Source organism: Protobothrops mucrosquamatus, unplaced genomic scaffold (genome assembly GCF_001527695.2).
Source record: "Protobothrops mucrosquamatus isolate PMUCROS unplaced genomic scaffold, P.Mucros_1.0 scaffold1405, whole genome shotgun sequence".
NCBI classification, from domain to species: Eukaryota; Metazoa; Chordata; class Lepidosauria; order Squamata; family Viperidae; genus Protobothrops; species Protobothrops mucrosquamatus.
In genome coordinates, this window is record NW_015387590.1 from 61,262 (window position 1) to 133,350 (window position 72,089).

The 72,089-nt window shown below is 39.2% G+C and overlaps 1 protein-coding gene and 1 non-coding gene across 4 annotated transcripts; both read left to right on the forward strand.

Moving 5' to 3' along the window:
• Positions 1-11,923: 11,923 nt before the first annotated feature.
• Positions 11,924-31,049, forward strand: WNT5A (Wnt family member 5A). 3 transcript variants are annotated; one of them, XM_015821823.1, is made up of 5 exons: positions 11,924-11,946; positions 19,837-19,964; positions 21,027-21,292; positions 25,053-25,345; positions 29,386-31,049. In XM_015821823.1, exons 2-5 carry the CDS (start codon positions 19,843-19,845, stop codon positions 29,842-29,844), a joined length of 1,140 nt encoding a protein of 379 aa, XP_015677309.1. In that variant the 5' UTR covers positions 11,924-11,946; positions 19,837-19,842; the 3' UTR covers positions 29,845-31,049. The 3 variants fall into 3 exon arrangements, with proteins under 3 accessions (XP_015677309.1, XP_015677307.1, XP_015677308.1); XM_015821821.1 differs by lacking the exon at positions 11,924-11,946 and adding an exon at positions 15,324-15,333; XM_015821822.1 differs by lacking the exon at positions 11,924-11,946 and adding an exon at positions 17,610-17,630.
• A 678-nt stretch (positions 31,050-31,727) lies between these two features.
• On the forward strand, positions 31,728-31,835 carry LOC114922952. The gene has a single exon (XR_003810541.1). It is a non-coding gene; the product is annotated as a U6 spliceosomal RNA (small nuclear RNA).
• The last annotated feature ends 40,254 nt before the right edge of the window (positions 31,836-72,089 follow it).

Consider the following 72,089-nt stretch of genomic DNA (forward strand, 5'->3'; position numbering starts at 1 on the left):
ACGAAAAACAGCCAATCCCCCAAGGCTGTTAAATATACTCTATATCAAAAAAGCTGAATGTTTGTTAGAAAATTATTCATCATCATTATTTTATTCCTTGTGGAATCTGTGCCAATAAAGCACACACAAAGAAGGAAAAGGTCTGGGGGTGGGGAGAGGAAGGGAGGAAGAATGGGAAAAGATGTTTAATTATGTTCCTAGGAATGTAATTTTAGTTTTTCCCTAAGACTGCAGTACACTCAACACTTACATACGTGCATACTTATCTTGGCACCCTAGAAGACACCTGAATGACTAGCTTTCAGAAAATACAGTGCATATCCACTTATAAAAGTACTTCATTCATAGCTTTTAAATTGTTGTTTTATTTTTTCATACATTGTTATTTATAACATTTCTGGCCTTTCCTTTCTTTTCCTGCATACAATGCCGCATGGAGTGATGACATCAGCAAGTATTGCAGGTCCAACTGGCAAAAGAACACTGAAGACCGTATTTGTTGGAAACATGCAGAAGAGGCCTTCATCCTGCAGTGGATGATGATACAATACAGTACTTCCTAGATATAGTATAAATAGCTAGATATAGTATAAATAGCTTCAGCAGAACTGTTGCATTGAGCCAAGTGGATCTTATGGTCTTGACTTTCACTCCTGTCTCAAACAATATCAATAAGAAGAAATACAAAGGGGAGCAGTGTTCACGCATTGCTCTCCTTTGTAGTAAAGTACATCCAAGGGGATTCGGTGAATGCAAAAAGAGGTTGAATGTTGAATAACAATGAGCTGCTAGATGGTGTGGTTCCAGGCCTAGCTGTTGAAAAAAGAGAGAAGACATTCCCATTGATAAAGGAACCTTTCTGAATCAGTGACCAAACATGGGAATATATCCAAACTTAACTTTATTCACTAAAATCATTAAAAAATTAAGCTAGTTGTGACTTAAGCCTCATTGTTTTCAGTGACCCTTGGTATGGCTAATTCTGGACTGAAGCCATCACAGATACCAGATTTGTAATTAATGTAAAAGTATAATTCCTTTTTTAAAAAATAGTCATGAAAAAGAATACACACACAATACTATAGTAAGATAATAACTGTCTTAAGGCCAATAAAATGGTTCTAAGTTTTCAAATCCTCCAGATCTCTTTATCACCCAAGATATTGGGTGGGAAGAAGCAAGAGTCAAAAGCCTAGGCAAGAATTATCAGCCATGTCATCTCTAATTCAAAGTCAGATTCAGGATGGGGATGGTAGAATAAATGCATTAGTCAGTAGTAGGTGTTGTCCTTGACAGATAATACCTAGCTTTTAGAGATAAAGAATAATGGCTGTTTTTTTCCTCTCCACCCAAGTTCTGAAAAGTCCTTTAATCCAATGACAAATTAACAGGAAGTGCTAAGGCTCAAGGGTCTCCATTAATTTGTTCATTGTGATCATTGAATAACACAATTGGAATAACAGAAGCAACACCATCCTATAGCCCTAGACTAAATAATGAAATTATTAAATAAAATAATGCTATTTATATGCTGCTCATTAATGTAAATATTCACAGGACAGTTCTATGCACAGTAACAATGTGATAAAAGTAAATGTGTAAACAATAAGCCAACATTAAAATGAAGATTGAAATGTTATACAGTTTGAAATCAGTTATTACTTCTCCCCCTTCTCTCCTCTGCCATTTGTTGGTTGGGTTTTTTCTGTTGGGTTGGTTTTTAATCTATTTCTATTCCATATTTTGCCCTGCTTTGGCAATTGAGGTAGCCAATGATTTGGCTAAGTAGAAAAACAGGTAAGACTGAGAAAGACCCAGTGTCTAGTCTAAATTCAGCCATGTGGACATAGTGATATTTGGAGACTTGAGCCAAGTCACTCTCTTCCAGACTGAACACTTCACAAAGTTATTGTTCAAGGGATAACACTGGGAGAGGGGTGACAATATACTTTATCAAAGAGGAAAAGTGAGATAGAAATCTAACAAACAAACGAACATACAAACAAATATAAACCAGATTTTTAATAGCAAATTATAATCTGTATATTAATTGCTTTAGCTTTAATACTTTTTTAATATTATAATGTTATAGTCACATTTCTTTATGGACAGCTATAGAACACAGTGAATCAATTATACAATAAATAATGAGTTTAAAAGCCAAGAAAATAAAACAGTATTATTCCTTCCAACCCAGTTTGTTCACCTCTGCCAGGAAAGGCATGCCAAGGAATGTTTGGATGGTGTTTTTACCATCTTTTTGACCATAGGTAAAGACATGAGGAAAACTCAAGTAAATTCAGTGGCCAGCAAAGGCTGACTTTGCTTCACATCTCTTCTTTGACATTCCCTGAACAACCATCGTATTACCTATATCTCAGTTTTCCCACAAGATGGGCTGATGGTGGATAAATCCTATGTTGATTATTGTAGAGGAAGAGAGAGAGAGAGATGATACACAAATAGGTAAAATCATAACAAATGGGTCATGTCTGTCAGTGTCCTGTTTTATTGTCACCAAGACACAAAAGCTTTGGCCTATCAATTAATAAATCTAGTAGCTGATCTAGCTTCTGGTGGATTGCCTTTGGTTGTTAAGTCAGTTGAATTCTAGTTTCACTGGTGTGGTGTGGCATATTTTTTGGCACTTTTTATTTGTGGTCTGAACAGCTCCAACAATCAGCTCTGAGTAACTCTAGTGATCAGGTGATCCACACTGCCCAGGATCCAAAAATATATTAGGGTGTTGTTGTTTTATTTTATTGTTATTTAGACAATAAATGATATCAAAAGAATGAAATGCAGCCCTTCATTGGCAGTTCTTTGTCCTGGTGCCTTAATTAGCACTTCTGCTGTTGCAGCCCCTTTGAAAGCTTGCAGTTAAAGCCTGGAAAATGAGTTCTCTGTTACTCCAGATCTCAGTTCCTCCCCCCCCCCTCAATCCCTTTTAATAAAAGAAAAGGGGTAGAAAACAAAAGCTATGGAAACCTGAGTGCTTGCAGTATTATTGACCCCTTTCTCTCCACCCCTTTTGCCTCCCCAGCTGTTTTAATGGGGAGGGGACACTGGGGGCACTGGGGGTGGGTGGGATGTGTTAAAGAAACATTCCCAATCTTGTGACCTATCTTGCAATTCTCCTGCCTGAACCTTGTTTTCAAAAGACCTGTTTTTAAAATGGGATTTCTTTCCCTTTTTTTTTCATTCATTTATAAAACAGGAAGAGGAGCAGCCCTTTAAGATGCAACCTGGGCTTGTTTTTATAAATATCCTGTGCCTGCTGGCCTTCTTCCTCTTGCCTGGTGAACAGCCTCCTCCCCCCCCCCCCCATCATATAGGTGTTTTCCTTTCCCCCAATGACATTGGTCAATTACACCCTGAGAAACATCCAAGCAAACAGCTTGAGGGACTCTTTATGGGTTTATTTCAGGCAGGCTGGCTTGTTTTATTGCACCACCCTTCCCCCTCTTTACAGTTTTTTTGCGATTCTTTACTAATTCCAGTGATTTGAGAAATGACCTTTAACCTGTGCCATTTGCAGGCTCCTAAAGGGGATCATTGAAATGCCACAGTAAAGGAAAGACAATAAAATATCATTTACTGGGCATTAAATCTAGGTTGTCCCCCCCCCAAAAAAAAAGAAAAGAAAAAAAGAAAAGAAAGCTATCCCTTTTTAAGATACTGTAGCTTAATTTATGCATTTTTATCATGATTTCTAATGCTTAAAAGTCGAATATAGGATTTGGTTTATTCTCCATTGTTGCGTAATTACACTCCATGAAGCACATAACTAGAGAATTTTTTTCATCTCACCCACAATGTTAGATATATAGGGCACACAATTCAGCAAGACAATCTGGACTTGCCTTTCTGCTTCTCACAGAAATATCACACAGTATAGTTTAGTATTTCTCACATGCATATATATGGGTATGTCAGAGGACCCATCTGGGCTGGAGTAGGAAGGGTATTGTTTCAAACCATAACTGATAGTTCTTCAGGGTCATTTATATCTACTTCTAATGATTTTTTAAAAAAAAACAAAAATAAAAGTAAAAAACTTCAATTACTGCTGGTAAAATATCATCACTGGAGTCTTTGTAGTTGTAGTCTCCATGGTGGAGCTATTTTGATAGCCAAGAGGCAAATGACACCTCTCTATTCTGAATCCCCGCTGGAATTCAAGGCAGCTTTGTCTTTGGGTCCCACAGAAGTACTTGCCTCTAACAATAAAAATGCACTATTAATAAATTAAATAATTAACCCTTGGATTTCCTTTCACGTGATCTAAAATTAACTACTAAGGCTATGCTGAGCTGAGAAGACCAAGAGAGGATGTTCTTGTGACATATATATCTGAAGGGAGTCGCACAGAAGGAGGCCACGACCTCTTTGCTATTGAAGCAGAGAATAAGACAGGGAGGGAGAAAGGTAGAAGACCACCCCAGAAGCTTGTTTCAGATGGACTGTCCTGTACCAGGGTGTTGTAGGACAGATCCCAGAATAACTTTGTTTGCAAAAGTAGGATTTATTGTGCTCTTATTAATGATTATTACTTATGGTGGATCTTGGAAAAACCTCCCTTACAATCAGCAGTGAAACAATATACCTCATTATCTAGAGAAGAGGATGTCTGTCTTTAAGCAGACATTGAAGAATCCCCTGTATGGGATTGGACTTGATGGTCAAGTAGCCTATTCCAATTTGGTAATTTTAGGGCCATATTTTATCCACACTGCAAAGTTAACTTTCTTTTTCTTTCTGTCTGTCTGTCTGTCTGTCTCTCTCTCTCTCTCTCTCTCACACACACACACACACTCACACATGCACACAAACAATATTGTAGGAAGATTAATTGTGTAGTCTATGCTGGCCAAACTTCTAAAGGAACCTGGTAGCACTTTCTCAGACTAACCAATTTTATTAAAAGATCATACGATTTAATAAAAATAGTTAGTCTGAAAAGGTGCTATCAACCTCCTTCTAATTTTTGATGCACACAACAGAAAGTCCTGTATATGTAGGATGGAGTTCATGGAGTTCAAACAGTGGTTTGGCCATAAAAGAACTGGTTGCTCTGAATTCTCCTCAAACTATGCCCTTTCTGTCCAAACTTGTAACATGAGACTGTGTCAGTTGTGATTGTGACAGAACAAGAATTGCTCCACGAAGGTATAGTTTTAGTTGGTTTGATGATTCTGGTAGATGGTATATACCAGGGGTCTTCAAACTTGGGCCTTTTATGACTTGTGGACTTCAAATCCCAGAATTCCTCAGCCAGCCAGCCAGGAATTCTGGGAGTTGAAGTCCACAAGTCATAAAAGGGCCAAGTTTGAAGACCTCTGGTATATACTGATTGTTACAGTATTAAAATGCAGGAAAGAAAATGGATGGAATAGGATCTTCCTCTTCCCTTTCCTCTTCCACTTCCCAGCTGCAGTGCGTGTCTCGCTCAGGTATCAAAACTAGATTCATCGCAATTGATGTAGGTCTGTCTGTAAAGTCAAAAGACATGAGAGATGACTCCAACATAACTTTAGCAGAGATGTCTCATTGTTTTCTATTTGTACAGTGTAGGGTGTGGATATTACAGATGTGTAGATATTATGCAGCCAATGGGTACAAATGAACTATAATTTTAGCTTTTTATTAGGTTTTAAGTATTTCATATTTTGGTTTATGACTACTGTCCTGACTGCCCTGTGGTTAGAAAGGCAGGGTTTAAAATGAAATAACTGGTAAATAAATACAGTGCTTATATGATAAATGAAAGCTGCCTGGGAAAGCATTTAAACATTATAAATGCACATACTCTGGGTGTGCTCCAAACACAACTGAAATTCAGGCATGAGGCTAGAACAGCAGAGTCCATAGGGAAATCAAATCCTATCATGACAGAGCAATGGACAGTTTGATTCTTGAATCCAGAAGCTCCTTGATAGCAAAATTTAATACCAGATCATTTGTGCTTGTGATAAATGCATATATTTAGCTGTTGCATTGAATTGGGTTCAAATTCCATTTGGCAAGCTCATCCACCATGAGATTAGGTGTGATCACTTTAGCACCTACAGATCACTTGGCCATGTGTACCCATCAACTGGTTCTCAAGATTTGCTTTGTGCCTTGGACTAGAGACCTGGGCAGCTCTCTGAGGGGCTTTGAGGGACTTTTTTTCAGTCCTTTGAGGGGTTGTCACTAAGAGGGGTTGTCAACCTATTTTCCAAGGGACCTGAAGGCAGGATAAAAAGTAATAGATGGAAACTAATCAAGGAGAGAATCAACCTAAACTAAGGAGAAATTTCCTAACAGTGAGAACAATTAACCACTGGAGCGGCTTGCCTTCAGAAGTTGTGGGTGCTTCATCATCGCTGGAGGCTTTTAACAAGAGACTGGACAGCCACTTGTCTGGAATGGTATGGGGTCTCCTGCCTGAGCAGGGGGTTGGACTAGAAGACCTCCAAGGTCCCTTCCAACTCTCTTATTCTGTTCTCTGGTGAAGGCTGCAAGTTCTCCCAGTAGCTGAACCATAACAGTATTTGTGGGTTGAGTCATCCAAAGTCCCTGTGTCCGAACTAGATTGCTGAAGCACCCCTCAGAGGGACAGTGAAATCAACACTCCAAACAGGACACTTCTAGTGCCCTCAAAGGTTTGCAAACGGTCCATTATTTCATGTATATGATATTTTTTTTTTAAAGTAACACAGCAGAAGAAAGGAACCATTTGGATGTTCTACTTCTGGTGCCGGAGTGTCTAGAGCTGATCTTGAAATGCCCAACTTTGCCTGGATGGTGGCTTCAATTTCTGCTTGCCTTCACCTGAACAATCAATGGCACAGCTCCACGGGTTTCGCGACAGAACCGAGCGAAGCGCAGGCATGTGTGATCGGAGGTTAGACCTCACCCGCCCCTGCCCTCCCCAATCCGGGATGCCGTGGAATTATTTCCCCCGGGGGAGAGGACTCGCGCCTTCTCTTTGATTGATTCGCCCTTCAGCTGTCGCCCTTGCCTGTTGACCGTCACTCTAGTCTAGTTGATCGAAAACTCCGCTCCGAAGCGCTGGGAAGGCGGGAGCCCGGAGCGGGAGGGAAGGGAAGGGAAGGAGGGAAGGGAAGGCTGCTCGGAACACCCTGGCTCTCCTCTTGGATGCAAATTGATCGGCTTTGCGGACTCTTTGTTGTGGGATTGAGAAGATCCTCCTCCGCTTCCAACCCCCCCACCCCCACCCGGGGGAGGTTTGCTTAAATCCATAAAATGTCCCGATAACAAGCCGCTCTGGGGCTGAGATAAGAATTAAGGCGGGGAAGGGCAATCGGGAAGATTTTATTGTCCCTGGAGCCTCATCCAGCGAGGAATGTGCGAGCTGTGCGGTTTGACCCATTGAGCGGGCTGCGTTTGATCCTGCACTTAAGAGGCGAGTGCAAACAGGAAGGGCGCTCGCGCTGTACTTAAGAGTCGTACGGGGGGTGGGCAGGGGATTTAAACGTATATCGAGTGTGGCTGCAGCCGGGGTCTTTTCCGTATACCCTCCTCTCTCTTCTTTCCGGGTTGGCAATCCCCATTTTTCTTGGGTAAGTCCAGGAGATTGCCTTTCTCTTTATTTTCAGGACCAAAATTTCAAGATCCCTTCAGATTGCGGGATAAAGAATTCCCTTGGCAGAAGGCCTCTTAGGTTGAGCCCGGAGTAGCCTAATGGCCTGACCAGGAGAACTAAACAAACCAGGATAGGGAAAGTGCCAGCTCCAAGCTTGTCCATTTTTATTTATTTATTTATTGCTATTTTACTAGGACCCAGGATCCATTAACCAAGGCTGGGTGTGTGAGGGGCCTGTATGTAAAATGAAGGAGCAGGGTGCCTTCTAGGTCCATTCTCAGATCAGGAATTCACTTCAATATTCAAATTAAATGAGTTTGGTTGGTTGATTTTTCTCAAAAGTTTTTATCTTCATTTTAATAGCCTAATCTGGGAGGGGGGAAAGAGTGTTATTGCTGTTGTAAAACAACTCAACAGGTTATTTTTCAGATGTCTACCAACACATCTGGATCGACCTGCACAAACAAAGATGGTTTCATGAATCCCACCCATGTCAGAAAATATCCAGAACCCTGAAAATCATAAATGAAAAAGTAGACTTCTGAAGAAAACTGGGATTTTGTAAAATCTGCAGAGTTCCCTGCAGTCTTGAGGAACTGAAAATGAACTTTCTAATGCTTTAGCCCTACAGTCCAAAATGGCATAATTTGCAAATATTTCTCTTCCCAACACATCTGCTCTTTGTAGGAAGCAGGCTAGAGACTCAGCCAATCCCTGGAGATGTTTATTGTAGTTGTGCACATTCTCTTTGAACATGACACAAAAGAGAGAGGCCCATTGTAGAACTGCAAAAGCTAATCTTTGCGATCACATTTCAAGCAGCTCACAAAGTAGAAAGGTACTAGTGCCTACTCAAAGTCAGGGCCACCCACTCAATACTCTTTTCTAGATTCTCAGGCAACCACACCTGTTTGGAAAACTAAAGAAGAGAGATGGGAAAACTAGTGGGCCGTGGGATCCTGGCTGTTTGAATTTGCCCTCTAAATCTGCCTTGTGCCAGCAGTGGGTCAACTGCTCTTCCTGGATTTCAACCTGCAGTTCATGGCAAGAGAATGGGGAAGGGTGGCAACAGGGCACAGAGAGGAAAATCTGTGGGAGATGCAACCAGCTGCCTGACAGCAAAGAGATCTATGGATATTTCCAAGTAAATATGCTGGCAACAGCACACAATACAACAGGCCTCTGCCTCCTGCAAACAAAGAGTTTGCAGACAAAAATTCAAGGCAGGAAAACTACATAGGGAATAGGAGGAAGTGGAAGCAGGAATAAATAGAGAAGTGATACAAGAGTGTTTTGTTCTTGCACTTAAGATTAATACATAAAGATGATATATAGATGTTATAAATAAACACATAAAGACAATTAGATGTACGGTACAGGTAGTCCTTGGTTTATGATCATAATTAGGACTGGAACTTCAATTGCTAAGCAACATGGTTATTAAGTGAATCAGGTGCAATATTATGACCTTTTTGCCCTGGTTGTTAAGCAAACCCAGCTTCCCCCATTGACTTTGCTTGTCAAAAATCCCCTAGGAAGATCACAAATGGGAGTCACATGACCCCAGGAGGATACCGCAACTGTCATGAATGCATGCCTGTTGCCAAGGGCCCAAATTCTGATTACACATATGCACATTAACTGTGGGGGATGCTGCAATGGCCTTAAGTGCAAGGACTGGTTTTACATCACTTTTTTCAGCACCATGGTAACTTTAAATGGTTGCTAAACAAATGGTCTTAAGTTGAAGATTACCTATAGTACTAAATTAGCCAGTGTGAGGTTATTTTCCCACTGAGCCTGATATTGGTTACTATGACTGCAGTGGCTCTTCTGAGTCTCAAGCAAAGGTCTTTTCTGACACTTCAAATGATGTTCTTATAGTTGGAAAGGGCAGAGAGGGAACCAGGCATATTGCTTCTGAGCTAAAGTCTCTGGATCATAGTCTCTGAACATGTCCACATCAAGAATATGATCAGGTACAGAGTCTCCTTCATCAGAATAGTTCAAATCGGTTTGGGCTGAATTTTAGGTAGACTTCAGCCTTTTCAATTTGAAAGCAATTTTATCAACATCAGGGGGAACCAATAGTTGATCTTAATAAATGCCTCAAGGATCTTAAACATATTTAATGCATTTACAGATCCATTGGCTTGAACCTGATGAATTGGATGCTAATCTGCTTCAGTTTAGACCAAAGCACTTTTCTGTGTCTTTGTGCCAAGAGGCTTTAATTGTTTTCACTGATGTTAATGTCACACAGGAATGTACATTTATAAAACATAAAAGCATAGCTGTTAACATTAAGGGGCTTGCATTTTGACTAAAAACAAAATGTTTTTTAAAAACACAGAGTAGCTTTTCTTGCTGGTGGGGCAAGATTCATCTTATCTAAATGAATTAATGATGAGAAGGCAATAATCCACTCAACATTTTCTTTGGTATATATCCAAGATTTTTCCTTTCCTCCACCCCACTATCTAACCATAATACCAAGATGACCTAGCAACATATTTTTTCTGTCATGTCCCCATGTTAAAGCTATTTCATCCACAGCCTCAGTCAGTCACAAAGTGTATAAGACAGGTGATTATTTTGTCCCATAATTGTATGGGAGGTAAAGTGGCAAGCAAAATCAGCATGATGTATCAAATTTCACTCAGATGCAACCTGATACATACAATCTCTGGGTTATTTTTAATTGAAGTTTTAATAATAATAAGAACAATAGTACCGATAATGATAGGTGCAGTCCCTTGGGTGCAATCCCAAAACATCTGGAACACCACTTACCTGGTACACACCATTGGCATTGACAAAATCACCACAAGTCAATTGCAAAAGGCAGTTTTACTTAGAAAAGGCTTACGTTCTATGAAGATACCTTTTAACACCATAAAACAACAACATCTGCCTATCCCAGGACCTTGGAATGAATTCAATAGGGGGATAAAAATACCAAATCCAGACTAAATATCTGACTGTGCAACCAAAGATAATAGTAATACTCTGTTGCCTCTTAAATAGCCAAAGTAGCTATCACAATTTTGTAATAACATAAAGCACTTACAATTCTGCTGGCTCAATAGTCTTATCAGTAGAACCTTTTTTTGGATCCACAAGGACAATAGAGCAAAATGGTGAAATGATACCCCTCCACCCTTACTTTTGAACAAAGAAGTCTGAAAGTTAGCATTTATTTGACCTATATAGAGAAAGGAAAACAGGAGAGAAAATTCCTTAGCAAGAGTGTTGCTTGTGTCTCAGCTTCCTAAGCTGTAGAGTGAGCTTAGAGATTCCTGGCCCACTTTATTTTTGCCACAACTTCATGGTTGGCAAATGTTTGCCCCACTGATTAGTGATGTGCAGAAGAGGGAGGGCAACAAAGATGGGGAATTCATCAAATGTTTTTTTTTATTATTATTATGTAGTCACATTCAAATTCTGAGCCCTACAATTCATCAGCAAGTCAGACCAAAAGGTCCAAGGCAGGTCAGGAAGTGGAAATAAAGGCAGCACGTTTCTCCTCCCCTTCCATGGGTGAACAGCACTAACACTGCAGTGGGAAAAGGCCCTAAAGGAAATCTGTAGGAATTGCTTTTTAGTAGATAATTACGCTATCCATTGGTGAACCCATCACTGTTTAGTTTGCAAACTCAAACTAAATTCACACTTACTTGGGAGCAGTGGCATTATTTCATGCAAAGGACCACTGGATCTAGATAGCCCTGCTTTTCCCCACATGCAGGCTCCAGAAGTATTAGGGGACAATAATCCCCACTCTTAACAGCACGGGCCATAGTCTGGGGAGCATGGGAGTTGGGATCCAACCATTTGAAGAGTATCTGGCTGGGGAAAGAGACCATTCTCTGTAATTCCCGTTTTGGCAAGGTTATAAAGAGCAGGATCCAGATGGGTTGGATTGCCCAAGACCCAAAAGCAGATTGTGCTCAAGGCCTGTTGGTCCTTCTCCCTCTGAGCTGCTGGCACCGTGTGGGGGGAAAGAGCGGGCCATGACTCTGGGAGAGCCTTGAGAAGGTCGAGGAGGACAAAAGGATCCTGCCTCCAGATCCCCCGTCAACAGTCTGCCTAATTGACAACGGAAGCACGCCGAGTCTGAGCAGGCGAGCAGTCCCTGCCAGCCGGCAGGCATCCCTGCCCGAAGGGGAGGAAAAAAAAAATCTCCTCCTCGCCCCCCTTCCTTCCTCCCCCCCCCCGCACAACTGCCCGGGTCCTGCATCGGCCGCCTCTGCCAAGAGCGATCTTCGCAGGCTCACTCGCTCCTTTTCGCCGGACTCGAAGGAGAAGGAAGATCGAATAAGAGATGGGGGAGGGGACTGCGCGTTAAAGTTGAAGTAAGTTGGGTCGGAATAATATTGCCGGACGGAAAAGGGATCTCCAAGCTCAGGCAAGAGAGAAAGGGGGGAGGCGGTGGTGGGGAATGGCTCTCCGGCACTTTGGCTCCGCAGGCCCAGAGAGTTCAAGGCTGGGACTTGTAACTTGACTTCTTCTTCGCGTGTGCCTTTAGGAGCGCAGCCCGCTTAAGCTAACCTTGATGGATTCGCGCTGTACGAAAGTTTTTTTTTTTTTCTATGCAAGCAGTATGAACGGGTATCTAAGTAATGCTTTGAATAAGCGATTTCCCCCATATTAATGCAGTTCTAATATTTCTTTCCCGCTTCCTTTCTCTCCCTCCTTTAAAGGTCTTTTCGAATGAGCGGATAAAAGGCATTATTTTAATTATTTAATTTAAGTATAATTATTATAAAAAGCCCAGCTGCTCCCCAAAGCTTGTGATACGTCCAGTTTCCCCCGCCAGTGAGAAAGTACTATATTATTAATATTAGCCTGTAGGGTGGATGGGGGAAACAAGCCGACGTTGCTAAACCATCATTCCCAACGTATCTCGCCGTTGGCCAACAATGTCTGCAATACTATAAGTTTCCTACCTTGCTATTGGCCGTTCTCCGAACGCTCTTTGGATTATGATGCATTTTCAATCTAGTATTTTTCCAGATGTCTTGGGACTATAGTATAATTGCCATTTTTTTTCCCAACTGATTCCGGGAGTCCCAATACACTGAGGAGACATCACGTTAGGAACTCGTGAACAAAATAAATTACGGAGCTTTGGACTTTCTTGTATCTCGGAGGCTCGGACTTCAGCCTATACGTGTTTAGGACCGAGCGCTCTGCATGGTGTTAAAGACTAATTAGGGAGTTAGATATATTTACCATCGTTCTAAAATCGGGAAAAATTGACAGGTTTCAAGAGAGACTTCATAAACTATCCACAAAGTTTCTCTTCTCTCTATGCCACAGAGTAGTATTATTTCTGGCAGAATGGGACAGGCGTCATCTGGGTAAGGTGCCTTAAATAACCTTTTATGTCTGACAGTAATTATAAAGCAATCATATTATTCAGCAGCCGTTTTTAAACTTGGACACATTGACGGGCTATTAATGGGGCGGACTACCTAATGGAACCTCACTGACTAATACTAAATGCGGAGAATAGGTTATTGAAAAGCTCGCATTTCTGCTTTGCGGGTTTTTTTTGTGTGTGTGACTTGTCCAGAGATATTCGCCCTTGTAGGAAAAAGAGTCTTTGATCCGCTGTAGCTTGTCACTTCTTTTGCCCGCTCGTGAGAGGGAGTGGGTGTTCATTTGCACACGTTTAAATGCTTGCAGGTTGACTGTTTGGAGCCGTTCGTCAGTTCAGTATCCCAACTACAGTAATATTAGGTCGGAGATAGCCACGTGAAGCTCCCGACCAGCCCCGTCCATTTGACTGTGCGCAGAACAGGATTAAGCTCTAAACTTCAACGGCAAGCGTCATGCCTCTGTGTTGATCACAGCTATAGTTATATATTGAGATAAAGCCACTCTGGTCATGCGCAGAGGGTTGTTTTATTAATTCCGTGCGTTGCAGCGCTGAGTTTTGGCATTAATGAAACCAATGGAGCTGAGCCCATACACTAACTCAAATTTTGCCTGTAGGGTTGAAATCATACGCACACTCCTTTATTTGGGAATAAAGCCTATTGAGCCATTGCCAGCCTGAGTAAACATGCACAGGAATAGACTAGTCTGCACAGCTGGTCTACCCTGACCTAAGATTGATATCTCGTGCAAACCTCCGTTTTAGAGAAAGCCATCTTTCTGCCTTTCACCAAAATCAAAACCCGATAGCCACGTTGCAAGCTAGAATTTTTTTTTAAAAAAACGAATGCTCCCTTTGAAAAAACTTGCACAGAAGTTACTGCTCCTGCTAATTTACGTGGTAAAAACGGCTCTAAATCAAACGACGTTGTCCAAAAATTAAATTTAAAAAAAAAAATCGGAAGAATTAAAATGGAACACAGTGGTTTCCGGTTGTAAAATGAGTTTATGCTGGAAGTAACCGAACCGTGGTAACCTCTATTCAAGAGAGGACAATTGAGAGTAAAAGTGCGGCATCTGAAGGTTGGCCGGGGGTGGGTGGGTGAGCTTCATTCCTATTTTCTTTAAGGAGGTCAAGACGGCTTCCTCTCCCAACAATAGAGGAAGTGTAAGGCAGACTTGGCCGAGGGCATTCAGTGAACATCAGGCCGAGCGAAAGATTCGAACTCGAGTCTTTCCAGGCTTAGTCTAACTCAGTACAAACGCGACTCCACTCCCCCCTCCCTCCCTCCCCACACACACACACACACACACTCTACGGCGTGGAAAACAATGAACAGATGTCGGGCGATGAGCAATTCCAGATTAACGTCGTCCTTTCACGCGGGTATAAATTCCAAGAATGCCGCCCTCTCCGCTGGCTGGCTGGCATTGGCGCTGCCGCGTTATCCCACCCAGCCAGCAGCTCGGCGCTGAGTCCAGAGGCTGCCGCCTGAGGTGCAGCTTAAAAGCTCGCTCTCGGTTGCAATAGGTCGACGCACGGCGCACGCGCGTCTCCGCGAGCTTTCCCTCGCCCCCCTTCCCCCCTCCCCCCTCGGTTCTTTCCCTGCAGACGCCGTCGCCTTTGCAACTTTTCTTGCACTTCGCACCAAGCCGAGGGAGCAGAAGCGCGCCCGCGTCGGGCTGCGCAGCAACTAGCGCGGAGAAAGAGAAGGAGCTACCTTGGGCCGCCCGGCGCAGAATGTAGTCGGGACTACTGAGGGAAAGGCGAGGGAGAGCGGCACTTTTTTGCGCCGCTGCGGGACATGGATTGGAGCAGCTGCCGCCGCCGCCGCCGCCACCCCTCTCCTACTCTTTGATGCCGGAGGAGTTCGCCTCTCCCTTGCCCGTCTCTCACTCGCGCTCTCGCAATGGAGGGACTCCGCTGGGGCAAAGCCTGCCGGTGCCGGGCACCCGTGGCAGCGGGTAGGTAGGTAGACGGCAAACGCCGGCGGCGAAGGAAGTCTGCAGGCGTGTTCGGGAGGCTTTGAGCCTAGCACGGGAGGCGGCGGCGGCGGCGGCGCCGTGGCAGCGCTACCTGGCTGGGCTGATCTGAGTGAGCCTAAGGCGTTGCGGTTGTCCCGGCTCGACCGCGGATGGACCTTGCGAAGGAGCCTTCTTCGCTCCAGCGCTGGAGCGGTTCTCCCCCCCCCCCCGGCCAGAACAACCCTGTCATTTGTCGCCACTCTTTGCTGCGGAGGAGATTACGAGAAGTTGGGCTTTGGGCTTCCTCGTTTGGATTACTTTGGCTGCTAAGCTAGGCTGATTCTCTTCGGGTCCCCTCGGTCGTCGCCTCTTCCTCCCTCCCCTTCACCATGGAGGTAAGTAGCACTTGGGAACGGGAAGGGGGTGTGCTTGGAATCCGCTTGCTCGAAACACGGGGAGGAGGAGGAGGAGGGGGGCGAGGGTTGTCGTTTCCTCCCAGTTTTGAGTCAGAAAAACTGGAGACGTAAACAAAACTTTTTTGCTTCTTGGGAAAGATGAGCTTAGCCAGACCTGTTGACCCCCCCCCCCCGTCCCGAATATTAGGTTTATGGTTGGAGCTGCTGGGAAAGGATAAACATATTTTCCTCTATTTATGCATTAGGGCACGCGCGCGCCGTAATCGAAACTTTTTTAGTTTTCTCAGAAACCTGTTGTTTCAAAGGATTTCTCTTTAGTCGCCCCTCTTATTTGCTTTGGAATGAGTGGTCGATTGCCTTGGAAAGTAGTTTTAATTCCTCCCTAAATCCACATGCCTTTTCTCGCCTGTACAGTAGATTTTAAAAGGACAGCTTCTGCCACTTTAACTTGTTGGCGTTGAAGAAACGGGGGTAATGGCAGCCTTGGAAAGGCCTGTACCTTTAAGGGGGTTTGGCTGGTGGCCAGTAGGGAGAAAAAAAAAAAAATCCCTGGATGGCTTTCTCCTCCTCCATCTCGGTCGCTCAGTTTTTGTTCTCGGGTTCTGTATGTTGTCATTTTGCATCTGTAAAGGGTCCCGCTTTTACTTTGCGGAGGGAGGTTGGAAGGGATTTGTCTCCACCCGCTCCCCCAGGCCCTTTGATGCTCCAAATGTTCCGTGTTCAAAAAGTAGTGCGTGTTTGTTTTTAATTGTCGATTGTATGCTAAATTAGTTACAGTCGTGGGGTCAGTGAAAGTTCAGCTTCAGCCAGGAAAGTTCGGCTTTTCTCTCGACGGGTGGGGTAGGCAAATTGGCATAAACCGACAGAAAGTCCGGCGATTTTCTTGCATTTGGGTTAATCATGGGGTGAGCCGAAACAGTCGCTTTATTCCACCGCCTGGTATGCAGCGCCTGACTTGCCCCCTTTGTTGAAAACCTGAAGCTACTGCAATCATTCCCACCAAACCTACGGGACACTTGGTGGTCGGCAGGTAGGTATCGGCTCTAAAATCCGAGCCGGCCCCTTGCAGCAATTCTCGCTGCATTTTGCAACCCACCAGATCCGAAAGGGCTCGCAGTCTGTATACTTACCCCCGGTAGGACTGAGCATTAAAACAGAGGCCATAAAACCAGATGCACTAACAGACTTTCCAGACCCCTTGCATTTTTTTTTAAAAAAACAAGGTCGCAAGCGGGGAAGCCCGGAGGCTGGCGCGCTCCGTTGCAGAGGGGGAAATATAAAAAAAGGTTTCTTTTTTGCCAGTGTCCCAAAGACAATCAGCTGGAAGAAATTGTCTTTGCTACGGACCCTCTGCAGATACAGAAAATGGTTCCGTCCCGAATGAGTGGAAGGATCTGCTTGAGCGCGGTGCGTTTTTCTTGGGCGCCCCGTCCGGAATGGGATGGGGGAAGGGTCTCGCCTCTGAGGTCCTTTCTGCTCTGCACTAGGATGCACTGAATACACTCTAAAAAGTAATGAATGTCACCAAAAGCGGAGAGGAAGGCGACAACTCCAGCTCAGCCGGCTTTCGTCTGGACCTGGCGTTTCGCGGTTGCGATTGCCCTCTATCGGGGAAGGAGGAGAAAGCCGCCTCAGAGCAACCCGACGGAGCTTAGCCAGGCAACTGTCTTCTGTGCATAAGATATTTAAAGCTCTCTTCCTGTCTCTTCAAACCTGTGGAGTCCCTTCTGCTTATTTTTGAGCAGAAAAGAGTTTTTGTATATAAAATTGCAGTAAAACTTTGGATTCTGCTAGCAGAGTTTGCATGAGGCATATTCCGAGCATTCAGTGCAGGCGCAGGATGTCCCAATAAGGTTTCCTCGGGCATCAGCAAAATAGTACAATCGAGAGTTTGCTTCAGAAACAGTAGTTCCAATGGCCCATCCGTGGTATTGCACCCCCTTTCCCAAAAGGCCCTTGTTTCTCTCTCTCTCTCTCTCTCTCTCACACACACACACACACACACACACACACACAGTTTTAGTAGTAAGCCTCGGCAAATGTCCCGCCCTAGACCCAGACCGCTGTGACCCTCAGATTCAACTTTCTTGCGAGTGGTTTATTCTTGGATTAGCGTCGTCAGATTGCACCTTGCAGGCCCACTGCTCTCGAGAGGCAAGCCGAAACTGCGGCCTGAAGCCCTGAGCCGCGAGCTCCTGCATGGATGCACCACAGCTAAAAGATCACACGAAACGGAGAGAACGGGCCCAAGGCCACACGGGAAGCTTAGGCCGGAGGTAGGGGAAGCGACTGAAACGCCTCGAGGGGGCCATCAAGCAGTGCCTAACGGGGCCTTCCTTTCTTTCCATCTTCCGGTTTTTCCGCACGCTGTTCGCCTTTGACGAGGGGGCGGCTGCAGTTGGCTTTCGCGGTCTCCTCGGCCCCTTTAATCTCCCCTCTTGTGCTGGAGCGTGGGCGACTTTATGGGGCATGAACTCTTTGCATTCCTGTGTGGCGCTTCAGTCTGATATAGAAATAAATCGGGCGCCCGTCATTAGACGCGTAGCCCCTCCGGCCGGTTCCCCCAAATTCTTCTAGCCTTCTGTCACGCTGCATTTGAGGGGACCTCTTAGCGGGGCGCGACCGCGCCTTATTTTCCGTGGGGTTGAACCAAAACAAAGCGGCGCGAGGGCAAGATGGAAGGGGCTTGGAATAGGCCAGATTAAGTCCTTCGGGACTATTCCCGGTGCCAAGACTCCCGTCGGCGAGAGTTCAAGCATGTTAAAATGTGACTCGCGGGCCAACTCCATTTCCCCGCTTCTTGAAGCTTGAAGAAGCCGTTCTGGCCCGCTCATCTGGAAAGCCATTTTCCTTTTTACGCAGCACGAGGCCGAGGAGAATCCGCCGAGCAATACGAAGGAGCGGATTCCCCGAGGAATAAACCAAACTTCCCCAAGAGTTTTGCAAGTCACACCTGGAGGGCGATTTGCAGTCGGAAACGCGCCAAGCGCGATCCCGCCTTCTTCCTACCCGGAACACTGCACCTTTAGCTGTATTAACCCCTCCCCCACTTCTCTTGGGTGGTAGTTAAGACCGGAGGGGGGGTTTGGGGGGGGGAGTAATCCCATTGGAAATAACGGGCTTCCGAGTAGAAGCGGTTAAGATTGAGTGGCGAGTAGAATTGTCTCCTGGTCGGGACAATAACACTGCAACCTACCGACCAGGTTGAAATATCAATGTCTGCAAGGGAGTGCAGAGAAACAGCACTGGATTGTGCTGCTCTTAAAAAAAAAAAACAACCTTGCAAATGGAAATGCCCGTTGAAGGGGCTGTCTTTTTCCGTCTCCAAACCGCCTGGAGCCCCTCCTAGGATACTTGCATTCCCAACGCAGTCATGCCTAGGCAGCGAGCGAGCGTGCAGCTCGAAGGTTGCCTGTTCGGCGCCCTCCTAATTCTAATTCGCGGCGTTTGCGTGCGAGGAAGCCCGGGGTTGCGCGTGAGAAGAGCACACCCGCCCTCCGCGGGCGAAACAGGGCCGTGGCGGTCTGCGGTGGTTCTGGGAGCCTTCTGCTTCATCGGGGGGGGGGGGGGGAGCGGCTCTGAAGCTGCCCGGTTCTCAAACCCGGCCTCGCTGTAATTGCTACGGAGTGAATGGTTTAAGTGCGCCAGGCTACCCTGGAAGCGAAAGGGAGTCACTTCTGGAAGCGAATGAATCACGGAAACCTTGATGGGGGTGGATAGAAACATTCGTGACATTTCTTTAAGTGGGGAAAGACGCTAATTGTTTTGGGTTGTCGGATGTTTAATTGACTCCCGGTTCCCGCCAGTAATGTAGAATGGGAAATGCTCCTCTCCTTCCATTGAGAAGGCTTGTCGTAACCCCTTAGCCCATCACTCCAGAATTCACTAGAGAAGGAGAACTCTCAAATCGGTCCTCAGAATGCTAAGCCTTTGCTTGCCCTGCAATAAATAGTCTTTGCTTTGTCCTCCCTTCCCCTTTTGGGGTTCTTTGAAGGATTGGTGCTTGCAAACCCTGTGTAGTGTTGATGTGGTGTACCTATGTGTATATGTGAGTTTACTATTTATCTTTTCCCTGCCTCAGCCCACCTGCTTCTCCTGACAGGGTGGTCAGCCATGGAACCCAGCAGCACCCAGCTTGTTGTAACGGCTGGGCTGTGCCCCAAAGCCAAGGTCTTGTCTACTGGAGTCTGGGAGGAGGAAAAGGAAAGGAGGAGGAGGAGAAGGAAGAGAGGGGAGGGTACCGCTCAGCTTTCCTTCAGTATCTGGGCTGTTTTGAGAGTTAGTCAAACACTGAGATCCAACAGTGGGGCAGTTGGGCGGATGAATGCACTTGGAGCAGCAGGCAGTGGCTTGGCCATTGCCTGTAAGAACTCATTGGGGAGAAGGGCCGCTGCCGCCTTGCAGAGAACCGTTCATTTTTGAAATGGTCTGAGCCAAGCAATAACAGTCAAATCAGTCTCTTTCCTCTTCCCTCCCCTACAGAAGTCCATGGGAGCAATAATGCAAAGTGGAGCTTTGTGGACAGGGGCAATGACTACCAAGTACTTTTTGTTGGGTCTGACCATCTTCTCTTCACTTCTCCAAATCATGATAGAAGCCAGCTCTTGGTGGTAAGCTTTTAAATTCTATTTTTATCATTTCTAATCCCCCCCCCACACACAATATGTGGGTGTGTCTGTCTTCAGTTTCCAGATAATATGAAGAAGGAAGGCCTAGATATTTCCTGGAAAACGTAAATACTTGATTTATGAAACTCTAACAATTTTTTGTTCCGTTCCTATAGTGAACTCTGCCACATATATGTAATAATTTAAATTCTCTATGGAACCAATTGTATAGTAGAAACTAAAGAAAATGTGAAGTTGAAATGAGTATTCAGCTTGCAACATAAGCACACGTACACAAAAGTGAATCATGGGAGGTATCTCAAAATAATGGGTTTAGTAGCTTTCTGTTAATTTTTGTCTGAAATAATATAATAAGGTTATAGATTCTGTATACACACATAGGGGTAAGCCCTATTGATCGTAATGGAATTTAATTTTTGGACATAGTTCTGCTGTCTGACTAACAGACATTTATAATTAAAAACACATAGTTGAGTTAGAAAAATATTTGGCAAAGTATATTCTTTGTAACTGAAGTTGTTGGTTGTAGATATTAAATTAAGGCATTTATTTCATGATGTCTGTAGAAATTGTCTACTTCAGATATAAGTTCACATAGTTTACTAGTTTCCATATGAACTATATATTTTGTGTTATTTAACTTGTTAATTTTATTGATGTTAAATATGTTTTAGGTAGTAATTCCCTAATAGCTGGTATTACATTTTTTTTTTTAAATGGTAGATTAGGACTTAAATGCCTTCAGTGTTTTTTTTTAAATAGGTTCTCAAAAATGTAGGGAGAGTGCAATAATTTGAAGCTAAGAGGGCAAATGAATTTAGATAGATGCATAACCTGATTTTTGTCTTCTAAATTCATGCATGTGGTTTATTGTATTTCAAATATTAAACAAGTCTGTCTTTCCGCTTTGGCCACTATGCCTAGAGCATTACTGAACCTTACTTCCAAGTAAATCTGCTGTAGGACTGGGGTCCATGTCTGCATGTGCATTCAGTTTCTGTATTTGAACTGTCTCTTATTAATATAACTCTTCTCCTTTTACAGGTCTCTAGGTATGAACCACATGAATCCTATGAACCCTGTCCAGATGCCAGAGGTGTATATAATTGGAGCCCAACCTCTCTGTAGCCAATTGGCAGGGCTGTCTCAAGGACAAAAGAAACTCTGCCATTTATACCAGGACCACATGCAGTACATTGGAGAGGGTGCAAAGACAGGAATCAAAGAATGCCAGTATCAGTTCCGCCATAGAAGATGGAATTGTAGTACTGTGGATAATAACTCTGTTTTTGGCAGAGTCATGCAGATAGGTAGGAAGTGCTTTAGAATGTACATGAAGTATTTCTGTATGTTATGTGCTAGAAAACTTTGCCTGGTTCTTTATGTGCCACTGAAGACCATGAAGAATGGAAATGTTAAAATGCCTTTAGCAAAAAAAACATATTTTTAGTGAACTAGCAGCCATTGTGAAACTGATAATACTGTAGTTCTCATCCCATTCCAAAAATAAACCTGTTTTTAGGACAGGAGATTGGAAGCAGATAGTGGTATTTGGCTGGCCTGGGATTATTTTCTTATCAAAATCATGTAATGGTTGAGTTTTGTCTTTAGATTAATCACTTTAATTTTTGTATCTATTGTATCAAGTCTATTCTAGACTTTTATTTTAATACATAATTTTTCAGCCCAAGCTTATATACATATATACCAATATTGAAATCATATACGTTTAAAGGAACTCAAGCAAGTTCAGGATTATAGCTTTCTGAAAACAAGCTAATTTTCATTAAAGAAATTTAAGCTATGCTGTGAAATATGTTGGTGTTTGCAGACAGAATACTTTGAATAAATAAAAAAGTGTGTCTGTGTGTATATGCACCCGTAGATACATAAATGATACATATTCTTAAGTAATTGCTATTGTTCATAAAAGATCTCTCTTAGTAGGAGTATATCTTTTGTCAATTGACAATTATTTTTTTTGCTGAAGAGCTTACACCAGCAGAATTCCATTTTATGCTTTTCAGAGGTCTTATCTCTGATATCCCCATTGGATTTGATGGGTTCAGCACAGCATCATTATAGGTTACTATTGGTTGACTGACGGATTGCCGTTTTCTCCCCTCATCCACTTGCAATAATGACATCAGAATATCTAAGCCTGTACCTCCGGTCTAACCCTTCCTCCAATCTAACTCACAGTTAGATCTAAATCTAATTTTACATTCCTCTTTTTGAAAGAGGATAGGAAAGGATTGGAATGATTTTAAAATTAGATTAAAAATAACTTCATTTAAGGATTGAGTAGGCTTCTGCTTTGCTTGAAGAGATGCTGTTAAGTCACATTTACTCTGCAAGTTAATTTTAGGTAAAGTAACCTTTACAAAATCTCAAACCTTTTTCATGCCCTTTTTAATGAAGTAAGTGGAAACACTTGCCTTTTGAAGACTTAAATATTCTCCTGCAGTCTTGCATTATAATTGCTGTCGAGGGAGGCTTAGAATAAAATTGTTTATTGTTAGTATTTGCCTTGAATACTATGGGATGTGTTCCATAGATAATGGAGTGCTAAAGGCCTGAAATTATTTCATATATTAGCATAGATGTATGTGTCCAGGACTTGAAGATTGATTTTATAATGTCTGAGTTTATACAAAGTTTGCAAACACATCAGTGCTGGAACTAGTTCCCATTTTAGTTTCAGGCCTCTAGATTCCTGCTCATAATATATCTGCATTTGTTTCATCTGATTTAAAACGGCAATAGCCTGTTTAGGTTAATTAGAAGTCAGGACATTGTGTGCACCCAACTTTTCAGATCATGAAAATGTTAATGAGAACAAGTAGTGTGTCAAATTTCTCAGAAGCAGTGAGAAATTGTCATTTCACATTTCAGCCTACTTTAAGTGAATTATTAAGATAGGTTGTTGTTTCTCTTTACCCAGACACCTGTTTCTTGCTTAAACACTTTTACCTTGCTATAAATCCAGCGACAAGTGTACTTGTTACAAAGGATCGAGCCTATTGGCTCTTTTTCTTGGTGTTTCTCAGAATTTTTGTGAGAAATTCTTAGCTGACTTGACTTGAAAGAATACTTGAAAGATTTTGTGTAAAGTATTAAAATATTGCAAGGTTGTACCATTTCTTAGTCTAAATTCAAGTAAAGAGTAAAAGTCTAATAATTTGATTGATGTCTTTATTGCTGAAATGAACAAATCAGACATTGATGAAGTATATTGTTGTCTCTTTAGGAGCTGATGACTCTTAAGGTAGAATATCTCTTAAAGTGAGGATTTTTATTTGTGAAATAGCGCAAACTTTGGCATTAAATGCAGTGAGATATGAATCAACATTACTGCCGGCACAAGTATTTCTTTGTTTTCTGAACAATCCTGGAAAGTTGGCTGTGTAATAGTTGGGAAATATTTGGGTACCTTCGCCTTGGCTAGATGAAGCAGTAAATGATAACAAACCAAACATTTTCTCAAAATTATGTCTAGGACTTGAATAGTGGTCTTTGGGTTGGGAGCGGAGAATGCTTTTCGAAATCAATATAGCTAGTACCCTACCATATGTTTGAATAAAAGTATATGATTAAAAAAAAGTCCTGTACTTGGTATTCACTTAAATCATGGAAACCACTAAATCGGTGGTATTTAAAAAGCTAAACTCTGAGTAAGATTACAATTTAAACTAACTTTTGAGCCATGTAAGTAAATGTTCTTACTTGTTCTGAAGACTTTCAAAATTACGTATATGGAGGAAAGGATTTTTCTTGTTTGAAAGGGATAAAGATTAACATGTCATTTTTTTGTGATGTAAAGGTATCATGTTTATGCTTAGCACAGGATAGAGAACTTCTAAACAAACCAACACTCTGTTGCTGGCAGAGAGACTTCTAATATTGTCAAAGTTGATGATATTTGTCTTAAACATGCCACAAATAAATTTATTCCATCTGTTATTTTTCTTAAAGTATACCATCTCTGCATTTTTTCTCCATGCCACAGTCAAAAATTTCTCTTAAAATATATTTTGGGGGAAAAACATAAAACCTAAATGATACTAAAATATATATAATCACCATATGTATGCAAAAGGAAGTAAAGTGTTTATGAACTTAATCTGAACCATACTAGTGTAAAAATCATAGGGCTTCTCCCTTATTCATGTAGGTGTATTAAAATAAATCAGATTTTAATATACTATCAAAAATTAATCTGACTGGCAGAAAGCTGACAGCAAACCTCTTTGGGATAATATAATTTTAAAACCTTTGTTTTAAATACAATTCTTTGGCTTTTAAAAATATAGCTGTATACTTTTAAACTAATTAATTTGTCTTTTATTTGGAAAAACCTGGAATGAGAGGATTTTAGGACTTAGGACACCACATTGTAATGGATTGACATTCAAATTATTGCGTGAGACCATGTTTTATCTTTTGTGACAGTCCCCTTAGTTACAATTTTAAAAAGCTATAGACAATTGCTCAATATGGCTAAAATTGGAAGAAATCAGGATTGGACTTGCCAATTTTATTAAACTTCTATGGATTTGAGTAACCTATTAACTAATGAATTTACTTTCAGACTATTCAGTAACTGGCCTATTTGGGTAACCTGAATCTCTTACTTACCTTAAAAGCATCTCTTAAACTCTTACATTTTTGTGCAGGCCACTTGGTATAGAGTGCATTTCTAGAAAACACCTCAACCATTCTTGATAAGTTTGTGAACCTCATCGTTATATCAGAACCTTCTTTTTCAGTATACTTTTTTTGTTAGTTTATCAGATACCTCAAGGGTGAATTTTGAAACCAGTCAAGAGGATTTCCTCATAGTTTTTTTTTTTTTTTAAAAAATAGGAACTTCATCCAATACCAACAAGTTTGGTCAAATATTATACTTATGTTCACATGATATACCCTATTTTTTCAAATGTACATTAATCCATTGGGGAAAGTTCTTCCATTGTAAAAGTAATATATCTTCTTCTTTGACAAATAAATATATATGCCCCCTGGCCTCCAATGCTGAGCAGCTTCTCTTTCTCCTTTCTTCTTTTGTAGGCAGCCGGGAAACTGCTTTTACATACGCTGTCAGTGCTGCTGGCGTAGTGAATGCCATGAGCCGTGCCTGTCGAGAGGGAGAGCTCTCTTCCTGTGGTTGCAGCAGGGCTGCCCGGCCAAAAGATCTACCTCGGGACTGGCTGTGGGGGGGCTGTGGAGATAACATTGATTATGGCTATCGTTTTGCCAAGGAGTTTGTGGACGCCCGTGAGCGAGAACGGATCTATCAGAAAGGATCTTATGAGAGCGCTAGAATTTTGATGAACCTACATAACAATGAGGCAGGCAGAAGAGTAAGTAGCTCAAAAGGGGATTCTTTTCAACTATTTGCTCTTAACAGAGATTTTTGTTGCTGCGTAATTTGCAGAAAAGTTTATTTTTAATTAATTCCTATTTTCACGTTGTTCATTTGTTTGCAATAAGCTGCCTTGTTTTTGAATTTGTTTTCTTGAACAGACCTGATGAATAAGTGCAGAAATGATTATTACAATCTTTATTAATACCACTACTAGTAGAGGTAGACTAGATAGGATACAATACCTCAATTTAGATAAAGACAAATGTCCCATTTTAAATAATACCCCCCCCCAAGAGTTTACAATCCACTGCAATGCCACTGCAACAACCAATGCTTAATTTCCTTCCTGTACATGGGGCTGAAATTATATTTTTCTCCCTCCTAGATTCTTCTAGTAAAATTGTGCAAGTCGCAGTAAATTTTCTGCAGAATAGAGTTTTATTAGCTTATATTTCCTACCCATCCAGTTTTCTTTGGAAGGGATGAAAGAAGAAGCATATTTACTAGAGCGAAATGTTCTTGTGTGGGGCTATTTTCAGTCTTCCTTATAAGGCGGTGAAAAAAAAAGTGCCACCCTCTCTGTATTATTAAAAAACAGGCTTTTCTGTGGTGGAAGTTGGTTTTATGGCTTTTTTAATCTTCGAAATCTTTTAAACGAATGAGTGTAAACTTTATTTTATTGCCCTGAAGTGGAAGGAGCCAAAATCATTATTTTTCCTACAACTGAGGGTGCCAGGAGAAGTCAGCTAGAGACTTTACACTTGTGTTTCAAGGTAAATTAAGATGAAGGATAATTGAAAATTAATAACATTTAAATGTGACAAGAAGGCATCTGAAAGCCTTGGAAAGGCCAACTTGCTGCTAGAAAGAAGAAAAATGACTTTTCACAGTTGCCTATGTCGGCTTTGAGTGGTTCCCTGCTACCACCCCTTTTGAGTTGCCTTCCTCGCCATTTGGCAGGGTTTGAACCTCCCCCCTTTTTAATGCTGGGTGGAAATGGCATTCAGCATCTACCTAATGTGTCAGACCCCAGGATTTTTGGGGCTGTGTCAACATTGACTCATGTCTATTTATACAGGGTAAATTATCAAGGTCTTCTTGCCAAGACTTTACAAAGAGGATATTGCGGTGTCGGCTTGTCCCCCACCCAGAGGTGTTCTGGGGTTTTCTCTTTTGGATGGAGTCACTTGGCTATGCATGAAGACTAGTGTGGGAGGGAGATGCTGAAATGGAATGGAAAATGTGCTCTAGGAGCAGCACATCTTTCCAGTATGAAAATGGGAAGTGAAAAGAAAAATCTGATGCAATTCTACTATCAATAAGCCAGTCAACTGACTGCTGAAGTATCGTGGATTTTTTTCCCCCAGTCCAAAGGTAATAGGTAAAACCAACTTGTATATACCACTTGTAAGTTTTATTTTTGCTGGAAATCTGGATTTTCACAGGTTCAATTATTTCCAGTTTCCCTTCTTGAAATGTACCTGCCAAAGTTGATTACCCTCTTTCTGCTGCTCTTTCTTTTTGTTATTGGAAGAGTTAGCATCATTGTGTTCACCAAATCTGCAGATTGCTGAGCAGCACAAAACAACTTTGAATTGAATAGAGGAGGGAGGGACCGATATCTTGTTATCTTGGTGAACCAGGGGGGCAGTGGTGAAGATAGATGACATCCAGTTAGTATGCAAGGCATGAGCTTGTGCTCACTTGAGGATGATCACCCATTTATCAGCCATGGATAGTGGCCTCTGATCCTGCTCATTTTCTGTTTTTGCTACATTGTTTGGTTGTTGTAAATCAGGAGGTGGAAAAGAGAAAAAATAAATAAATCTGCGCATCTGAAACATGCTTAGACACATTATTTTGCTCTTTACGTTGTTGCCTATTGTACTGGTTCTTGAAATGGTTTCCAGTAATAATAAAATAAAGGCAAAGATGCCCTTAAATCAACCTCAACTCTTGTTGACTATATGAATGGAAATAGTTTGCCATTGTCTTCTGGCTAGCAGCCCTTGAATTTTCGGGTAGTCTCTCATCAAAACAGGTCTTATTCTTCTCAGCTTTTTTGGAATCACCCAATATTAGATTGCTAAGCTACCATCTGTGGTTCCAATAAAATAACATCTAATAAGATAGAATTCTAAGGATTTAACAGCTGGACAGCCATTTCTGAAAGAGAGAAGGCCATTTATGGTAGGTTAATATACTTAAAAATCTGAATATTCAGAAAGCTGCTTCATGTAGTTATGAAGGGGAACTGAGAGAGGGAGAACCCTCTTCACCAACAGTAGCATCATACTCTTGGATAAAACTGGTATATTATTGTACTGGAATTGGTATGTTTGGACCAGGTATGAGCATATTAGACTGGCATAATTTGTGTAATACTAAGACATTTGTAGCATTTCAGCAGCCACAGAAGTGTATTGATTGGAGAAGTGTGATTAGGTTGCATATCTCAAGATTGATCAGAAATTTGTTCCATTCCTTTTTTTAGGGTCTCTAATAATGCCTGGCATCCTTCCTCCCCCCCCTCCCTTCCAGCATGCCAAGGAAGGATAAAACAATCTTTAATCTTACATAATATCCTTGAAGTAACACAGCAAGTTCTCCATGGTAAACTTAAGCTCATTAATACCAACAGGTGTAAATGGGTCCATTCAACTTTGCTAGAACTTTCCCATACGTTTGATCCTGCCAGCTTGTTATAATTTTGTAACACAGGATGGAGTATATTCTTTGATCCTGACTATCAGCATATGGTGAACCAAGTTGGAAATGACATAAGCAGATGACCATGATTATTTATTCCACTGTTGTTGCTTTCTGGGATCATTTACACATTAAAACAAGATCCAGTTTGCATGCAACATTTTTAAGTGAGTGATTTTCCATGTTTTCAGTGCTAATCGAAAAGGTCAAGAAGAAAAACCTCCAGAGATGTGGGGAAAATCATTCAAATAATGCAATGAACTACTACATACATTCTTTGACATCAAGTGAGAAGAAAGACTTATTGGAAAAAATCCTAAAGTTGAGAAAGGTTGAAGGCAAAAGGAGAAGGGGATGGCAGAGAATGAGATGGTTAGATAGTATCATTGACGCAGTGGGCATGAGTTTGGGCAGACTCTGGAAGACAGTGGAGGACGGGGGGGGGCTGCCATGCTATGATCCAAGGGTGCTCAAAGTATCGGACACAATTTAGTGACTGAACAACACAAACTGCATACAGTTGCTGAGTACAATTGCCTTTTCATGAATTCATTTTTAGTGAAATTTGTGAGGTGGTAGTATCATCTCATAGAACATTGGGAAGATAGCAGGACAATTTCTTTTCTACATTTCAGCAATTTAATTTTTAATATTTTACTGTCAACATGGCTGCTAAAACAACTTTCTAAAACTACAATTTTGTAACTGATAATGCTGCAAAGGTTTTCTACTGAATATGGGAGTGCAGGTCATAGTAATTTTGACATTCATATTTTCTATATCTTTTCTCTCTGTTTTTTAGTACAAAAATGTTAAATGGGCTTATAGATAAAAAAGCAGATAAAATATATTGTCAGACAAACCTGTCAAAAACTCTTATTATATTGGGTATGATGTGACATACCCAATGGGGGAGTTTTTGTAAAAAAAAAAAAAAAGAAAGAAAGAAACAAGGTAAAAAAAATTTTAACCACCTCTCCAAATGAGTGTTTTCTGGATGTTTTTACTTTTATTGTTTTATATTGTTTTAACTGTTTTATAGTTTTATAATTGTAAGCTGCCCAGAGTCATTTGGTTCAGATGGGCTGCTACAGAAATTGAATGAATAAATAAAATAAAAATTGCTACTTAGCAGCAGGCTAACAGGAGATTTCAAAGAGGTAGGCATGCTGGAGGATAGAATAGGCCATGCCAGGTGAGGAGATGCTATCATTCGCAGTTGTTTCCCCAAAGGGTAGGGCATACAAAAGTGGTGGTTTTGTTTATTTTACACCAGTTTATATTTTGCGACAATAGGACTCACTTTTCTTCTTCTGACTCCTACAGACAGTGTATAGCTTGGCGGACGTAGCCTGCAAATGTCACGGTGTTTCTGGATCATGCAGCTTAAAGACCTGTTGGCTGCAATTGGCTGACTTTCGCAAGGTGGGAGATGCGCTGAAGGAAAAATATGACAGTGCTGCCGCTATGAAGCTCAATCTCCGTGGCAAACTGGTTCAGGTGAACAGCCGCTTCAATGCACCAACTATTTATGACCTGGTGTACATTGACCCTAGTCCTGATTACTGCGTGCGCAATGAGAGCACTGGGTCTCTGGGCACCCAGGGCCGACTCTGCAATAAGACTTCAGAAGGCATGGATGGCTGTGAACTTATGTGCTGTGGCCGGGGCTATGACCAGTTCAAGACCGTGCAGACAGAACGCTGCCATTGCAAGTTCCATTGGTGCTGCTATGTGAAATGCAAGAAATGCACAGAGATTGTGGACCAATTTGTCTGCAAATAAGTAGGATTGTGTGGGAGAATCTGTTCCAGTCCACCAGCAGGGGAATTGTCCTAAATGATCTCAGTTCTTATTTATAGTGCCCAATGGGTTGCTTTCCTTGTTTATATGTTAAATCTTTTGCAAAGAGAAATGATGGGGAAACCGTGTTACATCCAGCTCTGATTGTGCATAGTTTTATATTTTTTGCAATAATGGAGGGAGGGAATTGACAGAATATTTATTTGCATATTTGGGATTAAGATTTAACAATAGCAACAAAAATAGGATAGTTTAAAAGGATATCCACTCTATCCCAAAACAGTCACAAGAAACATGGTATAAATGCAGTAGATGAGGTATTTGTGTCACATGCTTTGGATCAGAGCAGGGCTGGACTTGGTAATACAAAAAATCTGGATGTGGCTTTTGTTCATAACTTTAGTGACCAAAAAAATTAATAAAAATATTCTAATGGTAATGATTACTTTATCTGTAAAATTTTAGCACAACGTTCTTCAAACCTAGTTGCATGGCAACCTGCAAGGATGGGTAAATGCATAAGGTCCCTAAACTACTGTTGTGCTGCTAGGTAACTTTTAAAAATCCATTAAATTAATTTGAGCTTTTTCATTTATTCTTGGCCTACTTGTGAACATGCATTGAGGGAGGACTGGGCGTGTAAAGATGCTAAGAAGAAAAAATGCATCATTCACCATCATTCACATAAATGCATTTCTCAGAAGATATAGTATTTGAATTGGCAAATACCATTTCTTTAAAATTACAAACAAAATCGAGAAAACCTGACTTTTAACTACTCATTGTAGATCAAAGCAATATTTGGAATACTGCAAGTTGCAGTAAAATAAGCACATCTCATGCATGTTTAGACAGCCTTAGTTTAAAAGAATATTAATAAGTTAACTTTGGGATTTCCTGAAGTTTGTGTGCTAAATAATGCTGGAAACTGAATCTGTATTATGCACTACAAAAATAGGATTCTTTATTTTTAAAGTGCTATGGGTAGTATGTTTTTTTTCAGAAATGGAAGTTGGCTGATAGCATTGTGGAATTGAGAACTCTTGGCTGTCCTGTACAACAGCTTGAAAATTTAAAAATGGGCCGTGTGGCAAACAATATCCTTGTCATCATCCTGTGCTACTTTTGTTTGTTTTAATGCACAATGCTTTAAAAATATATTGTGGCTATGCACAAATTGCTCAGACTATATTAGAGCAGTTACTTATATATGGGAAAACTCTGGTCTGTTGGTGTCTAGTATCTCAAACCTTTTCTCATACATATATGTTGTCAGTACAAACTACAAACCAATGATTTCTTTTAAGAAAAAAAGAAGATAAAAGTCTGTTCAAATTACCAGACAGTTTCTTTGTTTAGACTAAGCATATTATTATCCTTCCCCAATTTTAAAAACACTGTCAATTCACTTAAGGGGCTTTATTTGGGTTGGACGCTGGCCTCCCTTTTTCTGGGGCTTGAAAATTGTTGAAGGGCAAGTCAGTCACAATTTAACTTTCTCTTTCCTTTCAGAAAGTATTGGATTTTTCAACTTGGTTTAGTGAAAGATTTGGCATGATCTGAATGGTTGGTTGTGCACTTGAGCTTGGAATTCCAGAAAGTTTAATGTATGGTTTAGAACAACCTGGTTCTCCACCTAATGTCCAGCACTGTGCTGCCCTTTAATGTGTATGGAGAACATTTAGCTGGGATGAGGTGAAATAGATTTATTGCAAATTCATTGTTGCTAGTAATGGAAACAAACAAATGATACCTTTTCCTTTTTTATAAATAAATTCTGTGATGAATTAGCATATTATACAGGCACAGTAGCCATAGTAAATCTCTGTATTGTTTCAATTTTACTACATGTGCTGTTGAAGCATGTTTTGGCAAGACATTTACTCGAATTGGAACAATACAGGGAAAATTAGCATGGCCCCTTGTACAGGGATAACATGCCAGTTTTCATGTAAGAAGAGAATCTTTTTTTTCCCTTGACACAAATTTAATGCATTCTTCAGCTTCCAAGACCTCACCCAAATTCACCCAGCCCAATAAATATAAACAGATTGAAATTAATGCCAGACTTCCACCTTTCATTAACATACCAGAAGTTTCATTTGTCACAGGCTGTGAGCTTTCTTGTTAATGCCATCATGATTACCAGCTTTTACAATGATGATTGCTCTTAATTTATTGTGCAAGGAAATATTTACTTCCATGGTTCCTAGTATTTGCAAACCAATGGCAACAATAATTTTCATAAATAAATAAAGCACTAGTTCCTTGAATATGTCACTTTTGGTTTTTATTATACAAAAACCACCATGTTTTAAAATTATGTTGAATCACTTATCCTTTATCATGACTTCTGCCTATGAGCAGAGAGGTCAAATGATCCTAGCTATTAAAAATGCTATTTAATGTAAAATACTTCACTTTGTTCTTCAGATAATATGTAAATCTACTATGTCCCCTTCTTTGTTCTGTACATTTAATGTACATATTTTTGTCTTGTGTGATTTGTATATTACATTGGGTTTTTTTAAAGGCTTATGCCATATTGGAAGATAGATTATAAAATAAAATGTTGGTTATATATTGGGAGATGATTTTAATTCTTTTAGGAGAGGTATTTTTTTAAAAAGCACTTCTATTTTTATTCTGCCTATGTTATTTTTATAAATAAATCAAGGCAGCAAATCTTTTAATTCTCTTTCCTCCTCCTATTTTTCCTACAACAATCCTGTGAGGTGAGTTGGACTGAGAGTTTTATTGTAAAACAGACTGTTGTTCTCAGGTGGATTCTTTATCAATATAACAATAAGTATAGAGATTCTTTATGGAATCTTGAAGCTGCATTTAAGTTCTAGAGAATATTGAGAATTCTGAATTCTCATTTTTAATATTCTCCAAAAGATCCGTTCGCTGTTAAGTAGATATCTCTAAGCCCTTTGCTTCACTCATTTATATAGATTTTTTTAAAGATATTTTAAGCAAAAAAAAAAAAAGCTGACAGAACAAAACCCTGAGAATACTTTTTCATTCCATATAGGTCTTACAGGTGTCTTTAGAAAATAATTGATGAATTACTGAAGCCAACAATAAGACGAAAATACCAGGGATCATCCCTAAACATTTTTTATTCTTTAATATTTGCATTGTAACTTCACTTGGAAGCATGAAAGGTGCAGTGTTTGCAATGTAATGTATTTTGCAACCAATACCCCTTACTCATGAAAAATATTTATGTTTCAAATAAACGGGTGTTTCTGATTTGTGATAGGTGCTGTTGCTAGCCATTTTGTTAATAGGAAGACCACATCCCCATAACAGCATATTATAAAATATAAAAAGGGAAAGGTCATAATGCATTTTGCTTTAAAATCAAGAGTATCCGTTAGGGCTCCATTACGCCTTTTTTTTATTAACTAGGAATATTGCTAACTTTTTAAGCAGAGGAGTCCATGGGGGTAGGGTCACAAAAGTTGATGTGGTAGCCTTGATGCAATTAAAATCTTGCTGTCATCTTGAGTTATTTAATCTCCTCATGGAAGGCCCTCCTTAAAAAGCTAGCACTGTGGCTTATAAGATAAAACAAGTATATAATCGTCCTAGTGCTCAAGCATATAATTGAGAATCTTTTCTTCCTCCCAAAACTGTAGTTGGAAGGAGCCTGAAAAAGTTCTCACCCGATACAAAATCCAGTAAATGTGTTCACGTTGTACAATTGTGTGCTGTTCTCACCAACAATGCCAAGCAGCTCCTCCCTCTGTGCTGTAAAAGCTTGATGCCAGCCAGGCTTGGCTTTTTCCTGCAGATCCAGACAGAGGAACCAAATCCATGCGGCTTGGAAGCAGCCTGACTTTAAAAAGGGCAGTGGCTACTCATCTGGTCCAAACTGCATGCCCAGGGCTAGAAGAAGAGAAAGAAGTTAGAAGAAGAAAGGAAAGAAGTCAATTTGGATGCCAGTTCTTGGGGTTTCCGTATTGCTGGACAGAAATGGATTGCTGACAATTCCAAGAGGCGTGTTAAGTCTGGTGGCCAGTCTGGTGATCCAGATTTCCTTAAAACTAAAGATGGCCTTCTCCGGCCTAGCTGGACTTTCCTTGCCACTTTGTTGGTCACTTAAATCTTGCTGTACCCCTATAGCCTCCCCACCCAGATGGCTTGAACAGATGGTCCCACAAATCCTCCCACAGGAGGGAAAAGGGAAATCTCCAGCTAATAAGAGCAGAATGGCAACAGGAAATGGTAGTTGATTTGGCTGCTACATCCTCACAGAGCATTTGGGAATGCTGCCTTTTGTGAGGGGGAAAAGAAGCAACTCAGTTGATCAAATATCATAAATCAAAGTGGCTATTCATGTCCTGGTGTTGGTCTGGGTCCTCTGCTTGTTGTTTTCCCCAAATAAACTCCATACTCTGTATGAAGAAGTACATTTAATACAGAAATCACACATGAATCCACAGGTGAGTTGTTGACTTATAAATAGGTTGACTTATAAATAGATTCTTTGAGTATTGAGCCAATTTTTGTATTTTGGAAAGCAGAATTTCTGACAAGTTTTTTTTCCCTCTTCTGGACAAAATGCAGTCAGGAAACAAAGTGGATTTTAGTGAACAATGTGTGTAATAAAATATACCAGGATAAATTTGGGTTAATCGCATCTGATCAAAGAAAACTTTGCAACATCAGCAAATGTAATAGATTGCTTATTTGCACACTCTCTTTCATTTGAGAGGCCAGCTTAATGTACTGAATCTCTTCTTGGGTGCCAAGAATGTAATATGCCACAAAAGTAGAAGATCAACATGGAACATGCTTTAAAATAGCACTTCTGGGTAAATGCAATTTCTGTGGTCTTAATTACTCACACATGGTTTCATTTTCCTTCACTTATATATTGACCAGTATTCTTCATTGCAAAAACTCTGACCTCCACTTGTATAGGTCAGCATTTCTCTGGGAGTGGAATATGCTGAAATTCTTTCTAATAACAGGGAAATTAAAAAATATTTACCATATTTATTCTAAAGTAAAATAATCCTGAATTTTACATGACTCCCTCCCCCAAAAAATGTTAGATTGGGGGAAGGAGTCATAAACCTAGAGGAAAATCCTGTGAAATCCCTAGTTTGCTCACCTTGTTACTAACATCCTTGGAAAATAATCTGAAGCCAATGTCCCATTCCCGGAATTGTCCATGTAATACATTCATATCTAGGACTTTATAAAAGGTTCCCAATTTACAATTTACAAAAAAAAATAGATCTCTTATTTGCATATACTCACCATTGTCTCACATCAGAGCATATAAGTGTGTATATATACATATGAACACATTGTCCCCCTTACAGAAGAAACAGTTGGAAGAAAAATGAGGATGGGGAGAGGACTGATAATGGGATCAAGGAGAGGAGCATCTATACAAGAAAATAGAAGAGAATAAAATGGATGGAGAAGAAGAGAGAGGAAGTAGAAACTGGCTAAAGGGGAAAAAAGAACTGTATAGGTATGACAAAAGTTAAATTTACTAGGCCATCATCTCCCAAAGAACAGCTAAACTTCCATCTTCATGCAATAGCAATTTTTGGTCATTTGCACTTCTTGCTAATTCTTCGAATTTCAACACGTTTCATAAGATCTCCCCCACCCCTCTCTGTTACACACACAGACTAACTGCAACCTTGCCAGTTTATAAATCAGAGTTACTACATCTAGGCTGCCTCTAGATGGCACAAAGTGTGAGTGGCTTTTGTATCCTTTTGCTGCAATCTATGGGTCAACCAGAATTTTGCATCCCAAATCTGATAGCTCTACTACAGAATTTACATCTCCTGTAAGTAAATTCTACTGAGTGTATTTATATCTTTTTAATTAATATTCTGCCTTTGGTACAGAAGATCAAGGTGGCATATACATCCATTCATGAATATTATTAATTGCTTGAAAAATTGAATAATTAGTGTATGGTCCCTTATACAAAATAAAAATAATTTCAAAGTTGTCTTAGCATTTCTGCCATGCATTTGTGCTAATCGGTATGTGGTCTAAGGCAGGAATTTTCATCTTTGCAATTTTAGCTAAGTCTCCTAGGAAACTGTCTTGCTCCTTGTTATTATGGAAGTTTCGATTCTAGAGAGATTGGTGACAAAAACAGTGAGCCTGGAGATGCTGTAGCACAGTAATGGCAAACCTTTAAGAGACTGAGTGCCCAAACTGCAAACCAAAACCCACTTATGCATCGCCGAGTGCCAGGTGGGTGTGGCCCATTGGCCGGGTGTGGCCAATTGGGTGGGCGTGGCCAATTGGGTGGGTGTGGCTGCGGTGGTAACGGCAGACTGGGTGGGACTAAAAAATTCAATCAATCAATTCCAACTTTGCAAGATCTTTTTTTTCCCGCGAGAAGTTGAAATTGACTGATTGAACCTTTTTTTTTGGCACATGGCAGCTAAAGCAAAAAGGTTTTATAAAACCCAGCTGAGGGCCTAGGACTGGGGCGATGGTGCGCGTGCCCACAGAGAGGGCTCTGAGTGCCGCCTCTGGCACCCGTGCCATAGGTTCGCCACCACTGCTGTAGCATCTCACATAAAGCCTGCATCCCTCCAGTTTCCATCAATAGTGATGGCTGTCAGTGCCAATGACCTCTTGCAGCACGCAAATATATACTAGAAGATACCGAAGCTGATTGTAACAGAGTCCTGGCTGATTTGGTATATATGTTGTACTTTTATACTGATAAGGGTGTGAATTAGAGAACATTAATTAATAAAAATAAACTGAAAGTTAGATTTGTTGAATAATTGTAAATTCATTCATTCATTCATTTTTATCAAAGGGTTTTTCTCTTTTTCACTCAGTACAGGAAACAAGTCTTTGGAATGTAATGATACAGCTCATCTCTGGCCTCAAACGCTTTTTGAAGGATGTGAAGTGTTGTGTTCAACCACAGGCTTAGTTCATTGTAGCAAAATCCCCTGGAAAAACTCAATTCATGTTGATTTCATCACAAAACCGCTATGTTAAAAATAAGTATGGGAATTGCCCTTAAATTAGTTTGAAATCAACACTGTGGCTAGTTAAGCCAAAGCTCGATAAAGAATGGGCAGTTAGGAAGCCCGAAATAATTTTCAAAGACCAACTGGTTCAGAAAAGATACCGTGCCATTTCACTTGTACAAACTCCCTTTTAAAAGCCTTTTGGAGAGGAATGGTCCCTACTGAGTGATGCTTTTTGAAGTGTTCTCCCCCGCTCTCAATCTTCTCCTTCTGAACCATTGAAATCTCTCACAATATCTTAACATTTTGTCAAATATTTTTTCTGAGAGGCTGAGAAGGTTGCCCAATTTTCTTGGGGTAGGAAAATGATTGCCAACCAATTACATAGAGATGCAGTCCCCATGTGCGTGTCTTCAAATTAGATTTGACAGCTGTTTGTCACAAATGCTTCAATGTGGATTGGTGCACTGAGCAAATGATTGGACTTCATGACTCTGCAGTGCCAGAATTCAGGCCAATTTTTTTGCAGGGTGCTAGTCCCAAAAGTGTTTTTTCAAGAGGCAACTGGACTTTCTTGTTTTTCTTTGAAGACATTTCACATTTCATCCAAGAAGCTTCTTCAGCTCTGACTGGATGGTGGGGAATGGAAGGATTTATATTTCTTGCAGACAGTTGGTCATTTGCATTCTTTTAGAGAGTCATTGAGTCCACTTGGAGGTTTATCTGTGTCCTCAGGGTCACCTGAGTAGTGCAAATGGGTGTGGAACCTTCTTGGGACTGCTGAAAGGACTGTGTTGTGGAGCTGTACTTTCTGCAGGATGTTTTCTGCCCTATGTCCCTTTACTGTTGAACATAGGCACAAGCTGTTGGGGAAGAATCTCTGTTGTCTGCATCTCAAACTGAAGCACAAATGCTTCCTATAGCCTACAATTTTTGGAAATCCATTCATACTCCTGCACTATTCAAAGGTGTTCATACCAAAGTGCATAGCTAAATGTCTATGGAGATTCTCAGAACAATACAGGAACCATTTGTGCTTCAGTTTGAAATGCAGACACCACAGATGCATCCCCAACAGCCCGTGACTGCGATCAACAGTGAATGGACACAGGGCAGAAAACCTCCTGCAGAAAGCACAGTTCCACAACTCAGTCCTTTCAGTAGTTCCAAGATGGCTCCATACCCATTGCACTATTCAGGTGCAGGACACAGATAAACCTTCAAGTGGCCTCAACGACTCTCTAAAAGAATGCGAATGACCAGCTGTCTGCAAGGAATATAAATCCTTACATTCCTCACCATCCAGTCAGAGCTGAAGAAGCTTCTTGGATGAGAACAAAAACGTCTTCAAAGAAAAATAAGAAAGTCCAGTTGCCTCTTGAAAAAGCACCTTTGGGACAATCATGACCTGGATGACTGAGAATCTCAATAGACTTCCAGGGTGCTACTTTCCTGAGGGGCCAGGTAGAAGACTTAAGAAAAGGAAGGAATGCAAATGGGGAGAGATATCCCTTGTCTCTATAACCTCTCCTGTATCCCAGAAAGTATCTTGGAGAAGAATTGGATTGATAATAGTTTCAACGATGGACTATTGGGACTCTGGAATCCATTGCCCTGTACTGTCAGAATTTTGATAGAAAGTCTTTTCTTGATCCTAATATTCTAGATAATGAGAGTATGATTTTCTTCATGAAAAGAATAAACACCAAGCTATGAGCTGCCCCTAAACATGCATTGTGAGGCACACAACCAGATTCTCTGATTAAGAAAAAGTTGTATCGAATTGTATTAGCTAAGTAATGTTATTGTTATAGGATGTTCCAATATGCTATTTTTGGAGGGAAAATGTTATGGAGATGGAGGCTGGTCTAAATGCACAGAATCTTAACATATGTAGGATTTGGGAAATCCTCAATTCTAGAGGCCATGAAGACAATTATGTTAGAATTCTCTTTGCAATTTTTGGCAACCTTAGCTAAGTTTGCAATATGAATGATTATACTAGGGGTGTTCAAACTTAGCCCTTTTATGACTTGTGGACTTCAACTCCCAGAATTCTTCAGCCAGGCATGCTGGCTGAGGAATTCTGGAACTTGAAGTCCACAAGTCATAAAAGGGCCAAGTTTGAAGACCCCTGGATTATACGATTATTATAGGTGCTGAAAACTGTTACTGTAGCCATTGAAAACAAAAGGATTATAGTGTTGCTTTGGGTTATTTCTATACATAATGATGGGCTGGTCTGAGATCACTGCTGTCCCTGTGTCTTTCAGCTTAGAAAACTGAGTCATTTAAATACCAGCCCACTTCTGTTCCAGAATAAATGCTGTGATGATAATCTTGCAGTGTTTCTTTTAGATCTGCAAGTGGGAAGGAATTCTTACCTTGTTCTACTTTGTTGCTCCAAGTGCCCCCCACCCCCTGCTGGGCCATGCTGTCTTGTCACCATCATGCCTTCTTTTCAGCAATTCCTAGGAGCAGATTTACTGTTCCCCTTTCACAGTGGCTAGGTGGAAGAGTTCTTTTTTGTTTTTTAACAGATAATATCAGCAAAGAACAAGGGCTACTGGCAAGCTGGCAGGAATACTGAAGAGAGAAACCGGAAGTGATAGAAAATTGCTTCAGAAGGCTTGAATGGGGACCAATGATTTGTAGAACTGCCTTCATTTATCTCAATAGCCTAATGGGCAACTATAAATGGATGTATAATCAGATAAGACAATGCATTTGAAAAATATCTTTAGCCATTGTTTCTGAATATCACTGGAAGGATGAGTATTTTGGAACGGCCACCAAAAAGCATAGCTAAGTATTCCTCTAAATATGGCTGACAAGATTGGTGATTTCATGAAATTGCTAAAGAGGAACAAATCTGTTCCAAAAATGGTAAAATGTTTTTTTTTGTGTCTGAATTCTGTGGAATGAAGTGAGAGTTGAAGCTTTCTGAAGAAGATTCCCTGAGACACAGAAATCCAAAGAGCCTGGTATTTGATACTACTATATTGAACTGTTTTTGGAAACAAACTGAGCATTGCTGCCTAAACTGACCTACCATTACACAAAATGAGATGTTGCTTCACTTGGCAAAGGCTAGGAGATAGAGAATGGATAGTGCAGGATGTTGGATACAGTTTGTTAGCCATTATTCATGCCCTGGGTCTCCATGCTGCTTTTGGTAGTACAAGATGCTGTCTCATTACCAATGCTTTAACTGCCTTCCTAGCCTATTTTTGTATATGGAGTGGAAGCACCACAATCTTTGCCTCAGAAAAAATAATATCTTGAATATCCTGTCCAACCTGCTTGAAGTCATCATTCCATGCTCTGGCTGGTTTCAGAAGACCCATATTCCATTCTCCAGACAGAAAAACTGATGAAGCTTCTGGACAAGTTTCAAGGCAGCCGTGTAAAATTAATTAGAGTACTTGGACTCAAGTACAAATGCTTTTTCTCAGATAGAAAAAAGCAAACCTAAATTCCATCCAATTAAAACAGGAGATAAACATTCAAACTGAACTAAGAAGCAAGTTACACAGCAAGACGTACAGACATAGTAGCTTCTTTAATTATTGTTCGAACTTCTCTTGTTCATATAATTAGCAATTGTATGAAACGTTTTTGAAAAAAGTAAATAATACAAGGGAAGGTGGTCAAAAGAATTAAGGCCCTACTCTTCTACTAGAATCCTTGGATATTGCAGTTTAATGTTTTTTTTTCCTTTTTAATTGTGAATGTTGTATTGCCCAGTGCCTCATTTTATGATGTTGTCTCAGATTAGGAAGTGAGGCCTGTCAGATTAGGAAGTGAGGCCTGCNCCCCCCCCCCAGTATGTTATTTTGATACACTTTTAAAAAAAATTCTGGCAATGCTAAAGTCCTGGGGCTTTGGCTCTGATCCTTCATGACTGGGTAAATGCTCCTCTTCCCCTTCTTCCCACTGAAAAACTGCTTAGTCTCATTTTCCTTATTGCAGATTTTGCTTTCATTGGATCCTAACCTCAACAAAGATATTACTAACTAAATAAACAGTATTTGGATATCTTAGTTTCCTTAAGGTGAACTGGCAGGCTTCAATAAATCTTTGATCAAATGTGAACTGACTGCTAGTAAGGCAGAAGTTCAGAGGCTAGGCTTAGCGATCCAAGATCATTTTTTTTCCCTGTCATGCATTTCTTTCGCAAACTGTAACAGCACAAAAAGAGAGAGAGAGAAAGAGAAGTTTCTTATTTCCTAATGCATGAGAAAAGCTAGAGACTCATAAAAGAAATAGGGAAGAAATTAGATTTATTGGTAAATAAAAATGAGAGTTTTAATTAATCACATGTATCTGGTTGGATTATTGAATATTATGAGCAAAACTGGGCAAAAACTGAATTTTCAACCTTCTCATGATAAAGAAAGCAAAGATCTTCATAGTTTTAAGATATCCATTGCTTGTTTTAGTAGGTGACATTTTTATTTGCTTAAATTAAACTAATAGTGTGGTAAGAATGCACCCCCCAATCCCTTTTACTATGCCCCCCCCCAAATCACAAGAATAAAACTCAAGAAAAAAAATACAGAAGCAATGTTTCACTCATGAAATCTCTGGCTATTGCGAAAACAGAAACATTGAATCAAGCCTGTTGATTCACAAAGAGAGCTCAATGGAAGTAATAATAGACAGACTAAAGATAAGGGGGTAAAATTAATTACATTTGTTTGACAGGATTAGGACCAAGGAAGTAAGTATTTTACTCCGATTGCTAACCTTTGTGAAACAAGCTAAATAAATCTAATAACAAAAGTACACAAAACAAGCCTTCAATTTACAAAATGCTGTAAAACTCTATAAAAATCCTTGTTCTCATCAAATCAGTTGGTCAGCTGCCCCAGAACCATATGCTGTTGTGATTCTGCAACTCAATAAACTGGATCTTCTTTCCTAAAGCAGTTTCCCTTTTCTTATTCCCGGCTTGGACTGGACCTGAAGATTTTTCTTTCAACAATTTGGCATCCAGGATGGGACTCCAAGCTAACCTCACCAATGGACTGGGCCTGGGTAAGCCTCCATCTTGCCGGCAGCAGACCCCTTGTGTCTGTGGGTGGGTTTCCCAGACCATGCCCATTTTGTGCAAGGGTAGTAAAGGGAGTTTTGAGTTGAACTGCCCCAGAACCATATGCTGTTGTGGTTCTGCAACTCAATAAACTGGACCTTCTTTCTTAAAGCAGTCTCCATTTTTTTATTCCCGGCTTGGACTGGACCTGAAGATTTTTCTTTCAACAACAGCATTTTATTCTCTGCTGATAATGCTGATCACCCACCTCTTATTTAAGGGGCAAGAATAATTTTATCACACAAGAGTCATGAAATATATTATTAAGATACATTTGGATCAAGAGAGGTTTCTCTTTCAGCCACATTAGCTGTGCTTCCCTTAACTATTTTGGTGGTTATATCTGCTTGTGAGTCTTTTTGGTTGTGCTGCAAAAATGGGGGAAAATGGGAAAAAATATCCTCCTTCTAATTTCCAGTATACCAATAAGTAAGAGATTTTTTTAAAAAAACAATGAACATACAGACTCACAAACTGGAAGTACAACTAAAAGAAAACAAAAGATGGAGAGGAAAGACTTTGTGAACAAAACAAATGTAACTTGTGGTAGACAAATATTCCTTTCACTAATAGCTGTATATCTATAGCAGTATTATCAGAAGCAATATAGCTATTTGTCTATTTTCACAGATATAAACCAAGGCAAATGATAAATAGTTGGGAGTTGTTTTTTAGCAGCTATCCATTCTATTAAGTGCAATTATTTGCTAGTTAGGAATGGATGGAAATATGTACATATCAGAAGCAGGGTGAGGCTAATTCCAGCATTGATTTTTTTTTTGTAGAGGTAAAAAATATATGAAAATTTGTCTTGCTTTTTAAAACACATGCTTATTTTTAATCAAAATTCATGGGTTTGCTTGGGAAGCTACTTCAATGGAAATATCAGGGCAACTCCTCCCCAAACAATTACTAAATAAAGCTTTACTGCTTTATAGAATAAACTGAAACAAGCCCTGTGTGAGAGGCTGCCTGCAAAATGGCCAGCACCTGGGTGCTGGTGCCCTATCTCTTTAAGATCTCTCCCTAGCCGGCCCAGCAAATGGTGGTTTTAAAAGCTGACCAGAAGTAGGACTCACAAAGTGAAGGAACTGTAGTTGAAGTAGATTAGGGGAAGAGTGATATAGTAAACTGTGAGTAGTAGCCTTTGAGTACTTGTGGGTGTGTTACCTGAAGACCAGATGAAGGTTGTATTGGCTCTCTGGAATTTTGGAGCCCACTAACCTTGGCAGACATAGAAGAAACTGTGATACCCTGTTTCACTTTGCTCAGGTGATGGGGCATGATTCCTTGCTGAAGTCTCCTCCTGATCTCCTGGCATGGTATAATATGCACTGAACCCAAGTGGTAAACTTGTTGTTTTGTTTCCATTTGGTTATTTATTTATTTATTTATTTATTTTTCATATTTCTTAACTGTGCATGTCCCTCAGAGAGGGGCTTTGGGAGGTGATTTTTATGCACAGAAGAAGGAAGAGTGCAGAAAAGAGCAACAAAGATGATAAACATACAAAAGAATGGTTGCGGGAATTGGGTATGTCTAGTTTAATGAAAAGAAACACTAGGGGTGACATGATAGCAGTGTTCCAATATCTAAGGGCCTCCCACAAAGAAGAGAGAGAGTCAAGCTATTCTCCAGAGTACCTGAAGGCAGGACAAGAAGCAGTGGATGGAAACTAATCAAAGAGAGAAGCAACCTAGAACTAAGGAGAAATTTCCTGACAGTTAGAACTATTAATCAGTGGAACAACCTGCCTCCAGAAGTTGTGAGCACTCCAGTACTGGAAATTTTTAAGAAGACACCTAGACAGTGATTTGTCTGAAATGGTATAGGGTCACCTGCTTGAGCAGGGAGTTGGACTAAAAGAGCTCCAAAGCTCCTTCCAACTCTAATTCTGTTCAAAATAATTATCTCGGTGAATTACCACCCTCAACAAATAGCTACTAGATTCCCAGAAGCTATATGGGTTTCTTCACCAGACTAGTCTAACTAGAGATCTCATTTATCTTCTCTTGCTCCTGCAAAATCCTTTATTTTTTGCTTGGGTCTTTGTTGCTTCTCCTCATGCTCCCTTGTTTCCTTTCTTGAGCATCAGAATATGGTGCACATGAAAAAAAAATCCCTTCAGGTTCATTGGGCCCAATTCCAGTTAGATAGCTTATAGGCAGAAGGCGGCAAAATAATAGCAGGGAAATTTGAACTGGCAACAGTATGACTGTGCAGCTGAAGGTTTATTCAGAAGCCCGATACTAAATTCTAACTGGTATGATCTTCAGTGTTACCACAGCAATAAATCACAGCAATGGTTTAGAATGCCTCAGTAAATTACAAGGATAAGTACACATATAATAACTCATTACAGTACTGAATGAACGAATATGAGACCTTTTTATGACTTTAAATTGTACTAACACATCTTCCTCTTAATTGGTGATCTTGATATTATTATGGGCCACTTTCAGTATGACTGAATTACACAAGTTATTGACAGATCCTTAACATAGTAAGTAAATAAGTAAAATAAAATTAAAAATGTGGATAGTCATAGCAAATCATTCTATACTCTTCTTACATCAGTTGTTCCAAATTTGGAGCCCTCTAGCTAAACTTCATCTTCCATCAACTCCAGTCAGACTTGGGGGGGGCAAACTGCCTTAAATTTGGAGTTGATGTCTGTTGAACAGCCAATCTTGCCCATATTATGCATTTTATCCAGAAGCTAGGTCAACAGTATTCAAGGGAGTTACTCCCAGCTAAGCAAGCACAGGATTGCAACTTTAAACTGTTGTATTTTATTAATATTAATATGCCTGCTCAGGAAGTATAGTTGTCAAAACAAAGTACACTAAGTCTTGCAAACTATCATTACTGGTTTGCTTTAATTTAGGCTTTGCATGTAGATGGAAAGTTCAAAGCTTCCCCTGTTCTTTAAAAGCTTTCCAAAAATATGTTTCTCCAGGCCCAAGGCAATTCTAAACCATCTAAATGTAAAGAGAAAGCAGTTCACAAATGTTTCAGCTTCTTTCAACAAACTGCTTCCAGGTAGACGCATCATGGAAGAAAAAGCTACTGGATATATGGGTGTGTTCTATAAGCAGATTACATTTCCTATGGGAAAGGCTTTATTTGAATAATTTTGCTTTCCCACAACATGAAGTTGGAAAATATCCTTTTCTATATAAAATTGCAGCTGAAACAATCCTTTGCCCTGATAACACTGTTTCTTTCTGCATTTCACAGCATTCAGAATTCTCCAGGGCTAGTTCATATGGCACCCTATACAAAACTTCCAGAACCTTCCTCTTGTTTTTCAACAACTTTAGCTTGGATTACAACAATATGGGGCAGAAGAGGAGAGGCAGAAGAAGCAGTCTAATAATGACAGCAGACAGATTGACTGACTGACTGATTCCTAGGGTTAGACTTGCCCTATTCCTGCTGCATTGCTATAGTTGATGGAATTTTGCCCTTAGTAATTGTTCCACAGAAGAAAAAGGACAACACAACCCCAGAGATCAAGAAATCCCTTAACTGTGCACATGCTGCAAATGTAAAATCAAAACTGCCCAAGAATGAAAGCAACAGTCATAGGATAGGTGCCACAATGGGGATGGCAAAATTCATCCCAGTGTAATTTTCTGCTGATTCAAAAATGGGTGGAAAGCACTTTAATTCAGCAGTGGGGGAAAGCCTTGAAAAAAAAAATAGAAATTGCTTATAAGAAGACGGGTTTGGGATTGTGCTATATATCGGTAAATTCCCAATATATATTATACTTTTATCTATATTTTAACTGTACAGGGTTCCCCCCCCCCTTAATATAGCAAATAAAAAGAAAGAACTTGGTGATACAAATGGCTGGTCATCTCACGAGGAGCTGAAGAAAAGATAAATAACAAATATCTTGGTTAAACAATATTGTTTCATATATAACAATTGATTAATTTATTATGTGCCATCAAATTGGTGTTGACTGTTAGCGGCTATTTAAATATTTTTTTTTCTCTTCCCATGAAAATCTATCCTTAGCCTGGTCCTCAATGCACCCTTTGCTACTGTAATTGCATCCATCTTGTTGTTGCCCATCTTCTTGTTCTCTTTTTTTCCACCATCCTCAGCAAAACAGACTTTTCCAGAGAGATATTTTGCACAATGTGTCCAAAGTAGTATATTTATGTTTGGTCATTTGTGCCTCAAGTGAGAACTCTGGGTTAATTTGTTTGAAAAGCCATTTGTTTGGTTTTTTTGGCTATCAATAGTATTCTTAATAATTTTCTCCAACATTAAAACATAGAATAGAATAGAGCTGGAAGGGACTTGGAGATCTTCTAGTCCAGCCCCCTGCTCAAGCAGGAGAACCTATACCATCTCAGACAAGTGACTGTCTAGCCTCTTTTTAAAAATCTCCAGTGATGGAGTGCCCACAATTTCTGGGGATAAGCTATTCCACTGGTTAATTGTCCTCACTGTCAGGAAGTTTCTCCTTAATTCCAGGTTGCTTCTCTCTGTGGTCATTTCCCAACCATTGTTTCTTGTCCTGCCCTCTGGTGCTTTGGTGAATAATGTGACCCCCTCTTCTTTGTGGCAGCCCCTCAAATACTGGAATACTGCTATCATGTCTCCCCTATTTCTTCTGTTCTTTAGACTAGCCCATGGGTCGACAACCTGCGGCTCTTTGAGCCTTCTCCTGTGGCTCCCAGCCTCCTCTGCCATTTGCAGAGAGAGAGAGAGAGAGAGAGAGAGAGAGAGAGAGAGAGAGAGAGAGAGAGAGAGAGAGAGAGAGGCACTTGTGCTTCCCTTCTCTGTCTCTCTGTCTCTCTGTCTCTGTCTCTGTCTCTGTCTCTGTCTCTCTCTCTCTCTCTCTCTCTCTCTCTCTCTCTCTCTCTCTCTCTCTCTCTCTCTCTGTGTGTGTGTGTGTAAAAAAGAGAGTGGCCTTACACCATTCTCCAATGAGCTGACAAGCTTATTGGGAGGGGCTCCTGCCTTGGCTTTGTCTCTGCAGGAAGCAGGAACGGCAGGAGAGAGCCAGCCCAATAAGAATGTGTGTCAGCTTGTTGGAGAACAGCTTGAAGCCAGCTTGCCAGGTGAGCAGAAGAGAGGGAGAGAGAGGGAGAGAGAGAGAAAGAGACAGAGAGGGAGAGAGAGAAAAAAGAGAGAGAGGGGGAGAGAGAGGAAAGAGAGAGAGAGGAAAGAGAGAAAGAGAGAGAGAGAGAAAGAGAGGGAGAGAAAGAGAGAGGGAGAGGAAAGAGAGAAAGAGGGAGAGGAAAGAGCTAGAGAGAAAGAGAGGGAGAGGGAGATGAAAGAGAGAGAGAGAGAAAGAAAGAGAGAGAGAGAGAACTCATGCACAGCAGCCTCTATTTCTTTTTAATTAAACTCTTCAATCAAGCTTTTTCTCCCTTGTGCGTGTGCGTGCACACGCACGTACAAGTTTTGCAGCTCCCAGTGTTTTCTTTTCTCTGGGAAACGGGTCCAAGTGGCTCTTTGAGTGTTTGAGGTTGCAGACCCCTGGACTAGGACTTTGATCATCTCAGTTGCTCTTCTCTGAATTTTTTTCACACACTCAACATCTTTTTTGTGATATGGTGACCAAAATTGGCTGCAGTATTCCAGATGTGGTCTTACTAGGGTTTTATAAAACAGTACGAATACCTCACTTTAAAAGTTCAAAAGCATCAATGCCCTTCCTATTCTGCTTCTTCAGAGTCCAACTTCTGCTTGCATAAAGTGTCAAAGAAAATACTATTGCCTTAACAATTTTGATCTTTGTGGATATAGATAAATCACCACATTTGAAGTTTTTTCCATGTTTTTATGGCTAATCTATCAAGGGATATTATTGCATTATTATTGGTGGTTGATCCTAAAGTGCAGAATTTGAAAATAAGTTGTATCTATAACAGCAGAAACTCACTGAATGAAATATCAGCATAAACTCAAGTCATAAACACTACCTGGGGGAACCAAGAGTGAGTACTTAGCTAGAGTAAATGCCAACAGTAACTGGGTAGAAAGGGAATTCCATAACCAGAATGGCTAAACATACTAGAAGGGGGCTAGTATCTTTGAAAAAACCTCCAGAGTTTCTTTTTGAAATAGTCCTGGCCTTACCCATGATATCAGCTACCCAAACTGAATGTCTTCAATTAGATTCAACATTTCCCCTGGATCCTTGCAAAACCTGCTGCACAACAGGTCTTCAAAAATAATTTTGTGCATTGTATGCTATTGATTTTAATTCTGGTTGCTGAGTTCAAATGTATTCGCTTGATGACTTACAATGACTAGGATCTGAAGGCATCCCATCTCTGTACAAGTATTTCTCATTTAGAAGTCTTCAGGCCACCCAGACTATCCTTGAGGTTTTGTAAGGCAGTTGTCAAATCTTTCGGAGAATGCTCTAAAGCAGGGGTATCAAACTGACAGCCCGTGGGCTGGTTTTATCGTACCGAAGCTGTGCCCACCCCATTGCTGGCAATGCAAAAAGAGTCGCGATACATCGCAACACGTCACGTGATGTGGCGAGTTTGACACCCATGCTCTAAAGGATTCTACATGTTGAAGTGCTCTGTAACTCTTTGAATCTCAGCCTATGTGGATTATTTTTTTTAACTGTCTTTGTGCAGAGTTTTGTATTGCAACATGAAAATATTTAATTAACAAAAGAAATATTTAGAATAGCTCCATGTCTTAGTGTCATTTCAGGCTATAATTTACTTGCATAGACATATTTTTTATCATTAATCATTTCTGGTGAAACTCTGTCAGCTTTCATAATTTGCCTCAGTTCCTGCTGTGTTTCTCATATCTCAGTATGTTAGAGGTTCTTGGGGCCTTGTGGAAAAAAAATCAATTTGCTTTGGATTTTATTTTCATTACAAAAGGTAAGTGATTTGTAATGCTAGAAAATTGAATTAGCAGCCCATTTTTCACTGAGAAGTTGGAATAATAAATTGAATAAGATATTAAAGATAACATCTTACCCTACTGTAGTTTTTTTTCTGGAGGGAGAGGAAATATAACTTGGACTACTTAGAAGATAAGTTTCAACCATATGGGGAAAGAGACATTTTAATATGATTGTGAAAAATAACTGCACATTGTGATGGCTGACAAAACAAAAATGGTTGTATGAGAAGGGAGATAGATCATTTTGAAGGAAAGCATCAGGGAATATCCTACCTAGTGTGGCAAGTTGGCTGCTATATTTTTACATGAATGTAAATGGGTGGTGATTTCATTAACAGCCAGCCTTACATAAAAAACATTTCTGTTAATGGAAATCAACTGTTAAGTTGGCCACACTGAACCTATCTCATCTCTTTTGTGGTTATAAAAGTATAAATGATATTATGAGAAGCAGTTTTGTGTAATGGTTAAGGCACCAGACTAGAAACTTGGAGACTGTTCTAGTGCCACCTTAGCCAGCTGGAAGAGAGAAGAGAGAAAAGAGGAATTTATTTTTCTCAATGACCAGCAACATAAAACACACCAAAAGAAAAAGATAATATGTGAAATCAGAATAAAACAAATGATCACAACTACATATTGTACCTGTGAGTAGCTCAAAATCCCTTTAACAAGCCTATTATAATGATATTGTATTTATTCACCTAAACATTAACAAGTCCAATATATTAAAATTATACACCAAGATATACATCTTCCAAAAGTTACTAAAGGACAGCTGAAGAAGATATTAATGAAAATAAGGGTCATTAGTTCTTTAAACAGTTTTACTTAATTTTCATTGCAGCAGCACAAAAATTTTCATATAAAAATTATCTGCTCTCCCTGGAAATCTCTCTATTAGGGAGAGGATGTATACTAATATAATAGCTNATAGAATAGAATAGAATAGAATAGAATAGAATAGAATAGAATAGAATAGAATAGAATAGAATAGAATAATAACTTTATTGTCACATTGAATGTACATACATTCAATGGCATACATTAAAATGAAATTTCATTGCATACAGCTCTCAAAGGGTCACCACCTTCAATATACATTACATAAAAATGACAAAAATAAATAAATAAATACAGAATTATGCATATACCCACATATATTATATGACACAGAGAAACAACAGTCTAGTTTGGGTTATGTATACATGTGGATGGAGAGAAAAACGAATCTTGAGAGTTTACCAGACGGATAGCACAGGGAACAAAACTATTACAGAATCAGGTAGTTCTGCTAGAAATACTTCAAAACCTCCTCCCAGAGGGGAGCAACAGAAACAGACCATAAAGTGGGTGTGTGGGGTCTCTAACAATGCTTTGAGCTCTAAGCACATAGCACTTATAAGCAGCATCCTGAATACCAGGAAGCGAGCTTCCTTTGATCTTCTTGGCTGTCCTTACCGTTCTCTGTATGGACTTTCTATCTGAGGCACCACTGCCACCAAACCAGACAGTGATGCGGTTTGTTAAAATGCTTTCAATTGTGCCTCTGTAAAAAGTGGCCAGGACAGAAAGCGAAAGATGTGCACTCTTCCTCCGATGCAGGAAATGCAGATGCTGGTTTGCATGCTTCACTAAGGATGATGTGTGGAGAGACAAATTCAGATTGTTACTTATCTGCACCCCCAGATACTTAATACTGTTGACCACCTCTATAGCTGCATCCTTGATACTGAATGAAGTATGACTGTGCTGGCTCTTTCTAAAATCTACAATGATCTCCTTTTTTTTTCACACTGGCAATCAACGTAGCTCATGAAACAGTGGTATTACATCTAATATCCAACACCCTTTACTACCCATGAGCCACATTCTGCACCAATTGATGCTTCCAATGAAGAGTGCATTAAAGTAATCCAAATGAGAGGTCATGAAGGTATGAGTGACTCTCAGTCCAGGAATAGTCACAACCTGGTACACAACCCAAAGCTGTGCAAAACCCTTGCTGGCCACAGCTGCTGTCTGTCTAGAGGACCCCACATTGTCCTTTGGGTAAGTCTGGGACAGTGACTCCCCTCAACCAGGGGAAGAAAGTTGTCACCAGAAGCCTCAAATACCTACTTGGGTTGAGTCAAAACCCACTGCACTTCAACCAGATTTTGAAAGTCACCAGGCACTGGGACAGAACATCAACAGCTCAAGCAACCCTGAGAATATAAAACATATTATTGTATATAATTTTACTAAATAGCAATAGCGTTTAGACTTCATAGAGCTTTACAGCTCTCTCTTAGTTGTTTACAGATCCAGCCTATTGCTCCCAACAATCTGGGTCCTCATTTTGCTGACCTCGAAAGGATGGAAGTTGAGTCAACCTTGAGCTGGTGAGGATCAAACTCCTGACAGTCAGCTGAATTAGCCTGCTATACTGCATTCTGCATTCTAACCACTGTGCCACCGTGGCTCATAATAGTAAAAAATAGTAATAAAAAATAAAAAACAGCAGATGAGTAGTATTAAGCACTGACTAAGAGACTCGCTACCAATACCATTTTGATATAGAAAGAATTTGTACTCATGTATGCACTTTTTCCAAATGGTTTAATAATAAGAGTAGTGGACTAATAATAATGTTAACAATAGTGCACACTCAGCTGCATAAGAATATCTTTTCTTCAAATCAGAAGGGACTTGAACCTGGCTGGAGGTTTGTTGCCATGGCTTTAGTAAGATGTTGACTATCAGGAGATCATTTGTGGGAGATATATGGAGGAGATCAACAGAAGTATATCACTTCAAAAGTAGTATCAGTCCATTCCTCCTTTTCTTTACAATGCTGTCCATGTGGAGACTTTGCTGTATTTTTAAGGTATGAGATCACAATATTTCTTAAAGCCTTTTTTGGCTTTGTTAGGTGCTTCCCCCACCCCATGGCCCTCCCTCACATCTTTCTTTTTCTGAAAGAGACCAAAGAACTTTACTATATTTAGAACTGTTTGAATGGCAAAGAATGGCCTGCATAACATTTTTAGATTTGGGATGTCTGTTGGGAAGGTATTCACAGGAGACAAACTTTGGTTTTGTACTAATCTTCATAATTTTCAAAAGATTTCAAATTTCCCCTCCTCATCTCTTTCCTGTACTTCCTTTTGATTCAGAGAAAATGGATTGCAAGTTTCATTTCTGATTCCAAACCATCCTTTATTATTCCCAGTTCAGAAATAGAATTGAAGTTCTGTTATCTACATTTTAGACTAGGTAACTGTAGTTAAAAGTTTTTATGGAGGCAGTTTTAACAGTTATCTCCTCTTTGTTCGTGGAATATTGTTGGGTGTCTTGACTCTCTCAATGACTTCTGAGGCCAATTTGTATGTTGGGGCTAAAGTAGAATTATATCTGTAGAATATCATTGTTGTCTTCAGGTTGTCAGGAAAGATTAACTTAGTAATGACATAGAAGCTTTTGATTTCATAGTTCTCCCCAAAATCATTTATATTTAACACAGAAATGTCACTGGAGAGCATAATGCACAGATGAGGTTGTGCAAAATGCCAACATAAAAAAACAAACAAACCTTAAAGTAAAGCAAATAGCTCTTTGAGAACATCAGAAACTCTAACCACAGAAAATCTTTCTTCAGCAGTTGCGTGTCCTTCATAAGTTGTGGATGACTGAAGTATTCTAAGACGGCAAAACCTCCATTATGTTTTCAATTATTATATAAGATGTTTTAAAATTAATAAAACCACAATGCTTTGTGTCCTTACTCCACATAATCATAATGATCTTGCTTGTGGTCCCACCAATAGATCCAGTTTGTAAGAACAGGAGATTTTTGGTGGCAGCATTCCAGATATGATGACTTCCATAAGAGAGATATGGTTGGTCACTATTTTATTATTTTAAACAACAACTAATAATATACTTGTTTACCAAGCATTTGAAGGGTAGCAGTTGCTTCTTTTAGATTGCTTTTCTAAAATTAATTATTTCAATTATCATATTCTTTTGTTTAACTTATTTTATGATATGTACTTTTGTTTTTGGCTGTTACATATATTTAAAATTATTGGGAGGGGTTGTGCATGATTTTGTGATCTTTCAAAAGAAAAAGTGGTAAAATACGAATAATATTTCCATCACACTCTATAGGCTTTTGCTATATCTATACACTACTAAAACTCTCGTCGTCTGTTTGTATCCTACAATTAGCTCAAATGGTGCATCATAGTGCTTCAATTTTTGAATCAAGGTATCTCATATCCCCTAACTTAAAGAATGTGTGAAAGCTGCAGGACACATTACTTCTGTGGAATTGAAATGTCAAGAATCTTCAGATCACTTTTATTCACAAAGTTGTGGCCACTGCAGATCCCTGCAGATCCTTGCAGTCACATGATTGTGATTTCCAGTGCTCCCTGCCAGCTTTTCACAAGCAGAGTCAATGGGGAATCTGGCAGAAAATTGGAAGTTGTTCACTCTTTCACTGATTTTTTGTTCACTGGTGGTCATTTTGTTTATCTGTTTACATAAGTAAATATTAAATTATTATTTACAATGACCAAACAGATCACAGATTGTCTAGTATACACTTAACTTTGACTGTTTGAGTCTATAAACCTTTTAATTTTAAGTTCAGACTATTTGATCAATATAGATGAAGTTGTTGGCTGTAAAAGATCTGCAATATAAATTCTTATACAGTTTGTCTTGCAGATTCTAAACACAAGATGTTGGTTAAAAAATAGACTATCAGTGAATATAGGTCAGTTCTATAACTTACTTCATCCTGTTGACTTTTCTTTCTTTTACTTTCCTCGATGTTACATCAGTCATTTTTTTTCCTAGCCGATAAAAATTGCCCAGACTTTTTTCTTAGTTCTCTCTTTACTGTAAAGGAATAGTCACACTTAAAATAGTTCAAGACTGATTGGAGTTTTGTTTTTTTTTGCAGCCCATGGTACTTTTAGTGAAATAACTACCTTTTTTCTTTCACTCTTTCTCACTGACCATCCAGCTTTTAGTCATACATTTTTATTTTTACTAACTTTAAAATGTATATATATACTCATATCAGAACTGATTCAGTTTGCAATATATCTATATCAGATCAACCCTTTGGGCCAGTGACTGCTGGTCTAATTCCAAGAGAATGCAATAAAACACATTTCCCCCATTGGTCACCCATCTGGAAATACAATCTATCTTCCTGTTAAACTCTTCTTTCTTTATTGACCTATTCCAAATTGTACTGGTGAGAATAGTGGGATCTGTTTATTTTCAACCTGATACATTTCTTCAGCTTAAGTGAACTGGAATAACTTGGCTTTTGCTTCTTTACAATAGAGCCATTTGGCCCAATGATATTTGATCACAGCAAAAATGGCATGTTGGTAGGAATGGACAATGAAGTGCTCCTGTGGCTATTTGGCTATAAATCCAATTGAGCAATCACAAAATCATAGAATTAGAAAGCCATTGAACTTAAGTCCTTGCTCAGTACAGGATCAAAATTAAAGCATCAAAGATTAGTGGCTGTCTAGCCTCCCTTTGACCATATCCAATGAAGGACAGCCTGCCATGTCTCTGGTTGGTTTAACTATGTAAAGTACTATAATACTCTTACTACAGCAAAGTATGTTTGTTCATTTGTTTGTTTGTTTTTACAGTTTTATATACCATCCACTTCTGGAGGAGTAAAAAGCAATTTATAAAGCAAAATGGTACATATGATAAACTAGGAACAAATAATATTTAGCAGTGTAACTAAAAAGCAGCTCACATATTACTAAGCCCCAAATGCTTGGTGGAATAACCAGGCTTTAAGCAATTAATGAAAGGCAAATGGATTAGAATGTTCTGAATTTTTATAAGCAAGGTGTTTCATAATTTGCAGGTAGCTGTAGAGATGTCACATTGTTGGTTCTTTACATTTTTGATTTCAGATGAGATAGGGACTTCCAATAATCCATCCCTGCAAGAAAGCACAGAGCAGACCTGATCTTGATAGGAGAAAAGGTTCTGTAGGGATCTGGAAGCCAAGACTGAAGAAAAAATCCAGAAAATTGGTTTCCTCTAAGATCCTTTGCAACTTCTCCAAAATCATCCTTTAAAAGTCACATTGATTGACAGTTATCCATGTTTGTTTGACTTAGACATGTCTGTTTAGAAGGTAGTGTACCACAGCCTCTTTCAAGACTGATGGACCATATCTCCCCTCAAAGAAGCATTAACTATCTCCCTAATCCAGGTAGACACATCCTTCCAATCTGCACAAATCACTAAGGTAGAACACAGGTTCCATTGGCAGGTGTCAAGGCTCATGCCACAGAAGGCCTTCAAGTTCCTTAGTCTCCACCATCTCAAAGGAATCCCAGCTTATCTTACAAGACACCAGCTGAGTCACCTCACTGTATGTCCAGTTCAAAAGGGAGAGCTTGTGGTACTGTACAGTGACAGTTTGTGAATATTTGAGCCTAGGATGATAAGGTCTGTCTCTACTTTAACTTCTTCTTTTCCTTTTTGCATTAGTTTGGCACGACTTCTGACATAATAATTGGGCCTGGTTATATTATTTGGGCCTAATTATACTAAACAACACTCTTGTTTCACCTTGAACAAAATATTCTTTTTCTTCCTCTCTTCCAGCTCCCAGAGTCATATCATCAGGTACAATATAGCAGTTGTTGACAGTGAACAATTTCTGGGACACGGACATTACCCCTACTTCAAGTATCTTTGCTTTCCAGAAGTCAAAACTATTGATTTAACTACACCAATATTAAAGGAAAACAGCACTCTTTTCCCTAAGGAAGGTAATTCTCAACAATATTATGCTATCTGCCCAAAGTCATAATGATGAGACAGGTGGACATATCAATTGAAATAAATAAGAATATAACAATATCAAATGCATTATTTTAGTTTCATTATTTTGTTTTAACAAATCTGCTACTTTCAGTATTATGTTTAACTGAGGAAAAAAATAAATAAACTGTCTTTTGAAAGCCAGCCAAACTGTTATAATAGCACAAAAGCTAGGACTCAAAATTATATTGAGAAAAATGATGTTCTTCATCCAAATGAAATTAATATTCATCATCTCAAATGTTATTTTTTCAATTTCCCTCTCGGCATTCATTCTCTTTCTATCCAGCTACTTTACTTGTCTCTAAAACCTACCTGTGTCTTCCTAATAATCTTGCTGACTATCAAGAGAATACTAATTCCAAATCACTGCACAAAGATTCAGTGATTTCCTCTTGTAGACTGTACTCAAAGTTTGTAAGATTAAAAGCTTAGTTCTTCAATCACAGCACATTAAATAAATGAAAATATTTGGTTGACTAATCAGCCGTATCTTGAGAATTCTTAACCCTATCTCAGATTGTAAACATTGTGTCTACAAGCCAAAGTCTGTTTTTTTAAGTATGCTAGATTCCATCCACCCACCCACCCACCCACCCACCCACCCATCCATCCATCTATCCATCCATATATATCCATCTATATCTATATCTATATCCAGGGCTTCTTTTTCTCATAGAACACCCAGAACGGAGTTCCGGCACCTTTTTTGGATGGAACCTTGTAGGGTAGGCAAGGCGGGGGTTGTATGACGTGTGTGAGTTCCGGCACCTTTTTTTTTTTTTTTATAGAAAAAAAGCACTATCTATATCTATATCTATATCTATATCTATACATATATGATCATACAGTATGAAAGAAAGTACAAACCATCTGATTAACAAAGACAACTTTCTATATAATGTATATATTTTGCTCTGTACTGTATTTGCATAGCTGTATAAAACATTTGTGATATAAAATAGATTATGTATGCTTTTAGTTTCTCCAATTCGGTCTCCTCCAGGTGTATAATTAGTTTTTAAAGTTCAGTGGGATCCTAACCTTCATTCTATTAATGCTGAGATGGTAGCATCCTGTTGAAATTCATATTCCATCAGCATTTATCAGCCCCATAGTGGAAACTACAATTTAGCAAGATCTGGATCACTGTGTATTGCCTGTATATAAAGGATTGAATACTATGAAACATTAAACATTAATTACACTGTATGTGGGAAATGCAGGATGGTGCCAGGTTTGTTTTAGTTGCTAACCTGATCTTTAAAAAGTGCAAGATTGGAGAATTGTGCTAAACACAAATATGTATTTTACTGTTTATCGCTCCTCCCAGTGTTCAGTAACACTAAAAGAAAATACAAAAGCATTCTTGCAGGTTTATACAAATAATTTATTCTTCTTCAAGGTCCCTTTGAAAATATGTGGCTATAATATACATAATTCAGAAACAGAAATGGTACAGCTTTTATCCATTATTTGTGAACACACATTAGTATTCTAAGACTTCAGTCGTGTTCATGTTTACCTTGGAGGAAGCAACACTGAATTTAATTAGACGTATTTTTGAGCTATTATTTTAAAAATCACACTGCATGAATGGATATAGAGGAGAATTTATTTATTTATTACAAATCTATGACTGTGAATGAATTTTTATTACGGCCTCTGACCAATCAGCAAATATAATAAATACCACAATCAGAGTGTTGTTCTTAAAATAAATAAAATTAGCTTAACATAGTCAGCATGGCTGGTTCAACAGAGACTGGGTTATCTTTTTAATAGCAGTATGAAAAAAAAACCTTTGCGACTTCTTTAGTTATATCCAGGCTCACATCTGGAAAACAGCAGGTTACATAAAAAAGGCATTTCTTCCTGGAAACCTCAAAAATAGTGGATCTATAAGCTTCTTCCTTATCTCCCTATAAGGATACAGTATAAAAGAACATGTGTTGGTCCAGAATTAGGACAGATAGCGTAAGATGATTAGTGCTTATAAATATATATATATATGATGAAAGGATTTGGAGAATTTATGAATATATAACTGTTATAACCACATAGCAGTATAAAACTTTCCAAAACTTTAGAAAGTTGAATAAAAATGCTTTGAGCTTCTCTTTAAATTGTTAATAGCAGCAAGCTGCAGCTGCAGCAACAGCGTATTCCACAGAACTGGCCAATTACTCTAGAAAAAGGACCACTAGAATGCTAGAAATCTAGGGTTGGAAGAACATTGAAAGATTTTTAGTCCAATCCCATACCCAGTGCAAATATCCTTGTATCATCTCAGACATACCTCTGTTCAATCTTTTCCTAAAAACATCCAGTGATGGGCTCTCATAACTTCAGGAGTCAGGCTGTTCCCCTGCTTAATAGCTCTCATTCATGAAATTTCTCCTTATTTCAATTTTGGATCATTCCCCTATTGGCCTTATCTTACCCTTGAGTACTGTGGAAAATAAAATCCACATCCTGTTCTCTGTGACATCCCTTCATGTATGGGAAGACTATTATCATAGAGTCATTGCTATCAAGATCAGTCTTTTCTTTAGGTTAAACATTCCTTTAAACTTTCTTTGTAGAATTTAGCCTCCAACTCTATCATCCTTTTCACTTTTTGCACTCTTTGTGGATCTTCGGCATCCTTTTTGTATTCTGATGACAGAATTAGCATATTATTATAAGTGTGATCTGACATACATACATACATACAATCACTTTCCAAGGTCTTTACACTCTACCTCTATTGATGTAGCTCAAAACCACATTGGCTGTTTTGGCAGCCATATTATATGGCTGACTCATGTCTAAACTGTAGTCTACCAAGACACCCAGATCCTCTTGCAAATATCACTGCTAAGGCCAGTATCATCTATTTTGTACCTGTATACCTGATTTTTCTTACTTAAGCCCAGATTTTACATTCCTCACCTTTGAACAACATTTGTGGAGTAGGGGATAGGGCTCAGCATTAAAATTTACCAAAAAGTTCTGAATCTTGAGCTTATCTTCTGAGATATTAGAAATCTGTTTTGTACACCAGCATTGTGTCACCTGCAGTTTTTATGAGCACCCCTTTTATTCCTTAATTAAGTAATTTATGAAGCTATTGAAGAGTGCTGAGCCCAGCACTGAATGATAGTAGGTACTGCATACATCCTTCCATGTGGACATAGAACCCTGTTTGAAGATGGTTGTTCATCCAACAGTGAATCCATATGGTAGTGAGACTATCCATACACGTTGTTCCAATTTATCAAGGAGACTGTGATCTAATTTATAAAATACTTTATTGAAGTCTAAGTACGGTATATGAAATCCACAGCATTTCCTTGGCCAACTAACCTAGTCACATTGTCAGTGAAACAGTAAAATTTATCTTGCATGACTTCTGCTTTAATAAATCTATGCTAGCTTTTGGTAATCACCCTGTTTGTTTCTAATGCTTGCAAACCCATTGTTTGAAAATTGACTGTTGTATCCTTGGTAGAATCTGCAAAAAGGGCATTGCTGAAGACTCCAAAGGCCCAATTTTCCCTCTAATTTCATTTTTTTTTATTCTTTTAAGAATGCAATTTGATAAACCATTCCTTTAAACGCCTTATTAAATCATCTACCTTCAAGGAGGGGAGGATGAAATTATAAGAAGCTCACTGAAGCTACTTGTAAGGATGGCTATGTATTTGTTTAGGTTCAGAAAATTGTGGTCTTAACCCAGTTTCAAAAAAATGCAAATGCTATGTTTCTTATGACACATATCTGTTTAAAGTGCTTAAAGGGGAAAATGACACTGGCTTTTAGTCAAACAGGTTCTGAAACTGCTTTTGTTTGTAAGCTGTTATAAAGCTCTGAATTTCACTGTTCACCATTGTCAAATTCTTGGTCAGCTGCAACTCAGCTGTAGTGTTATCATAGAAAGAATGGAGTTCCTATGTTATGCTTACATCTTTTCTATAATTTTATTACTCTATGCAAAGTACTTTTCACTCACTATATCAATTTTAGAAACAAACTTAAAACACGGAAAACAAGCTCTTGAACCATTGCTTTTTCTATTTAAGGCAATTTTAGACCTTAGAAATTTAGGATGTATAATTAAAATGGGACAGACAGATGATCCATCTAAGACAACATGTAAAGGGTGAAGAATGTACCTCACAATTATTTCACTTTCATCTGAAAGCCTTGCTTTATTCAGGTGACCAGAACATTCATTTCAAATTGCCTATTCTATGTGGTCCCTTCATAATCCACCAGAGTATTTATTCCCTCACTAGATTCTAGTTTGTTGAAATTTTTCAGGCATAGCAACCAAATGGTTTTGAGGCAAAACAATCTGGTATTCATACTTTTAGAAGGGGACAGATATCTCTGTCCCCTTCTCTGTGTCTCTGTGTTTGCATGGAAGTTGCATAAGAGCTGACATCAGGAGATGGAACTCTGAGGCCTAGAAATTACACCAGCCAATTCTAATCACTTACTCGTAACATATTTTTTTCCCCTCCTCGTATCCCTAGGCGCGATCTGTCTAGAGTTTGGAAATGTAACTATAGCATTTTCTGTTGGGCTTGCTATATGGATTACATTGGGGCTATATGGATTACATTGGGGCTCATGTCATTAAGCAAGCATAGTTTGTTAGGTGAAATTATAGATCTGAGTTGGGCAATTAATCCTGTTTATGGCACTTTCTAACACATTGGTGGTTCACCTAGGTAAGAATAACCTGGATAAGCACAAGGTAGAAGTATTAAATGTTGAAAGCCTAGATCCAGTGACATTGAACTCTGATAATAAAAGAACCAGAGCATTAAAGATTTTCTCTGTGTCTACTCTTTGTCTATCACTCTGCTACTCTATCTATAATCTATCTTCAATTCCTTCTGCCTTTCTTTGGAGGCACTCATGCATGAAACATGTGTTGTTGAGCTCCCCTTCTGATGGCTCTATTTAGTTAAGTAGTAGGTTTTGCCTATACCTAACATGTATTTACTGTAAACAAATCTCCTTTTTATTATAGTTATAATAATCACTAATTATTGCTCAAGTTAGATTCCTTCTCTAACACACATACAGAATGCTTCAGTTTCCAACATTAAGGCTGTAGCTACAGTACATTGGACCTTTGAGAGCTGAGAGCTGCATTTGCAAACTGCACACCACATACTCAGATTTGCTTTCTCAGAAAACTGATGAGGGGCACAAGAAACCCCAAGAGACTGAGATTAGGCTTTGCATGGATCAGGGGAACAAAAACAGCCCCAAATTTGAATTTGAATCTGGTCTTAAGCTGGCATCAAGTCTTGCATTTGCTACAACCAATAAAGCTGTGTCAGTACAATCCAATCTTTTTGAAACATATTCCCTTGATATCCTTAGCTCTGAATGTTGCATTTAGCATTGCTAGACAAACTATATAACCTTTTGGTAGATAGGGTAGTTCCAGTAGCTGTCCCTCTAAACCAGGAGTGGGGAGCATTAACAAGTGGGGGAGGGGTTTGCAATTCAGCCTCTTGATAGTTTAGGGTAGGGGTGTCAAACTGCCAGCCCGCGGTCCGGATGCGTCACATAAAAACCGTGCCCACCCCATTGCTGGCAATGGGAAAAAAGTCATGATAAATTGCGACACGTCACATGACATTGCGAGTTTGACACCCACCCATGGTTTAGAGGGCTGAAAGAGATTATGCAATGATTTCACATGACCAAAAAGGATGGGGTGAGTATTTCTGGTTTTTAGGGAATAAGGTTATTGTAGGTTTAAAAGTTGCATTGCTGAGTGAAGTCCTGGATATTTTTTTCCCAGAATTGCATGGACACTGGAAATCAGAGTGCTCTAAATGAATAGCAAGATCATCATGTATTTGTATGATATCTGAAGCACTTCCAAACCATTTTCAAAGTGTGCCGAGCTATATTATTTGTTTATTGGACTTTAAAAATGTTGAGGAGCTTTAACTACTGTTAACCACACAAACAAGCTGTAGTCATCAATCAGAGGTGTCCACAGGGTGGAAGATAGCAAATGACAAACTGCCCATCTGTCTTCAGCTCGTAAATACTTGTGCACAATGTTATGGCAATGACATCTTGACATATGATATTTTGACATTACTGTGGTTAGAAATGGATGCCCATGCCATCAATTGAACAAGATACAAATATGGATATTAACTAAATACATCTACACATAAATTATTATAAAGTATATTTTAATTATATATTATTTAAATATTTAAATAATTATTAGTGAATTCTTATTTGTTTAGGAGTAGCTTAGAACCTTGACTTTCAAGCAATGCAACAATATTACCAAATTTCATCTGTCCACTTGATAATGAAAAAGCTAATCTTTTAAGTGTCTTGTAGTGGAGACCAAGAAATTAAGACATGTTAACTGTTTTCTGATCTAAATATTTTTTAAACCATTTTCATTTGAATAGACACATTTCTTGCAAATCTAATTTATGATGGCAGCACCTGGATCGGCTGCGGCTGCATTGGCTCTCGAAGGTGAAGAGTTATGGGAGGGATATTAAGGGATATAGGCCACATGATCAGGAAGGTTTTAATGTGTTTGAGCAATGTGGTGGAGCTAAGGTAACATACAACATACGACTTACAATCTTTGCTGGCATGGCGAGTTTCTAGCTGTTTCGGAACTGTTGGTGAGACCGTTAAAAGTCGTTGGTGCTGTTTGAAATTGTTCTGCCGGCAGCAAGATCTGACTGCTGGCCCAGCGACGGATTCTATTGCAAATAAGGGCTGTTTCCAAAGGAGGCAGAGGAGGAGAGGTCCCGGGGCTTATGGAACGAAGGAACTGGATGAGGCTGTCGGCAGGCCCAGAGGATGGGAGAGAGGCTTTTGGAGGAGTTGGTGGTGGTGGCAGCGTTCTCCAGGGGCGAAAAGGAGTGAGGCCTCTTTAAGAAAAAGGTGGAACAGACAAGATCAGAAAAAGAAAAGGAGGCGAGGTTGTCGTGCAGAAATACAAGCTAATTTGAGGGATAATCCACATGGAGCTCCATTTCCATCTGTCCTGTTTGCCATCGTTCGCTCCCTAGAGACTAAAATGGAAGATCTGTAACTTGAGTTGGCCACGAACAAGGAGTGTATATCAGAGGTGGTGACCCTTTGAGAGCTGTATGCAACGAAATTTCATTTTGATGTATGCCGATTGGTGTACTTTCAAAGTGACAATAAAGTTGTTGTTGTTGTTGTTGTTGTTGTTATTGTTGTTGTTGTTGTTGTTGTTGTTATTATTATTATTATTATTATTATTATTATTATTATTATTATTATTATTATTATTATTATTATTATTATTATTATTATGCAGCACCTCTGTTCATATCTTTGGACAGTAATTCTTTCTAGCATCTGACTGCAACACAGCTTGCAATGTACCTTGGGAATTTTGTCAAAGAAATAAATAAACTTATCTTCTCTAAGGCATTTGGCCAATTCATATGGTGAGTTTATGCAAGATATGAAAGTCTTTAGAATCTACACTTCAGCAATTAAAGAAGTAATCCAGAAACGTGATTTATGTTCTACTTGTTACAACATGCAGAGTCCCAAGCAATATTAAAAGAAATACTGTTAATTTTCTTTTGAAAACAGAGTTTAAAAAGACATTATGATTCTGCAATAAGAAGCCATTTTACCTAGGCCATTATGCCTATATTAACATAACAGATTGAATATTATGATTACAGTAGATGAGCTGCTCTGATGAACTAGTAACTAATTTAGAGTGAATTATGTAGCAGCATGCTGCTGGTTGGATTCATACAAAGATGATTGACTTAGATGTGTCTTGGTTTAATCCAGAAGATACAGCATCTATCCCTATAAGAGTGTGTACTGAGAATAATCTCACATAGACTAATTATGGATGAAGTAGTTAGTCCAGGGGTCTTCAAACTTGGCCCTTTTATGACTTGTGGACTTCAACTCCCAGAATTCCTCACCCACTCTTAGGAAATAAAAAATAAATATATGCCAGTTCCAAGGCTAGCATATTTTTCTCCCTTGTGAGGATGACTGGACAGCTTTAGATCGAACAACAACATCTGCCTATGCCAAATCCAGTTTAAATATCTGGTTGTGTGACCAACTATAATAATAAATTTTTATGCTGCCCAACTGCCAGAAATTCCATGAAGTCTTCAATTCTAATTTCTTGAATGATAATCAGATTTTATTCTGAAATTATCAAAACAGAGTGAACATATACAGTACAGATAAATTCATTTCATTCAGAAAAGGGAGCATAACTGTTTTTGCAGATGATTATATACAGTAACTATCATGTGGCCTTAAGATGAATCTTTATTGGGGGGAGACAATTTGTACCTATGTCAACCAGAAGGTCACCGGGTGGAACTAAAAACAACTAGTTTATTTTTACTACAAGTTTATATTTATTTTATCCAAGTCATGGAGGTCACTGACTGTTCCCCTCTGTTCCCACACAGATATCCTCTTTCCTCTTGCTGCTTAATGTTTTAAAGTTTAATTAAGCCCATTCCGTAATTTGAAAACCACAAAGAGGTGGTTTTTCAGACTAAAATAAGGTGGTTGCTTGAGATCAAATAAGATATGGTCATTGCCACCCACTACTTCGCAGAGTCTAGTGATCTAAGCAAGGATTGCTCCCCACACACCTGCAGGCCAAATACCAAAGACCAAAGCCTGGATCAACAATCTCTCTCCAAGCCGCAACTAAAACCACAGTAGCAAAGGCAATCCTATTTTTGAACATGGAACTGAGACTGCTGTTTAGAAAGAGGCCAAGTTGTGTTGGACAACTCTTTTTCAACAGTATAGTTTTTATTTTTTAAGAAAACATTCTTAATTTCCTCCAGATAATTGGCTACCTCTCTGTTCTAGATAAGTACTTCCAAGGCAGTTCAGACAAGTTGTTTGCCACTTGGCCAATTAAGAAGACACCGATCCAAGCAAGAAATGTCTTCAGTCCTTTTAGGAATGCAGACATTCCACAGGTGCAGAATTCTTTTTATCCTGCAACTCAGTTGGAATGAAGAGGAAAACACCTGCTATGCTTAGGTTTTCTTGGCCTCAGACAGTTCAAAGGAACAGGTTGTTGTTGTTTTTAATGAATATTTAGGCATTTAAATTTGTAACTCTTTTATTGCCTTCCAGTCTTGTTAATTGAGGCAGAATAAAGTGCAACCCAATATATAAATTATGGAGCCCCTTGGCTTGCTCAACTTTGACTCTAAAAAGTAGACTCTAAAAAGTAGATCTGGGGTGCACAAATCCAGATAATCATTAGATGGCAGCAAAGAGATTCAAACAACTAACCTTTTGCTCTCTAGGGCCAGTCTGAATTTTTTTAACACCCAGATCAGGTAAGTCTACCAAAGAGATGAATCTCTAATTCTTGTAAGAAAGATTCAGGTTTTGAAACCCCAAAGGAAAGGAAATCTCTACTCACATTGGATTCCATTTTAGGTATATTTTCACTGTCTGAACTTGCTAAAGCAAAAGAACTATGGAAGTATTCCCCTACAGAAGTCTGGTATATTGGAATTCAGTGATAGAAAATACACTTGTGGATATGTTAAAAGTCCAGCTTCATTCCCTGGAAAGTCCAGTTCAAGGCTTAGAGCAGCAGGGAGAAAATAGCCTGCCACAATGCATGAACAGTGAGAACAATCAACCAATGGAACAGACTTCCTTCAGATATTGTTGGTGCTTCATCACTGGAGGCTTTCAAGAAAAGTCTAAACTGCCATCTGTCAGAAATGGCGTAGGGACTCCTGTTTGGGCAGGGGGTTGGACTAGATGACCTACAAGGTTCCTTCCAACTCTGTTATTCAATTCTAATCCGATGCAGACTTCTTCTAGCTAGATTTAGATTGGAAACCTGGCCAAAATGCAAATTACTGGAAAAAGATTGAGTTTATAATGCCTCCAGCTTTGATACTCCAAGTTAAATCTCAACAAATTAATCAGAGCAGAGACACTTATCTGCACATTCACAGCTCATAACAGTTACACTGAATTATATTTAGCAGATTCCGGGGAAGCAAAAATGAATGTTTTCTGCCATGACAGAGTCTTTTAAGAGTATTTCATGCTACAATAGATTTGTTTTGCTTTCATGTGATTCAGTCCAGATTTCTCTGCACAAAATCAGATGATGCATATTGCTAAAGTGATAGGACAGATTGCTAGAAAGTACCATATGACAATCTGCAAGTCTATAGTTTGTCTATCAAACACCTCAGCAATCATTAATGTTATTATGAATATTGCCATGAACTTCTTTCTATATATGGAGAAAAAGTCCTTGCACCATTTCAAGCAGAATTTCAGTGATGTAGAAATGTGGCTGCTATAACTCAATAAATGTAGAAAATAATTTTTACCTAGACACCATATCATTCCACAATTTTTCTATATAATGTAAAATGCTGCATTATATAATCTTATGCATATGTTCTTGATATTTAGCACAATATAGGTTAGCATTAATGCAGAATAATAAAATATTCTTTTCCCTTTTCTACTACCCAAAATTATTTTAAAAACTAAATAGATAAGCAGGCTGAATTCTATCATATACTAACCACAGTGCAAAATTATTATTTTAAAAGCCAAAGAGTGAGATGAGTTTAGTAAATTTGGGAGATTAGGTCATAAAAGTGACAGGGCCCTTATTCCTTAGGTTTACAGTCTGTAATTTTTGTCTCCAATAATTTTTCCTGGAAGTTGGACAACAGATGATCCAGCCAGTTGTTTTAAGTCCAATTTAACTTTTTTTCCCCCCAGAAAAGATTAATGTTGCAAGAAAGTATTTAACTTGATTAGAACTTGTTTAAAGTTTGACACCTGTGACTAATGTCAATGATGGATAATTTCCAGGAGGCTGGACTTTTGACCAGGATCAGGGGTTGACTTTGGATCTGGTTATTTCTTTCCCAATGTTTTAGGTGCAATATTTTTCATTTTTAGGGTTATGATCCATTTTTACTGAGACAAGGTGATAGTGACAGCCTTAGTGACAACTGAGCTAATGAGAAAGGTGTACCATTTTCACTCTCCAGTGTCATCTTACAATATTTCTAAATTCTTTTGGCAGTCCGCAGGTCTCTGTTTTCTAGCAAGTTCTGCATTTTTGTTAAAATGGGAGCCAGGGTGGGACTACAGTACAATATTTCAAGCTGAGTCTAAATTTTGGAAAGTGATAATACTAACTGGCAGAACTGTAGAAGTATAGAAATGATAACAATTGAACATTTCCTTATCTGTTAAAACCTAAAATAAGTTAGATGTGGGTAGATAATTCCATCATATCTGGAGAAACTGTAACACTTGAATTTACATTCTTCTTTTCTACACTGTAAACTATAATTATACAGAGCTAAGTATACAGTACACAGCTATAACATTTAATAGCATCAGTTTTCACATAATATACATAGACCAATAAGGGCAACTAATGTGTAGAAACAGATTTCTGTGTATACTACTTACGTGTAAGATGAAAAACATTTCTCCTCTGATATTTGTTTTATTTTTTATTTTGTCAAAAACACTTAGAACATGGGCATGGAACAAGTTTATTTTACTCTCCAATAACCATCTAAAGTAGGTAAAGTTAAGGGACAGTTGACCATCCATGTTTCTCAGTTGGGATAGATATTGTGGAAATTATTTGTTTCCACAATAGTTCCAATTCTATACATAATTCTGCATGTGTAAGCCAGTCTTCCCCAGTCAGGTGTTCTTCAGATATCTTGGGATTTACCTCCTATTATTCCTTACCACTACAGAGGTTGGCCGTGATCATTGCCAGGTTGAGGAGGGATACTGTAGGTCAACAGTTTAATAATGCTATTGCTGTTGATTCCTTCTTGCTAGTGAAACATCCAAAAGAATCTTGTAGCACCCTTTAGATTAACTGATTTTTATGTTAAGTTATAAAGTTTCCTGAAATAGCATCATGAAATGCATAAAATGGCTTCACTGATGTGGGATTAAAATGCCTAGGGATGTGGACAAGGGGAAGGAAAGGGGAAAGGGGAAGGGAAAAGAGAGACATTAGTTTACAATTAAAATAGGTTAAAATCCCATTGTTTTTGTTCAAGCCTTTTGACATTGTCTGAAAATGTCTGATTTCTGTAAATTCAGCTTATTAGAGAGGAACTCCATGAATGCTCCAAATAACTGGGACAAACAAAAACATTATTTGATACTGTGGAACCTCCATAAGCTTGTCTTCTATTGTCCTTCCAGAGGTCCTCAAAGAAATTTGTTTAATTCTAACTCTGGTCAATACAATACAATTACACATATGATTGTTGTTGCATCTCTGCAGCCATGTGATCACCATTTGTGATCTTCACAGGTAGCTTTCAAGAAGCAAAGTCAATGGAGAAGCTGCAGTAAAATTATAAGTTACATAACACCTCACTTAACAACTACACCACTTAGTAATGGAGTTGCCTATTCCAATTGTGTTCATTAAGTGAGAACTACCTGTCACATCACAATTATTCAACATGATATGGATGCTACAATACTGAATGATCCATATAAACCAACCAAATATGATTTTTGATACAGTATCTTTTCTGTTATACACATATCCATTTGTTAAGGAATGGGAGTGATGCTAAACAATGTTACTGGTGGTCAGAAATTTGGTGCATGGTATATCTTTGATATGCATAGCAAAATTATAGAATTGGCTTTCTGTTCAGTTGTGGTTGGAACCAAATTTTATTAGTTTTTGGTACCAATTATGGGCATATTTATCATAAACCCTCTATGCATTCTGTTTGCTACTTACATGGTTCTCTTTTAATATTAAGATAAAACAAGACAAGACAAGACAAGATAACCTTTATTGTCATTTTTCTACTGTGGGCACAATGGCACACATCAAAAATGAAATTTAATTGCCCGCTCTCAAAGTGAAACACATGCACGACACACACCTAAACATACTATATACAACATATGTACAGACCCACACCCCTACATATACATAACAAATAAATATTAAATACTGTCCATCTTGAATATATAATGGAAGGAGGAAGCTTGAGAGTTCACAAGGTTAATGCTGTATGGAATGATATTATGGCTGAATCTGGATGTTCTGCTTCGGATACCACAAAGCCTCCTCCCAGAAGGTAACAAGGAAAACAGGTCATGAAGAGGATGTGTAGTGTCCCAGATAATCTTACGGACCCTGCTCAATGCTTCTGTGCTATGTCCTGGATGGGAGGGAGGGAACTGCCAATGATCTTTTCGGCTATCCTCACCACTCTCTGTACCACCTTCCTATCTGAAGCAGTGATGCTTCCAAATCAGACTGTGATGCTGTATGACAGGATGCTCTCAATCGTCCTCCTGTAGAAAGTGGTAAGGATAGGAGAAGGAAGATGTGCTTTTCTCATGCAACACAGAAAATGCAGGTGCTGCTGTGCCTACTTCACCAGTGTCTCTCTGTTGAGAGACCAAGCCAGCCTACTTGTTAGCTGCACACCCAGGAATTTGATGCTGATAACCATCTCCACAAGTGAATCATTAATGCACAGAGAAGTGTGGCTGTGCCTGCCTTTTCTTAAATCAACAATGATCTCTTTGGTTTTTCCAGTATTTAAAACTAGGCTGTTTTCCTTGCACCAGTTCACCAACCCCTCAACCTCCTTGCGGTAAGCATCCACATTGTCATCATGAATAAGGCCCACTACTGTTGTATCATCTGCAAACTTCATAACATGGTTGGTGGCAAACCTAGCACAACAGTCATATTGTATGTTACTTATTAGTTTAAATTTTACATCAGTTGCGTGGCTATATCTCACTTTGTGTTTATTTTGAAGGAAACATAACCTAATATTTTAAAATACATTTTGATCTTGGAACAGTCAAGTTGCAAAAGTGGGAAAAAGCCAGTGGTGGGATTCAGCCGGTTCGCACCACTTCGGCAGAACCGGTAACTAATTTTTTGTTGCCCAGAATGGACTTCCGGAAGTGGCATCCACACAGAGAACCGGTTGTTCACATATTTGAATTCCACCACTGGAAAAAACCTATTGTTCGAGGAAAAGCTGCCACAATATGAAATATTATCTTAAGTAGGGTTGAGAGCTGCTCTTGATGATGATGTGCCCACTACAGCAGTTTCTCAACCTCAGCAACTTGAAGTTGTATGGATTCCAACTTGCTAGCTGGGGAATTCTGAGACCTGCTGTTCACACACATTAAAATTGCTGAGGTTGTGTTGGGAAATGCTCAGCCAGACAGGGAGTAGAGATGATGTGAGGAATTTACCTTGAATTGTTGCACAGCCTCAAGAGATCCAGGACCAACCTGTACCCCACCTCCATGGAACTTTATCTATCTGTTCCCAAGGGCTGGCAAACAGTCTGTGGAAAATTCCTGTATCACAAGCAAAATACAATAAAATAGTTTGCTTGAACTCTATACATGTGGATCTGGTTGCTTGCATCTGGCAGGTTGAGAGACACTGCACTACAGCAATTCTCCGAGAGCTATTTTGCTATGGAATTTGCCTTTAAAACGATGGATATTGCTCTATTTAACTATTACTGAACGATCAATTTGAGACATTGTTGGAAAATGTCACTCTTTCTGATGACATATCTTGTAATATGTTGGTCATCCAATTTATGGAACCTGCCAGATGATCTAAAAACTATTATTTTGGCAATAAAAGCCCTCATGTAGCAGTTGTTAGCCACCTCTAGGACTCCCTCCTTCCTTCCTTCCTGCACTGTATCTGGTTATGGTTAAGGCAGCTGTCAGCACTTCCCTTTAAAGAAATACAACCCCCCTTTTAGAATCTCTCAAACTACACAAAAACAAATGATGATAAATGCAGACCTCTTCTCTACTTGGTCAGTGACCATGTATAAGAAATCCCTGTAGATTTTTTTATTATGAGAGCTGATGTACAAAATGAGCCAAAATCTTGGTGGGGAAGTGAAGTAGAGGACTGTCTGGAGAAAGAATTTGTGTCTATCAGACAAGACGGAGCTGGAGAGAATGAAGAAAAGAGAATGTGATAAGTCAAACTATTGTTAAAGGCTGGATTTTAATACTATTCATTATACTTTAACACCCAAAACATTATTTTCTGTTGAAAGTTTGTTAGTTTCTTTCTCCTGACTTACCTTACTTTTTTAAAACAGAAGTTAGTTTGCCTTTATATCAAAATATCTTACCACTGTAGGCTTGGGGAATGGAAGAGGAACTGTTCAGAAGTAAAAAAACGTATGAACTAGAATGATCTGCTAAGTGCCATACAGTATAAGTGTGAAAGAGGACTAAAAATGTGGATTTTGCTTCCCAGCCGCAAGCGAATGAGGATGTTCAGGGGAGAATCAGGTTGCATTACTGACAGCACATTACGGAGTGAACAACTTGGAATAAATTGCTTTCAAGTTGCCATTGTATAATCACTTTGTGAATAAGCAACTTAGTTTGACAGGTTTTGGCAAGAACCAGCTGTCCCGTAGCTTAAAGTTGCATCAAATATCAACTCTTACAATGTAAAACGCAGGGCAAGATGTTAAAGGACTTCTGGAAAAGTTGAGAAATTCTCCAAGATTCAAGTTCTGAAATCAATGAACAACAAGATGACGGACTGCATGAGGAAAACCACTTTTCCCTGTGTGAATTTGCCTCATGTCTCATGTGAAGGTGGATAAATCTGTCAGTTTTTGTAAGGTTGGGTTTCTTATTTCCCCAGCCTTAAGTTTATGTTCTTGTTCCTGCATCAGTTTCTTTCAATAAACACATATTTTTCAAGCACATGTCTCTTCATTATAGAATCATGTACATTCTCTCTACATATATACTTTTTGCTAAAGATCTGCACCACAACATTTTAGGTGGAAATTAAAGTGTAACAGCTGGTGGACTTTATATATACTAATATACTAAATCACCTCTCCCCACCATTCTATGCAGTATAAAAGTGTGTTTTGCGGACTGAATAAAGATATGCTTTATGATTGGAGTAAAGTAACAATCTATCTGTCAAAGAAAAAGAACAGCAACAGCCACTTGGCTTTATTAGAGCAACACTTGGTTCTGTCCATCATGCTTTATTTCCACTAGTGGTCAGCCAAATGTTTCTGAGAAGGTCACAGCAAATCAAACTAGGTCTTCCTTTCTCTGCAGCCCTTTAGCAACTGACATTAATTCCATTTAGTTATTATGCAACTAGATCAGGGAAATTTTCAGCTCTGGTCTATTCAGGTCTCATATGTGAGGTCAGGACAGCATCTGTTTCCATTTTAGGTTTGCCAAAGAAATTCCACAAGCAGAGCTTTGGTAAACTGATTTTTAAGCAGGTAACCATT

Coding starts and splice junctions, on each gene's coding strand:
- WNT5A (XM_015821821.1), top strand. Junction 19,965..21,026: donor ATAGAAGCCAGCTCTTGGTG/GTAAGCTTTTAA, acceptor CTCCTTTTACAG/GTCTCTAGGTATGAACCACA. Junction 25,346..29,385: donor ACAATGAGGCAGGCAGAAGA/GTAAGTAGCTCA, acceptor TGACTCCTACAG/ACAGTGTATAGCTTGGCGGA.